This window comes from Miscanthus floridulus, chromosome 13 (assembly GCF_019320115.1).
Source record: "Miscanthus floridulus cultivar M001 chromosome 13, ASM1932011v1, whole genome shotgun sequence".
Lineage (NCBI taxonomy): Eukaryota > Viridiplantae > Streptophyta > Magnoliopsida > Poales > Poaceae > Miscanthus > Miscanthus floridulus.
The window spans coordinates 13,732,542-13,803,754 of NC_089592.1; the positions used below are offsets into that span (position 1 = coordinate 13,732,542).

At 43.7% G+C, this 71,213-nt stretch overlaps 5 protein-coding genes and 1 long non-coding RNA gene across 8 annotated transcripts; 2 read left to right on the forward strand and 4 right to left on the reverse strand.

The window, feature by feature from the left end:
• Nucleotides 1–19,046: 19,046 nt before the first annotated feature.
• LOC136500844 (chaperone protein dnaJ A7A, chloroplastic-like) lies at nt 19,047–23,901 on the forward strand. Of its 2 annotated transcripts, none has more exons than XM_066496298.1 (8): nt 19,047–19,172; nt 19,717–19,871; nt 20,412–20,550; nt 20,640–20,697; nt 21,958–22,000; nt 22,221–22,269; nt 22,364–22,444; nt 22,532–23,901. In XM_066496298.1, exons 2-8 carry the CDS (start codon nt 19,744–19,746, stop codon nt 23,378–23,380), a joined length of 1,347 nt encoding a protein of 448 aa, XP_066352395.1. In that variant the 5' UTR covers nt 19,047–19,172; nt 19,717–19,743; the 3' UTR covers nt 23,381–23,901. The 2 variants fall into 2 exon arrangements, with proteins under 2 accessions (XP_066352395.1, XP_066352396.1); XM_066496299.1 differs by lacking the exon at nt 19,047–19,172 and adding an exon at nt 19,183–19,338.
• Nucleotides 23,902–33,071: 9,170 nt separating this feature from the next.
• Nucleotides 33,072–34,008, reverse strand: LOC136499481 (aquaporin NIP3-2-like). Its single transcript, XM_066495119.1, has one exon. The coding sequence runs from the start codon at nt 33,798–33,800 to the stop codon at nt 33,072–33,074; it is 729 nt and encodes a 242-aa protein (XP_066351216.1). The 5' UTR covers nt 33,801–34,008.
• Nucleotides 34,009–34,466: 458 nt separating this feature from the next.
• LOC136499482 (uncharacterized) lies at nt 34,467–43,745 on the reverse strand. Its single transcript, XM_066495120.1, has 26 exons — nt 43,486–43,745; nt 43,089–43,365; nt 42,889–42,990; nt 42,720–42,802; nt 42,406–42,608; nt 42,311–42,324; nt 41,788–41,973; nt 41,022–41,706; nt 40,574–40,743; nt 40,395–40,476; nt 38,545–38,779; nt 38,340–38,439; nt 38,064–38,141; nt 37,694–37,765; nt 37,491–37,609; nt 37,204–37,288; nt 36,985–37,074; nt 36,779–36,880; nt 36,605–36,694; nt 36,163–36,243; nt 35,708–35,779; nt 35,533–35,627; nt 35,368–35,456; nt 35,211–35,273; nt 35,083–35,126; nt 34,467–34,925 (listed from the first exon to the last, which is right to left on the reverse strand). Exons 1-26 carry the CDS (start codon nt 43,602–43,604, stop codon nt 34,794–34,796), a joined length of 3,468 nt encoding a protein of 1,155 aa, XP_066351217.1. The 5' UTR covers nt 43,605–43,745; the 3' UTR covers nt 34,467–34,793.
• A 1,078-nt stretch (nt 43,746–44,823) lies between these two features.
• On the reverse strand, nt 44,824–47,545 carry LOC136500365 (uncharacterized protein At1g01500-like). Its single transcript, XM_066495703.1, has 2 exons — nt 46,959–47,545; nt 44,824–45,408 (listed from the first exon to the last, which is right to left on the reverse strand). The coding sequence occupies exons 1-2, from the start codon at nt 47,451–47,453 to the stop codon at nt 45,184–45,186; spliced, it is 720 nt and encodes a 239-aa protein (XP_066351800.1). The 5' UTR covers nt 47,454–47,545; the 3' UTR covers nt 44,824–45,183.
• A 35-nt stretch (nt 47,546–47,580) lies between these two features.
• Nucleotides 47,581–48,478, forward strand: LOC136500364 (uncharacterized). The gene has a single exon (XM_066495702.1). It carries the CDS (start codon nt 47,591–47,593, stop codon nt 48,347–48,349), a length of 759 nt encoding a protein of 252 aa, XP_066351799.1. The 5' UTR covers nt 47,581–47,590; the 3' UTR covers nt 48,350–48,478.
• Nucleotides 48,479–49,166: 688 nt separating this feature from the next.
• Nucleotides 49,167–52,323, reverse strand: LOC136501654 (uncharacterized). Of its 2 annotated transcripts, none has more exons than XR_010770340.1 (5): nt 51,816–52,323; nt 51,647–51,731; nt 51,461–51,523; nt 49,636–49,772; nt 49,167–49,535 (listed from the first exon to the last, which is right to left on the reverse strand). It is a non-coding gene; the product is annotated as an uncharacterized lncRNA (long non-coding RNA). The 2 variants fall into 2 exon arrangements; XR_010770339.1 differs by having other exon boundaries at nt 49,169–49,535; nt 51,647–51,692; nt 51,816–52,119.
• Between the last annotated feature and the right edge of the window lie 18,890 nt (nt 52,324–71,213).

Consider the following 71,213-nt stretch of genomic DNA (forward strand, 5'->3'; position numbering starts at 1 on the left):
TGGACCTTGACATCTTCATCATCACTTAATATGCCATGTTTGAGCTCAAACCCATTGCTTAACTGGTGGCAAACACCTGGGGTGTTACAGCCCTCCCCCCTTAAAAGAACCGCATCCCGAGATTCAGGACGAAAGACTTTTATGGAAGAGAGACATGCTACCAGTTTCCAATATCAGCCATAGCTTTAGGCTACATAGCTTCAAGCATAAGAGAGGCTAATTTGGTCAAGACACTTTCTGATACTTGTCCTTTGTAGTAAGTTTTGTTTGAAGAATTTCCTTCGTTGGCCTTCATGAAGTATTGTTACTTTGGGAGGAATCCAAGATAGCAATGTCCTACGTACTTCGTCCTTGATGTACGAAGAGCGATACAAATGTAGACTAAATACTTGCAGCATCTACTTCCCAAGTGGATATAGCACAGACCATATGAACTTTGCACTAGACCGTAGCCTGTTGACGGATATTCCTTGCAACGGTGCTATATTTGTTCCCAAGGTTTGAAAAGCAGTTCTCTACAAAAGTGGCTTGAGCACAACTTTTTGTAAAGGATGTGATCATAGACAGGGTAAATATCATTTGAGGGTATGAGAAGCTAGTTAACCAATATCCAAACTGGTTGTAGCGGTGCAATCACTCATATGTCAACTGATGGAAAGCTACATAATGTTCTATGTGTGCAGTGCTCTTTCTCTGATAACAATATTATATGGTCTGAGTCTGCTGAGTGAGTGGTAAACATAGTAGCTGACTCTATCGGCTCAACGTTCTCGATGATCATTCCTTAGGGAGCCTTTGGATCCAAGTTGCAACAGTGATCTGGGTGGAATCTGATGCAACCTCTTGGGTAAAAACACATATAAGGTACCAAAGGCATGTCAGCATTGGAGAACCATTGACGCAGAAGGATGTTAGCGAGGCTTGGAGGACAACACAAGTTGCAAGTAATCACAAAACTAGGGACTAGTTCACTACCAAGCAGGTTGAGTACAATTTGCCTTCGGGGTGCAGTTGCACAGCAAGTTGGGTTGACTTGCATCGTAGCAAAACCAGCTTTCTTACTACATTTGTCGTCGAGGCTTCCATTCTAAGGCCAATCAATATCTCAAAAACCATAATCCGAAAATCTGCGGTTTGACACCTTTCCAATTGCTTTCGAATTGCAAGGGCACAATTTTGACTTCTAGAACACCTTGACTGCTCACGCATTGCTGATCTAAGAGGGCAAAGGCAAGGCACATAGGGGTGCAATTAGTCTTCTCAAGGGTATGGAGGGTTGTCTAACAGCAATACACCTACAAGTTGTAATTTCTTGGCAGGAATGACAAACACAACCGTCTAATGCAAATGATGATCGCAGTCACAGCGAAATTGCAGATTCTGTACCCTTTTGTTTTCTATTCATATCTCACAAACTACTGCTCCAATATGCACAAATTTTGGTGGACATGTAGATCCAGGGGTCTTCTAACTACTCACCAAAATTCAACTTAAACGGACACCGTTTGACCATCCAAACAATTCATCTACCAAAACTGCTCTCTTCTGAAATGACAGCAAACCGAGCTGACAAGATATCTCTCAAATCCGATGTTTTACTCAACCAATACTCAAACCAACTTAAAACATTGAAGGGTCCTAAGTGAGGAATGAGATCACCAAGTTTGGGGTCAATCCAACTTCGTTTGAGTCACTAACCGCCGGCTTGAAGATAACCGGTTTAGTGCCACAAAATCTGGACAGATTTCGTGTCCTCCCTTTTCTTTGCTCCACACGTTGAAGTGTGTGTTTGGCACTCTCTAACCTTTCTCATAGCGTCAGCAGTCTTTCTCTAGCTAAGGATGGAGGCTAGAGTTTTCCTCACATGCTTCTCTGGTAACACTTCAACCATCGTTCTAGACACCAACTTGACTATGCACAAGCATTGGACTTGTGGGCTGTTTTCGCAGGGCACAAAACATTATTCCACATGTAGGGCATTTCTACATTGACAAGGAACCATTCCTATATATCCTTCGGCACTTCATCCAATAGAGTCCGGACACATGTGTTAGTGGCACCTTGGGGCACAAAGATGCTGACTAAAACTAGGGACATGCTTTCGCTAGCTCCTACCTAGCCGATACAACGTCTTGTACTATATACGTGATTGTCCATGATGGAATTGACTTGATAGCACATTTGGAGAAGAAGTAGCACTTGCATTGCGGGGCCAGGTTTGTTGTTTCCTTGATCAACATTGTTCTGTGAGATCTGGCCTTCATAGTTACCAAATAGTCGTTACCTAACTGAAGACTAACTTTCCTACTGGTAACAAATCAGTTGTCCCTCAACACTAAAAAGGTTCCAAATCTTCACTCTTGATAATAAAAATTGTGGTCGAAGCCTACAGATGGTCGCCATTGAAGTCAGCAGAAAGGGGTCACACCAAAGAAGGTCGGTTCGTCTACGTGATCCTTATGCACCTAAAGATTGAGAACTTGGACAGGAACTCATATATACCAGGTGACCTATTACAGCACATAATATCCTGGTCCATTTATCATCCGACTGATAACTTGTTCAACCTTAAGTGTTGTGCATCTTTTCTGATCCAACTGGAATGACCTAAGTTGCTCACTAGATGACCGACTTCATTACAGGGACAGCTAAGGAGGGTCACTTGCCTACCATCTCTTGTAGTCTGTTACGTTCATGTTAGTGACCTGTTCTTCAAAGGTTAACCGTTGGACGACTCCAGAAGGAAATCCCATTGTATCCGGTTCGACGTATAGATCTTTTGACAAGATAAGGAGAGATAACCAAGGAGGAGCTCACGTGAAAATAACACATTGGTGCAGTTCTGCAATGGATCATGACTAGAAACCTCAATACCAGCGCGTGCCGAGCAGCACAGCCTTGTGTGTGCACCCACAGGAGGCTCTCGGTTTCGTCGCGGCACCATAGATCGCTAATCGTGGTACTATTACTGAACATATAACCTACAAGAAATCTCACATGGCATAAATTGGGTTGCATAGGAGCAAGCACTACGTGAAGGAGGGATAGCAAACAAAGGTAGTCACAAGGTTAGGAGTCAACATGTAGGGGATCCGAAGATCAAAACACCACGCAAGAGAACATAGCCTAATTATCGAGGACAACTGAGCAGGGGACTCTTGCATAATTTCCATATACGCCTTGTGTCCACCAAGGTGATTACCAGGTAAAGATGAACATGAGATTTGGTCTTCCCGAGCAGCAACATGAGATCAAGACTGATAACATCCAGAGACTTGGAAGAGTTGGAGACAAAACAAATAAGATTTGAGGGATAGAGCCAAGGCACTGACTAAGGATTCAGTTGAGAAAGCGATGACATGATCTACGAGGAAAAGGTTCCAAAGCCAGGGTAGATAGCGATTAGCGTTGCACCAGATCATCAGTAGGAGAAGGAGCAATGAGGCTCGACAAGGATTTTTGAGCAAGGTCCTCCCACATAGGAGCGGGACAACCACGACACATGCAAGCATTCAAGGGAACTAAGCTTGGACCTAAGGTCAAGCAAAGGCATGGATAAAAGTCTTTGTAGCGCAACGTTCAATGGCTAGCAACCTCGTGTACAGGCTTAGGCTCCGAAGAGAGAACTTAATTGGAGACGACAACCATGAGATTATCAAAACTTGGACGTTGCTCCAGGATAGCGCTCTTCAACACCCGTATGCTTACCGAGGACAAAAGAGTGATAGCTACGGCACTACCTAGATAATGAGTATCCACATCTACATCATGGTCTTAAGCAAGCATTTCGAAACACTCAATCTAATTAGCTTAAGCGACTATCACTAAGCACAAAGCTCGCACATACAAGCAGTCACCTACAACAACACTACTACACAACTCATGCAAAACATGGTGGTAAGGCACTGTTATCTTTTATTTCCTTTTTACAGAGTAGGTGGATATCTCTACAAAACAAGTTTCACTTACATTTAGCAATTTAGTTTTCAAAGAGGTGAACTTTTTTGCTAACTACTAACTTGTCATCTATTTCCTTTGGAAGCAAACATTCAAGGTAAAGCTAATCGCACACTATCTTCAAGCACAGCTATTCAAGCAGCATGGAACAAGGCACTTTGTCTAGCTTCACACAAGGAAAAAAAATAGTAGCATCACATTGATCACAAGTTACTTAGTATTAGAACAAGGTGAGGGGAGCATATTTATGCATAAACAACATCATGATGCATGCTCGTCCTATCTATCCTTACAAAATTGACAGCCTAAGGCGGCAATCACGTTCTACGTCGGTGGCATAACACGTACTCTCTCGATATATAGCTAGTCGTCAGCTATATTCCATCTACGCATTCGTGGTTAGCATACCTGCAGGCAAATTCATTGCAACCCATCCCCACAAGAGATAAATAAGCACACAATGAAAACAGTAAACTAAGATACCCTCCATATACACATCTCCAGATATATATACTTCGGTATCCATAGCTACCCAGCAGATATACCCATAATTAAGTACCTTCATATATACATGTGTGTACCATGTAAATATTTCAGTAACCACAGCTAACTCTCCCCTAGACCGCTAGTTGGACGGTCATGCTCTCACAACTCACACTTACCTAGGTGTAGAGGCACTTGATCCATACATTACCATTCAAGCGAATGGCATCCATACAATAGCGCGCCATATGGACGACGAAAGAAAAATTGCAATAAAGTACATCCCTCAAAGTTAGTACTTAGATAGCCACCGAATAGTCCTTAACTAGGCATAAAGGAAGATGTCGCTAGCATAGTTTTACAAATAAGTTTTGACAAATTTGCCTGTAGCTAAAGTTTTAGTTAAAATAGACTTTTTAAAACCAAAACTTGGCTTTTAAAACTATGTACCTGACAGTATTATGCTTAATCTCGCTCTGATACCAGCTGTGACAGAACCGCCCAATTTATACAAGATCAAGTATGGTTGTCCCTGCTAACACGTTGACACACGCATACTTTCACTTATACAAACCCGGTAGTCCGCCGAGTGTCACGAAGGACCTCGGTAAATCAATATCACAACCAAGATCGCGTGATTAAGCAAATACACATCACATATGCAGAGTTGCAGCGGAAATAATATTACAAATGGGTTCACAAATAAAAGTACCAGTTTGGGTTTCAAAACCGCTTAGTGAAAACAACATAGCTTTCAAATGATTACATTAATATAAGGTCCAAATATATTGCTAGCATAAGTGACATCGTCCGACAAAAGCATATGGATGAGAAGTAAGTATAGAATCACCAAGCCCACCGGCGGTTAGCCACCATCATCAACAGGTCGAGAACATCACCTGCAATAAGGTGGGATAAACCCTGAGTACTCAAATGTACTCAGCCAGACTTACCCGTCTTAAACCAAAATAAAGCGACACTAAGGATTATGCAAGGCTTTCTTTAGTGGGCTAGCTGACTCGTTTGCGAAAAGCATAAGCTATCATGAAGAAACCATTTTAAGTACTTTGCATCATCTTTATTATGACCTATCCATCTAGGTAAGCACCTGTACTATAGCAATCACTTGATTAACCAATAACATTCAGTTACCAATTTAGATTTAGCATATCCCATACCATCCAGATAACCATCATTGTTCCATAATAATTACTATGATGCCATAACTCGAGTCAAGTGCTCACTATCCAGGAGCGATGGCGATTCGAATCAATTCCTAACCAGCTGGTGATTTATTCCTTACACAAACCTCACTCACCCGCTAAAGTGAGGTATCGGTCACCGAGTCAACTATCCAGGAAAAAACTCGAGTTTGCCAGGAACCACATGTACCCGGGGACCGACCGACTGCCTTTCGGTCTTATCATCGCGCCCCTGTGTCCTACCACACCTGCTCCGGTACAGTGTGCTGCGGGCAATCTACTCGGCCTGAATAATCTCCCAGCTTCGCGGTCGAAAGGTACTTTATTCGGCCAGCTAAATGTAAGGCATGCGTTCAACATGACCCGAGGCCCAACAACGGTCGGTCCTTAATCGACACAGACGAAAACTAACAGCACCCCAGAACCCTGTCTGGTTGCCTCCAACTTTTTCCGTCCGGTCTCCAATTATTCATCACACATGGTTAATTCCAGGATATCATTCTTTCCATAGCTAAATTCTTCCAGTAACCCCCTATAAATGTAGGTGACCGGAAATCACCGATCGCTACCGGTCTAAGCAAGGCTAAGCAGTTATTCGATCCCGACCTAACAGGGTAAAAAGGTAATAAGGTAGGCAAGGATAGTAATAAATGCATCAACAGTTTCAATCAACTCCTACAACTTAATGCAACAATATATAACTCATATATAGAAAGAATTGCTTTTATAAAGTAGGAGACTTAGAATGCTCCGGGGCTTGCTTGGGATCCGACACAAGTCAGTTCAGTTATCTTGCACCGTCTCCGGGTTCGGCTCCAATATCACATCCTTCATGTGGTTCATCTAGCGTACCTAAATGAGATGCAAGATGCATGTGTATGAATGTGATGAATTGTAACACAAGATGCATCACATAAGCATTCAAGACAAACACAAGATTATGCACGACATAGACACCAATAGCTATTTAACTAACCTCACACCACTAACTATAGAGAGCAAGCACATCAAGCATGGCACATGTTTAACAAGGTCACAAGTATCATAACTTGACCATCAACAGGGGCATAAGCCACACTTAGCAACACATGGAGTAAACAACCACAACTAGCCTATGTCTATTTCTGGACTGGAAACAATAACTTCATGTTTGGATCATAACTAGAGTTATACAAATCCAATAGCCATGCAACAAGACATTCTGGAAAGATTATGAAATTTTCTACAATTCATCTTTAATCATCTTAGTATGATTCTCAAGTTAACTAAGTCAAATATACCCATTTACAGAAACTGGTCTAAACAAGACAGAGAGCAATCAATTCTGTAACCCAACTTTAAACAGCTGTAACTCTTAAACTACTAGGCCAAATGACACCACATTTTAATAGAAGCTAGATACATGAATTATCTACAACTTTTGTATAAACAAGTTTCACAACAAAGCACATTATCATGAAGAACTTTGCTAAGTTCCCAGATCTGTCTATAAACCACATCGGCAAGAAAATAATTATTAACTTATGTTGCAAACACATAATTGGGCAAAACCAACTTTACCAACATGCCACACATGACTAAAGAACACCAGAAAACCTAGTGTCCATGACCAAATAAATTTTTTTAATGCATTTCTTAATTTATTTTAGATAACAAGGTGACTTAATGAACATATACCAAAAGTGCACAATAACTTCTACAAAAATTACAGTGGCTCACATATACTCTCAATAGTCTAATGTACAAATTTTACTCCATTTGAATATGTATAGCAACCTCTATGAAAAGGACAAGTTGCTAAAGCAAGAAATCATGTGAGAGCAAGATAAACCAATAACTCACTCATGCAGCAACCAATGACTATGAAATTTTTACCAAACATCAACTATCACATGAGTAGCATGCCACAAAAATTTCACTTCATTTGGAGCCCTAGATCGGCAGTTATGGAAAATAACAAATTCAACTAGCATTACAACCTTACTGCACAAATCTATTTTTACCGAAAAATATTTAAACTAAAACATGCCATATTATAGATCTAATACATAGACAATTTTACAAGGATTCCAAAAAGTCCTCATTTACTATTTTACGAATTTTCTACGATTTACTATGAATTTCCAAAGTTTCAGCCGATTTCCAGCAAATAGGTCCTTAACGGCACTATTCACCTGAGTCACGGCTTCGCAAAACGACCCCTGCTCTTCTTCAAATTGCTGTAGGAGGTCCTTGACGCGAACATGAACAGAGGAGGCACGGAGCTTGTCGATGTCGGCCGGATGAGGCTTGTCGGCGGCGGGGGAGTGATGGGGAAGCACCAGGGGGTCCGTGCGCACCTAGAGGACAGCTCGGCTCGGCCCGAGGCTGCCCGAGTTCGTGCGGCCATGCGAGCAGTGGCCCGACAGCCGGCGGATTACGACGGCGACGGCTGCCGGTGGCTGCGTGACCGAAAAGGTGGCGTACAGGAGGCAGCGCGCGAGCGGGGAGGTCGAGGGTGAGGTCGGCTGGGATGGAGGAGGCTCAAAGGACGAGCGAGGACGGCGGCTGCGGAGCTTGACTTGCCAGCAATGGTGGCCGGCTCCGCGCGTGCGTGGCGGTCTGAGGTGATCGGCTGGGCTAGGTGCGGCCGGCTGCGGCAACTTGGAGGCGCGGCGAGGAGCACAGAAGGGGAGCGAGGATGGCCGGCGGTGGGAGCTTGCTCTGCTCGCGGCCATGGTGGCGCTCGGCGTCCGTGCTCCGGCGCAAAGCGAAATGGGCAAGAGTGAGCAAGCAAGACAGACGAGAGGGTGCTCGGCTTCTCCAAATTGAGCGAGCTGGGCGAGGTGGCGAGTGAGGTGGTGCACATGCAGGCGAGCGTCTTCCACGCGGCGGTGAAGCGCTGCGGCCGGTCGGCCACATCGAGCTCAGGTGATTCAAAACGGTAAAGGAGCTAACAAATACTACCTCAAAAATACGCTTGAAACACTATTTTCGTCCCTTCATAACTCTCAAAACAATTCGTTATTTACTCAAACGATTACACCGTTGCGTAGAGCTACAAGAGTACTCCAACTTTTATTAAAGGAGTTTGGTCCAAATCAAAATGATTTGCAAACAAAAATTCACAAAATATAGCTTCATGAAAACTGAGAACCGAAAACTGTAGTTCCAACACTTAGCCGATTTTTGGAGCTTCAAAACAGCACTGAGTTCAATATTTGTGCCTCGGTTTGACTTACTTCCCAGCTGATTTAGCCCTTCGTCCAAAAACAAAGTTTGTTCTACTCTACTCAAACTTCAACTTTGATTGAAGGTGCAACTCCATGCAAGCACTATAAGTGATTGGTCAACGCAGGTCAAAGTAGCATCACGGTAAAGCTTAAATCCAAGTTTTAGACCGATGGAGGTATTTTCTTGTCCTCCGCTCAACACGAACCCTTCATGACTTTTGTTGTAGAGTTCATCTAGAGTCATTTGGGCATGGTTGCAATATTTGGTTGACGATCGAGAATTCCATTCACTTTATAAAATAATTCAAGCAAGGACATAACTTGCCATTTCATGTGACTTCTGGATTCCAAACTTCACGAAACTTTTCCATGGATCAATATAGAGGGATATTGATGCGAGACACATGAAGATATCCCAATCACACCACCCAAGCATATATCTTGGAAAGGGGTCTATAGGCGAGCAAAGGTGCAATATCCAAGTTTAGGTTGGGGCTCGTTTCTATAGGTTGGACCTTGACATCTTCATCATCACTTAATATGCCATGTTCGAGCTCAAACCCATTGCTTAACTGGTGGCAAACACCTGGGGTGTTACACCCACCACATAACATTTCTTGGTATCTTGTCATAAGCCTTCTCCAAGTCAATGAAAACCAAGTGGAGGTCTTCTTCTGCTCTCTAAACCGCTCCATAACCTGTCTTATTAAGAAGATTGCTTCTGTGGTTGACCTTCCGGGCATGAAACTAAATTGGTTTGTTGATATCTGCGTCGTTCCTCGTAGGCGCTGATCGATAATTAGTACAACTTTGGATATCTCCATTGTTTTTGTAGATTGGTACCAATATGCTTCTTCTCCACTCCTCAGGCATCTTGTTCGATCGAAAGATATTGTTGAACAACTTGGTTAGCCATACTATAGCTATATCCCCGAGACATCTCCACACCTTGATTAGGATACCATCAGGGCCCATCGCTTTGCCCTCTTTCATCCTTTTCAAGGCTTCTCTGACCTCTGATTCTTGAATCCTCTACACAAAGCGCCTGTTAGTGTCATCAAACGAGTCGTCCAGCTGAACATTGGTGTTCTCGTTCTCACCATTGAATAATTTATCAAAATACTCTTGCCATCTATGTCTGATCTCATCCTCCTTCACCAAGAGCCGCTTCCTCTCATCCTTTATGCACTTGACTTTTTTGAAGTCCCTTGTCTTCCTATTGCGAGCCCTAGCCATCCTATAAATGTCCGTCTGTCATTCCTTCATACTCAAATGTCGGTAAAGGTCCTCATAGGCCCGTCCCTTTGCCTCACTCACTGCTCATTTTGCAGTCTTCTTTGCCACCTTGTACTTCTCTATGTTGTTTGCACACCTGTCATGATACAAGCGCTTATAGCACTCCTTTTCCTTAATAGCCGTTTGCACATCTTTATTCCACCACCAAGTGTCTTTTGAGTCATATCTGCTCCCTTTGGTCACTCCAAGCACCTCTAAAACAACCTTCTGAATGCATGTTGCTATCTTTTCCCACATGTTGTTTGCATCGCCTTCATTATTCCAAGGGCCCTCTTCAATGACCTTTTCCTTAATGACCTTTGATGCCTCCCCTTCTAATTTCCACCACTTTGTTCTAGCAACCCTAGCTTGTTTGTTCCCACGAGCTTGCACCAGAAAGTGGAAGTCAGCCACCACCAGCTTGTGTTGAGCGACCACACATTCTCCAGGTATCACTTTACAATCCACGCATGTTCGTTTATCCCTCCTTGTAAGGACAAAGTCGATTTAACTAGAGTATCGGCCGCTACTTAAGGTCACTAAATGGGATTGTCTCTTACAGAAGAAAGTCTTAGCTATCATCAGATCAAAAGTTATGGCAAAGTCTAAGACTTTCTCTCCCTCTTGGTTTCTACTACCATATCTGAAACCCCCATGAACCACCTCGAAACCTGCACTTGATGTACCTACATGGCCATTAAGATCACCTCCTATAAAGAGCTTCTCGCTACTAGGGACAGCTCTAACCAAACGATCTAAGTCTTCCTAGAAAAGCCGCTTAGCTCTCTCATCATGGCCTACTTGGGGGGCATACACACTAATTACATTTAAGACCATATCACTAATGATAAGTTTAACTAAGATGATCATATCCCCTTGCCTTCTCACCTCCACCATACCATCCTTGAGGCTCTTATCAATCAAAACTCCTACTCCATTTTTATTTGAAGTTGTCCCTATGTACCATAGCTTGAAGCCAGTATTGTTCACTTTCTTTGTCTTCTGTCCCTTCCATTTAGTCTCTTGGATGCATAAGATATTTACACGCCTCCTAACCGTTGTGTCCACTAACTCTCTTAACTTACCTATAAGGGACCCTACATTCTAGCTACCTAAACGGATCCTAGTTGGCTCGACTAGCTTACTTACCCTTCGCACCCGCCGAGGTAGGTATGAAGACCCTTGCTCATTTTGCACCACACCCGGACACTGATGCGGCGCACCACTAAGGATGCGACAACCCGATCCTTGCTCACTTGACACCGTGTCTAGATCGTGACACGGCACGTCAAATGTTGCACGTATTTTCTATAAATCGAGTCAAACTTACGGCATGGAAACCAAAAGCGACAAATAATTTGGGATAGAGGGAGTATATGCTTCTGTGGTTCTTCCCCTTCCGTTTCTTCCTATGGGCCATGTTTCTTGAGTTGGGCCAAAGGCCACTTATATAAAAAGTCTACTTTATCTCCATCAACTATCGCAAACTCCCTAGCGGTTCGACTGAGAAAAATCATAGTAAATTATAAAAAATCATAAAATAGATGGTCTAATTTTGTTGGACTCCACATGAGTAGATCTACATAGTAAACATATGATATGGTATGCTTACAAAATTTTTGCTCTAGCTTTAAATCTATGTTTTTTGTGATTATTTCATAGTTGCAGTATTTGTGGTCCTATTGTGGTAAAAATTTTATGGTGGACCAATCATTGTATGTTTGAGATGAAGTAAAAAATCCATGCTCATTGGATCATGTATGAGTGAGTTATAAATTTATTCAGGTTTGTGCTTATTAAATAGTTTTAAAATAGTTAAAAGTGTGTAAAATAAGAAAATATGTGTTCTCCATGTATTATTACTATTGTTATATCGTATGAACACTTAACATAATCATGTTGTCACATATCAAATTACATAGAGAACATACATTTTCTATTACACACTTTTAATTATTTTAAACTATTTAATAAGCACAAACCTGAATAAATCTATAACTCAGTCATACATGATCCAATGAGCATAAACTTTTGCTACCTCTCAAGCATACAATGATTAGTCCACAAAAAAAATTCACAACAATAGGACCACAGAAGTTGTAGCTATGAATTAATCACATAAAAAGCATAGATCTAAAGCTAGAGCATAAATTTTATACTAAAGCATACCATATCATATGTTTATTGTGTAGATCTACTCATGTGATCCAAGAAAAAATTGGATTTTTCATTTTATAATTTTTTTGTAATTTACTATGATTTTTCAAAGATTCAGCCAAAATAAATATAAAAGAAAAAACACTTAGAGAAACAGCCAGGGAGGTCATATGTCCGGTTTGAAAAGATGGGGGAGGAGTTATGTCTGGTTTTCTAGTTCGGGAAGAAAGAACTAACTTTTGCGATAGTTGAGCGAGTTAAAGTAGACTTTTTCCTACCTATAATAGACATACATGAGGGTGGCCCCCTTGAATTCGAGGGCCCAATGCGGTCGCACCCCTCGACCCCCTCCCTCCCTCCAGGCTGAGCTTGTGTGTCACAAGCCACAAAGGCTCACCTATAAATTTATGTTGCATCTCTCTTGATAGTACGACATACTTATGAACTCAAGATTAAATGAAAAGTAGAATTAAACTACTATTTTTTCTCGATTTATTTTCACAAGAGTTGCAACTAGTTTATCTTCATCATTTGAGCAATACCCCTTGAGCATATGACTTGACCCGTTTCAATATATATGAGTTCACTCTATAGCATCAAGTCACTTCTTCATATGATTAAACAAAGATTTGGTTCTCCCTAAGATATGACTTCTCATAGTTTGATTAGTGTCTCAATTAAATGTAAGTACTATCTTTGTCACCTTAGCCCATGGTCTCTCGAAGTTGAGCCGTCGCTTGTCCTTCACCTTCGCTTAGTACCTCAAAGTCGATTCCTTGCTATCTTCACTCTCTCAAAGCTATCCTCAAGTCACACCTTTTCTTGAATCAACAATAAGCACAAATTGAAATCTATCTTCATTTGCATTGTTGTCTTTTGCTTGCACTAATTGTTTTCATGAACTTCCTTCTCAGCAGTGCTCGCTTTGATTTCCTAATGCAGACCTTGACCGATCTTCACATTTGAGACTTTATTTGATATCCATCGACCAACATGTCCCTTTTGATATGTTCATCTCTTATGCTTGTCAAGTTGCACTAATACAGAGACGGGCTTTACTCCCGGTGGGGAACCCCCTTTAGTCCCGGTTCCCCACCCGGGAGTAAGCATCCGGGACTAAAGGGGGGTCCTTTAGTCCCGGGTCAGGAACCGGGACTAAAGGGCCGGTGGGTAACACCAATCGGGACTAAAGGTCCTCCCAGCTTTAAAAAAAATAATACCTCCCACCGCTGCGTCCCATGAGATTCGAACCCAAGACCTCATGCATTGCCTCGCGCGTAGCTTACCACCCCACCTACACAACACATCTGACAATGGATGGGATGCTTCCCTTTTGAACTAACCCATCGGGGGACCTTTAGTCCCGGTTGGTGGCTCTAACCGGGGCTAAAGGGTCCTTTAGTCCGGGTTGGTGTTACCAACCGGGACTAAAGGGTCTACCTTTAGTCCCGGTTGGTGTTACCAATCGGGACTAAAGGTTGAGGACTTTTAGTCCCGGTTGGTGGCTCCAACCGGGAGTAAAGGTCCACCTTTAGTCTCGGTTGGTGTCTCCAACCGGGACTAAAGGTCCCCTGCCACTGTGCCGAGCGCAGTAACCGTTGGGCAGGGACCTTTAGTCCCGGTTGGAGACACCAACCGGGACTAAAGGTCTCTCTAGTCCCGGGCGCAAAAAATGCCGGGACTAGAGCCCATTTTAGCCTCGGATGAAAGGTCTGTTCTCTACTAGTGTTGCTTGGTTCAACGATATTTCATAATATAGATGCAAGCCAACACAATGTGACCACGTACATGCATAAGTTCATGTCTCTTCTCCTTCACATACTTTGACTTGCCATATTATCACAATATGTCACGTATGAAATACCATGCACGTTTGCCATTCAATTTGAGCCTTGATTATTCATAATGATGTATGCAATAGAGTACATTTCAAATGTATACGACAATATCAATCACCTGCTCACACACTTAGCAAACACCATGTTATCAATGAATTCAACACTTAGCAAACAAGTTGACCTTTATTCTCGGTTCTTGTTTTTATTCTCGGTTCATGTTATCAATGAATTCAACACTTAGCATCTGTCTTAATTTAATATTTCTCATCTCAGCCAAGGTATCACCATCCGAAGCCTTACCTGAACAAGGCCATGAGTGCTTGTTGCCGCTTGTTCTCCTTCCCCTACCGAGATGGCACAAATTCCTTTCCTTGCCGAGGGCAGAGTGCAACAGCAGCCTGCGCTAGTGTATTTCATGCGGCCCACTAGAGCTGGTTTGGCCCATGGTCAATTAGCGCTAGTTTGGCCCGTGTTCATTCACGAGCCTGGGACCTAGGAGAAGTTCTCACGTTGAGTACAAAATGCAGTTGGCAGCCAGTTTGCAATTTTTCCCTTTTCCATGTCTTTTTATTTTTTTTCCACATTAAATGATAAAAATTAAAATAGATATTCGACATATGATTTTTCAAAAAAAAAAGTTTACAATACCCCTAGCAGATTTTAACCGTAAACCAAAAATCGAGCTGAACTGAACTTAACCAAGTCGAAGTGTCGATTTTTTTGTTTCGGCTTCGGTTTTGATATTCAAGAAGTTTGGTCCTCGTCCTCAGCTTTGATCTCTTGTCCTAACCGAATCAAGAAACCGTAAAAAATGAAGCAACATCAAATGGACCCACAAAGCAAATATCACGCAGCAAACAACCCACTTTATTTCAGAAAAAAACGAAGTTCATTAAGGGATGTTTAAATCTAGATAGCTAATAGTTAGCTGCTATCACAACGAACTACCCCGATAATAAAAAATACTATTAGCTAGTTCTTATTGACTATAAGGTAGCATTTTGTTGGCAGACAAGGTGGGGTGAAGATGGTCCTGTCTCTGATTTGTGGGGATGAGATGACTCTATTTTCTGTATGGTTGATGATGGCTGAGATGAAACCGTTTTTCTATGAGTGGGATCAGCTACTGACATCCGGGCCTATTTATCATTTTTTTTTCTTTTTCTTACTCCTCTCCTTGTCTCTTCTCTTTCATTCCCAACCGACCAACACCAGACACTGTAGTGGCTCCGCCGACGAGCACAGCCGCCCTTGGCCCCGTGCCCAGTGGCGGACCTAGGATTCAGTCACGACTAGGGCCAAATTTTAAAGGCGAAATACCAAACGCTACACCATAGTCTATATATATATATATATATATATATATATATATATATATATATATATATATATATATATATATGTGTGTGTGTGTGTGTGTGTGTGTGTGTGTGTGTGTGTGTGTGTTATATACCGGTCGAGAGCAACATGATGCTAAAGTTCTAGTCCTCTTCATCTTCTAAACAAATTAAGAAATCTATAAAATTATATTCTAATTGGAATCAAATGTTCAAACTCTACATAGAAATGAAAAAATTGAAATCGTAAACCTAGAAGTTAGAATCAAAATCAGCAGAGAATTAAAATAAAGAGAAGAAATCCCTTCACTCTTCCTATTCCAGAGTTCCTGCTCTGCTAGCGCGGGGCTCCGGCCGGCGAGCGACGGCACAGCGAAATTAAAAACTGGAAATTTAGAATCAAAATCAGTTTCAGGTCTAAATCTAAGAAGGGAAGCTTGCTCAGTTGCTCTGCTCGCATGCAAGGAAGGAGCTGGGCAGCCAGCAACGTCGCAGCAGGCAGCGGGCGGGTGGCCAACGCCGCCACGTCGGGCTGAGGAAGGAGCCGCGCCGGCACCGGTGCAGAGCGCAGAGCGGAGGGGGCGAGGCCATGGAACCGGAGCGCGGAGCAGAGGGCTGGAGGGGGTGATGGGCGACGGGCGACGGCGGTGGGCGGTGCAGTGTGTGCGACGGGCGGCAGTGGCAGTCACGAGTCTCGCAAAGCGAGCAAGCTATGGAGCAAGAAGGCAAGCCCCGAGCGGCTCTAGTGCTCTATTGCCCTACTCTGTTGCCTGGCCTGCTTGTGTTGGGCTATTTGATGGGCCAAAAACTGAAGACCTGCTCTCTTGTTACATGGGCCACGACTAGGGCCATGGCCTGGGCTACCCTAGTGAAAGCTCTAGTTTGGTTTTGATTAATTGATGAAACCCTAAGTGCTAACCTAGTTTATCAAGATGATTATGAGATAGGTAGCACTACTCCAAGTGATGAAGCAATGGCAAAGATCATGACAATGGTGATGGTATGGTGATTGTCAAATGCTTAAACTTGGAAAAGAAGAAAGAGAAAAACAAAAGGCTCAAGGCAAAGGTATAAAGTGTAGGAGCCATTTTGTTTTAGTGATCAAGACACTTAGTGAGTGTGATCACATTTAGGATAGATAGCCGTACTATTAAGAGGAGTGAAACTCGTATCGGAATGCGGTTATCAAAGTGCTACTAGATGCTCTAACTCATTGCATATGCATTTAGGATCTAGTGGAGTGCTAACACCCTTGAAAATATTTATGAAAATATGCTAACACTTGTGCACAAGGTGATACACTTGGTGGTGTTGGCACATCTACAAAGAAGGTGGTGTTTACAGGGTTGAGATGGGTTTCGGCGCTTTTGGGAAAATGGAATGCCTATTTTCTATTGCGCCGGATGCAAATTCTTATGGTTGGCACATTGGAGCAAGGGTGAAGAAGTTAGAAGTAAAAACGAGTTGATCGCGAAGACGCTGGCGTCAGTCAACTGACCGGACGCTGGGTCTAAAAGCATCGGACCCTGGCAGCGCGCGTCCGGTCAGGTGTGGCAGAAAGGTCGCCAGTTTCGGTGTTGCACCGGACGCTGGACCTGAGATGCACCAGACGCTGGTTTCTGCGTCCAGTCAAACTGACATGGCGACACAGTGACTAGGGTTTAGCACCGGACGCTGGTCTGTGTCCGGTCAAGGTGGACCGGACGCGTCCGATCGAAGAAAACCGGACTTGGACCCTTACTGTAAACGACTGGACACTGGTGGTTCAGCGTCCGGTCAGTTTTGCCGGAGCGTCCGGTCAGTTAATAGCCGTTGTGATCTGGCGGCTCAAGTTTAACTCAGAATGACACGTGGCTTACATCTGTGGACCGGACGCTGTGTCTAGGGTCCAGTCAGTATGACCGGAGCGTCCGGTCAGAGCGCGATTTGCCCAGTGAAGGTATAACGGCTCTATTTGATGGGGGCTCTATTTATAGCCTCATGGCCGGCTCAAGGGAGCCCCTCTTGCACATTTTCATTGACATAGCAACCTTGTGAGCTTAGCCAAAGTTCTCCCACTCATCTCCATCATTGATTCATCATCTTTGTTAAATTGGGAGAGAATCTAAGTGCATTGCTTGAGTGATTGCATCTAGAGGCACTTGATATTCGTGTTGCGCTGCGGATTTCGCTTGTTACTCTTGGTGGTTGCCACCACCTAGACGGCTCGGTGCAGCAGTGGAGGATCGGCACGAGTTGGTGATTGTTCGTGGCCATCTCCGGTGATTGTGAGGGAAGTTGTACCTTCCCCGGCGGAGCGCCGAAAGGTAATTCTAGTAAATTGCTTGTGTCATTGAGTTACCTCACTTGTGGGTCGGTTCTTGCGGTGTCCAATCGTGTGGACGAGGTTTGTGAAACACCTCTTAGCCGCCGAACCACCAAGTGTTGGTCGACACAACGGGGACGTAGCGTGTTGGCAAGCACGTGAACCTCGGAAGAAAATCAATTGTCTCTTGTCTTTGGCATTCTCCCGGTGATTGGCTATATATTCTTCTTACGATTGGTTCATCCCCTACACGTCGGTATAATCACCCTACTCACTTATTTACATTCTTGCAAACTAGTTGATACAAGATCTTTAGTGTAATTAGAATTGAGAGCTTGCTTTATTATTTACATTCATCTAGTTGAGCTCTTTAGAGTAGCAAGATTGAGAGCTCTTAGTGAGTAATTACTTTGAAAGTTGTGTGCCTAAGTAATCATTGCAACTACAATTGTTGGATAGGTGGCTTGCAACCCTTTAGAGCTAGAGCAAGTTTGCATTACGCTATTTATCATATTAATCAAATTGCTCTAGTTGATTTGTAGATTTTTAAATAGGCTATTCACCCCCCTCTAGCCATATTAGGACCTTTCACCTAGTGCTGGGTCCGCCCATGCCCATGCCTCCTCTAATAGCAAGCACGGCCATGCGCCACCCTACATCTCCTCTACTAGCGACGTATGCCTCTTGCGGCGGCGAGCCTGGCCACCCCGCGCCAGCGAGCTTGGACACACGCTCATAGTGGAGCGAGGCCGCAGGCAGAGCTCGACAAGGCCGGTCCGCCCACACGCGCCGGCCACCCTGTCTCCTCTCCCTTCTCCGCACCTGCCCCGTGGTGGTTCCTCCGTGCCTGCTCCACCGCCTGTGGTGGCTCCCTTGTCTCCGTGCCTGCCTTCTTCCTCAACTCCGACGGCGAGCTAGCCTTCTTCCTCAACTCCAGCAACCGAATAACCCGAGCTCCTCTTCTTCCTCATGCTTTTCGTCCGCCAAATACAAGGACCAGAAAAGAGAGGAAATATCGAAAATGGCATGAAAAACAAGTGTCACATCTTTTGAGACCTATTTTTACGTTGTCCATGTTACAAATGACAAAACTACGAAACACAATGTTTGTAGTCCAAAATATCCAAATTTCTCGTTTCGAGAGTAATGAAGTATTTCGTTCAACGCCTCATTATTTGCCGTATGCACATTAAACGGGTGGTCCTTTCAAAATGAAAAAGGAAACAAAAAGAAAAAGAGAGATCGAGAGAAAGAGACGGGTATTCCAGAAGTGCCCTCGACCTACAGCTCCAACCGGTTCATCACTCTTCTCCTCTTATCTCCTTCCCCCACCTGCACAGCCTCCCCGCCGCCTCCCCCCTCCGCGCCATCGACACGCCCGAGCGCGTCGCTGCCTGGTGCTCGCGGTACGTCCTCCCCTCCTCGTCTTTCGTTTCTCCTCTGCCGTTCAGCTCTCTCTCTCTCTCTCTCTCTCTCTCTCTCTCTCTCTCTGCCCCCCTCTCTCTTTCGTTCCCGAGCCCAGTCAGCGGCGCCCTTCCACACACGCCTCCACCGGAGACGAGTGCCCACCAGGTATGCCTTGCCGCCCCCTCTCTTCCCCTCGTGCTGTGCGAAACGGAGTGCCCCAAACCCTAAAGTAAGTTGTTTGTATTGTTTGTAGTCGGATCTGACCCACCTACGAGTATGTACATGGATTATACCTACTAACTTCGATTTCCTTGCAAAAATCATCGGGGCTCCGCCCCTGCGCTGTGCCTTGCTGATTTCAGTTTAGTTTTTGGGCGTTCCAATGAGACCTCGTTTGTTTCTGCGTTCTGAATTACTACTAATGTTTCTTGATTAGTAGTTGGGGATAGTTTGTTATGCAACAGTGCCTGATGTAATTGACACTTGTATACCTGGAGTACCTAATGTAGCAGAGCCCTTAACTTTGCCTCTGTCATATTTCAGCCGGTACACGCAAGTAATAAACATCATATGGCACTAGTACAGTTCAATGGTGCCTTGGTTCCTCCACTCGGTGAAAAGCCTCGGCTGCTATCCTCGGCACCTGCAGTTGCAAGGGCTACCTATACTGATGCAAGATTCCTGACACCAAAAACTGGGTATGTCTGTGCACAATTCGGATATTATTTGGTCAGTAGCATGTAGTTCACTTTAGGAGTTCCATGTTGAACCTGTAGTCTGTTTCATATGTTGTTGCCACTGCAGTTTGTTTCTAGCTATAGTTGTTATCAATTCTTGTCATCTAGTCAATTTTTTCACAAAGGCTCAAAGTAGATTACGCAACCCTATGGGCTATGTACCAGTCCAGTGTGTACTTATACTATGGAAAAAGTCGCAAAATCGCAGCGATACTCTGCTAAATCTTTGTCCCTTGCTACATTCATAAATATGTTTATTTCAACCACCACTTTATTTTTTGTCAACAATGAACAAAGAGATTGAGCTGGATAAAACAATAAGATGTAAACATATAACCTAATGACCTAATAAGGCTGAGGGACTTAAGCAAGATGCATTTCTATGCTTTGTCACAAAACCTGTAACTTGTAACAACAAAATACTCGAACGTTAAAGAAAATATTCTACCATGTGCATAACTACCTTAGCCAACTGAGTTTGTTTTTACCATCTCCGTGCAGTTCAAGAGGTAGAGGTAAACACCTGCTATCACCTAGTTATAGTTTGCATTCACAGACCTCTTCTGAACAACTAAACCATGTACCATCATCAAGATTTCGCCAGAAAAGGGGTTCACGTTTTGTCGTCAGAGCTGAAGCTGTGAGCTATTTTTTTGTCTTTCTGCTTTGCTTATGTTATTACTTCAAAATGTCTTCCATTCTGATTTGGATTTAAATCTCAAATGACAGGATTTCTATAGTGTACTTGGTGTCTCAAGAAATGCTAGTAAATCTGAAATCAAGAGCGGTTGGTATCTTTTGTTTAGTTGATCATGCTGTTAATGTTTTTCACTTGGTGGTTATGTGTTAGAAGAATTTATTACCTAGTTTTTATTTGGTTGTGGTTGTCATGTAATATGCTATGTATATCCTTGTAGTTGTCACTTTGTCAGAACCCGTATTTATTAAAAGTCCATCTTCCATACTTCTGCTTCAATGCTGCTCCAATAATATAGTGCACTTTTAAAAACAAAACCAACACAGATTTAAGATATGATGATATCACTTGTAAACTACTTTCTCTGGTCATAATTATACGACATTTTTTACAAGACCTGGTCAAACTTTTGAAACTATGACTGCCAGTGACTCCTAAAATATTAGCTTGAAAACATAAAGATGGCATGTGTAGATTTGTCTTCAAAGGTACTCTCATGTAAACTAAGTAAGTGTATTCTTTGGTGTAATCTGGGCTTAATTGAACTTTAAAGTTATTTTCTTTGCACCAGTGTTTTAAAGGCGTCGCCTAGGCGTCGCCTAGGCGACGCCTAGGCGTCCAGGCGTACCCAGCTCGCCTTGGGAAACAGTGGCGCCTTGTTGCCTAGGCGTCGCCTAGGCACCGCCTAGGCGTCCAGGCGTACCAAGCACTCGCCTGGACGCCTAGCCGCCTTTAAAACATGGCTTTGCACCCACAAGTATAATGCAGTTGTGCAAAAGGCTGTATTGTTAAGGTACAGTTGCATGGTTGGCCCCACTTTGAGACCTTACTATTAGTGTTCCCTCCTTTGTTTTCATTTTGCACCATTGCCCCTGGTTTGTAAACAAAATAGGGGCACTGGTGCAAACATTTTGGAAACAAGTGGTTTTGGTGCAAAATGACAAAAGGAGGGCAGAGTCATAATTAGGCCCCATAGTGGGGGTAACTATGCAAATGCACTGCATTGTTACTATTTGATCTAATTTAAGATGTGATGTCCTTGGTGTCACTTTATTGCATCTGATTAGATGGTGTTGTTAGCTGTTTATTGCTTATTTTTATGAAAATATCAACTATGTGTGTTTGATAAAAAGAAAATATCAACTATGAGGCTGAAACTAAGAAGTTTTTGTAACTTGAAAGCATCATGGTCAGTAGTACCTGATACTGAATAGAGAATAGGGATTAGATAATAATAGATATACATAACATGATGTTGTATTGTTTATTTCCTGTGTTGCCCAACTTGTTTGGGACTTAAAGGCTTTGTTGTTGTTGGTGGTGGTGGTGCTGAATCCTTTTATTTTCCAGCCTATCGGAAGCTTGCGAGGAGCTATCATCCGGATGTAAACAAGTAAGTTGGTTATTGCAATTGAGAATCACTTTTCAGCTACTATCATCATTTTGTTGCTTTTATTGCAATCGAGAATCACTTTTCAGCTACTATCATCATTTTGTTGCTTTTCGGCTGCTTATAGCCAGCTGTACACTCTTCTTATATTTGTTTTGTACATTAGACATCTTTCTCATCTAGTTAGCAAATAATGAAAGTGCCTATTTATGATTTATTTTAGAGATCCTGGTGCTGAACAAAAGTTCAAGGATATCAGCAATGCTTATGAGGTTGAGCCCACTGTTCATACTCAACTCCAAATTCCATTTTTGGTAGTACAGTTACACGTTTATTTATGCTTACATAGCAAGGATGTCTTTGTAGGTTTTATCTGATAATGAGAAGCGATCAATCTATGATAAATATGGAGAAGCAGGTCTTAAGGGTGCTGGCATGGGCACAGGAGTAAGTTTTCCTATATGGTTTCTATATCAGAAGTTTGGTCGGCAGGATCATTGAATTGTTCTAATCATATCAATTTGTCTCCTGCAGGATTACTCAAACCCATTCGATCTCTTTGAGTCCCTGTTTGAAGGGTTCGGTGGAATGGGCGGAATGGGCGGCGGCCGTGCTGCTCGGAACAGACCAATGCAAGGTGATGACGAGAGCTACAATCTGGTACTCAATTTCAAGGAAGCGGTGTTTGGTGTAGAGAAAGAGATTGAGATAACCAGATTGGAAGGCTGTAACACCTGTGATGGAAGTGGTGCCAAGCCAGGTACAAAGGCAACGACATGTAAAACTTGTGGAGGTCAGGGCCAGGTAGTCTCCTCCACAAGAACACCACTTGGAATATTCCAGCAAGTCTCCACCTGCAATACTTGTGGTGGCACTGGTGAATTCTCCACTCCTTGCAACACCTGTGGGGGTGATGGCCGAGTGCGAAGGACAAAGAGGATCAGTCTAAAGGTTCCTGCTGGAGTGGATTCTGGAAGCAGGCTGAGGGTCCGGTCTGAGGGTAATGCTGGCCGGAGAGGAGGCCCTCCTGGGGACCTTTATGTCTTTATTGATGTTCTCTCTGATCCTGTTCTTAAGCGAGATGGGACAAACATTCTCTACACATGCAAGGTTTCTTACGTTGATGCGATCCTTGGGACAGCCGTCAAAGTCCCCACTGTTGATGGAATGGTTGACCTTAAGATACCCTCAGGGACTCAGCCAGGCACAACTCTGGTGATGTCCAAGAAAGGTGTTCCGCTTCTCGGAAAGTCAAATGCTCGTGGAGACCAGCTGGTGCGTGTCCAGGTTGAGATTCCGAAACGTCTGAGCAGCGATGAGAAGAAGCTAATTGAGGAGCTTGCAAACCTGAACAAGGCTCAAACAGCCAATAGCAGGAGATGATTATTGCACTAGGCTTTGTAGGACACCGTGTGCTTGTGCGATAGGCAATTTTGATGCAAACTGCAGTGATGAAATACGAACTACATACAGCAAGGGGTACACGAGCAAAAATGTGTCATGCCATATCTGTAACCTCGTTTTTAAGCTATTGGAAGTCAAGTCAGTGTACTGGACTTTTTGCAATAGCTTAAATGTGTGCTAGGCGACTTTATTAGCCATTGTTTATTATACGGCTTCTCTATTCTTGAAAGCCTTAGGCAAAATCACTGATGGTGGAATCAGGCTTAGACTTCACATTTCTTGCCGAAATGCTGCACCATTCATGGAATCTGTAAGCTGGAAATGTAACTGTAGTTTTATGGTTTGTGATGCATTGGGGGTTTATTGGTTTGCTCTTAAACTATGTTATCGAAACAATACATTTTGCCCTAGGCGGCTGCTGATTTGAAGCTGCCTCTGCGCAGAGCTGGTACATTTTGCTCTAGGCAGCTGTTGATATGAAGCTGTTTGTTCTGTGTGCATCTAATTGTTGGAACTCCAATGTAATTTGTTCTTGTTTGGTGTTTTTAATAAAATGGTTGAACATGCACATCTTTCTGTGCCAACCAGCATAAAACCCAATGTTCTCGGTCCTTGACCTACTTGCCTCAAAAAAATGCTAGACTTTAGAAGAAAGTACTGGAAGCAACCATGGTCCGTAGGGCAGTGGGGTATACGCCGGTATTGTGTCATTGAGTGGCCTTTAGATAGTGCTTTCCTAAGTACAGCTTGGTAAATGTATTGGTACAATTATTTTTAAGTTCGGATTGAATCTAAAATACACTTTTATTATGTGATCCATTGGCAAAAGGCTGATGTGTTGACCCATAGTCAAAGTTTAGTTGCACACGATTTCTATGACATCCATTAGAGTAGATGTGCAAATTGAGCTTTAGCTGATCAGATTTCTGGTGGTAAAACTTGTTTAAAGTCACCGAGCTCATATTTTTTAGATTTAGTTTAGAATTTAATGGTACTGTTTTTTATAGACAACAATCTCAATATCTACCCATAAAACCTCTATAGGGGTCTAGACAGTGCTACTTTTTAGAAGTACACACAATGAAAATTAATGCATTTTCGCCGTACAACAAATTAACAACAGAAATGCTCGGGCGTCTGGACAGACGGACCGGACCGGACTGCCCCGCCCCGCCTGCGCTACGCGAGGCCCGTCCCAGCCCGCCTCGCCCACCGTGCGCCCACTGCCCGAAGTCACGCCTTCTGCTGCGGCTGCGCTCCATCCGTCGGTGAGATGCCCACGCCGGACCTCCGCGCTGTCGCGAGGCCCGCCCAGAGTTGCGCCTCCTGCTGCGGTTGCGGTCCATCTGACGGCGAGATGCCCACGTCGGACCTCTGCGCCGCCGCGAGCTCTATGCGCCGCCGTTGACCTCCATGTCGCCATGAACTCCATGTGCCGCCGCCGACCTCCGTGTCAACTTCGAGCTCCGCAACGGCGAGCCTTTATTCGTCCAGGCAGCATGGTGACATTGCGCTGAATGTGCATGTTGCAAGCCTATGTTTTAGATGTTTCAGAGGTATGTCGCAAGTTGTTTTATATCGATGTTGCACATGTTACAATAGCTATACACATGTTTTGTGACAGAACCGCCCAATTTATACAAGATCAAGTATGGCTGTCCCCGCTAACACGTTAACACACATACTTTTACTTATATAAATCCGGTAGTCCGCCGAGTGTCACGAAGGACCTTAGTAAATCAACATCAGAACCAAGATCGCGTGATTAAGCAAATACACATCACATACGCAGAGTTGCAGCGAAAATAATATTACAAATGGGTTCACCAATAATAGTATAAGTTTGGGTTTCAAAATCGATTAGTGAAAACAACATAGCTTTCAATTGATTACATTAATACAAGTTCCAAATATATTGCTAGCATAAGTGACATCCTTTGACAAAAGCATATAGATGAGAAGTAAATATAGAGTCACCGAGCCTACCGGTGGTTAGCCACCATCTTCAGCAGGCCGAGAACTTCACCTACAACATGGTGGGATAAACCCTGAGTACTCGAATGTACTCAGCTAGACTTACCCGTCCAACTAAAATACTAAGACATCAAGGAGTATTCAAGGTTTTATAAGTAGGGCTGATAGACATTATTTGCATAAAAAACATAAGTTATCCAATATCTCTTTAATTGTGAATCACCAATTATTAATCCTATCTCATACTAGATTAGCAACTATCCTATGCCAAACATGTTGGTAGCATTAAGTCATCACAATAATAACCATATTCAGTTGAGTTCTTTCATAATCTCATAACCAACATTTCCATCATTTACTACGATGAAGGAACTCAAGTCAAGTTCTCACTATTCGGGAGCGACACCGATTCGAATCGACTCCTACCTAGTTGGAGAATTATTCCTAACACACACATAGACATACCTACGCCAAGGTAGTCTTAGGTCACCTTTGGTACAACTCAAGTACAAATCGCGGGTAGGACCAGCGCCGCACCCTCAAAGATACAAACAATCTGCCAAGGGGGCTCGGGACTCTAACCCGCCCTTGGGCTTACGCCATTGGCTCTCCACACATCCTTACTACCTCCAGGGTGCGCACTTTAACTGCTCATGTCCCCGGCCTGAGTTAAGCTATTTGGCTTCGCAGTCGGAATGACTTATCCGACCAACTATGTGAGAGGCATGCATTCAACATGACAAGATGACCTCCAACGGCCGGTCCTTAAACGACACAGACAGAATCACTACGATACCACAACATAAGACTCCGCCCGGTCTCCATTTATTCAACAGTACCAGGTTATGTTCCATGATAGTACAATATAGCCAACCGTGATCAAGTTATCGCCTATAGCTCGCAGGTGACAGGAAATCACCCGACTTCTACCGGTCTAAGCATAGCTAAGCATAATAAGTGTTCCTGGACTTAAATAGGATTCATGGTAGATATTTCTGGTCAAGAAAAGGTAATATGCAGCAAGTGTTTCCAAACAACTCATGTCAGATAATGCATCAATACGAATAACTTAGGTGACATTAATAAAATAGAGAGACTTATAATGCTCCAGGGCTTGCCTGTGATCCAACACTAGGTCAATGTTTGTTAGATGACACCCGCTTGGCGATCATCTCTCATTCAGGCATGTACTCCAGGGGTCCTTCCATCTTCGGGATAGGTCCACCATACATCGTCTTCGGGTTCGGTTCCAACATCACGTCATTCACGTGGTTCATCTAGCATACCTAGATGAGATGCAAGATGCAAGTGCATGAATACGAAGAATGGTAATATGAGATGCATCACATAATAGCATTCACGGCAAACATAAGATCGTGCAAGACATATGCACCTAGAGTTATTTAACTAAACATCACTCAACCTATTATAGAGGGATAGCAAGCATATTAGGCATGGCACACAAGTGAACTTAAGTTCAGACATTGCACCCATGATTTGATCAAGAACTAACCAACATGTTTAGCCAAAACAAGAGTAAGCTAAAGCAATCATCTAGCACATGTATAGAAATCTAGACAGCAGCACATCAGTCACTTATTTAAACCATAACTAGAGATCCAGACCTCCAAAGAAGGTGATCCTAGACTTCCTGGAAGGCTAATGAAATTGCCTACAACCTTATTATTATCATCAAAAGCTTATTCCAAAGCTAACCAGGTCAAACATGCTAATATTTCAGATCTACATAGAACTAGGACAGAAAGTAGTAGTAATTTCAACAATGCATAACTGGAGTTACAAACATCAAACAAGCATGAACCTTAACTTTATCGAAAACTTATTAAATTATCTAAAACATGTTTACTATCATCACCTGGTGATTCCACCATCAACAAGGTCAATCAAGCACAATTGAGCACCTCTATCCAGACTTGGACAGATTCTGCTATGCAACTTCACAAGCTTATAACAGAAGATTTAGACCACCAAAAGGAGTTATCTTTAACAATTTGGAAAACTAATGAAAATAACTACACTTATCATATTATCTCCAAGACATGATTCAGAGCTTAGTTGGGTCAAACAACACAATCATTCAGATCTGCACATAGAGCATGCAAAACCTGACAGGGAAGATATAAAATCTATAGCTCCTAAATTATCAGGCATTTGGTCATGAAAATTTAACACAAGTTATATTATGAAGTTACCTACAACTTTGGTATTCACCACAACCACAACAAACATCATTTACACCACGAAAATAATTGCACAAGAAAAACTGCACATGCAGTCCAAACAGCAATGGTACAGAAAATTGATAGGAACTTTAGAGAAGCATAACTGGAGTTCTAGACCTCCAACAAACATGAATCATAACTTTTTGAAAAGCTTACGAAGTTACCAACAACTTTATTATTCTAATATCAAGATTATTCTATAGTTCACAAGGTCAATTAATCCAATAATTGCATCTCTGTCCAAAACATGGACAGAATCTGACATACCACTTTAGACAGCTATAACTAGAGTTCTATATGTCCAATAAATATGGTTCTAGACTTTTTAGAAAGCCTAGAAAATTATAAACAACTTTGTTATAAACACCTAAAGCTAATTCTACTAATAAAAAGGCCCCATAGTACCAACAAGACAACCCTGTATGGGTTTGGGCAGAAACAAACACAGAATTTTAAGCAACAATAACTAAAAATCTACTTAACTAAAAATTATGCTTTTTAGCTTTTTGAAAAGCTTAAGAAAATTACTACAACTCATGTATTGTTATCAAGTCATGATTCATAAATTAGCTAAGCCAATTAATTCAAACATACAGGCCTATTCAGAATAGGAGCAAAGCAACAAAGGGAATTTGTTATTTTTATAGCTCTTAAACTATTAAATGTAGAATCCTGCATTTTTTTATCAGACATCAACCATCACCTGAGTATGACTACATAAAAATTTCATATTTATTTGAGCACCATAACTGCAGTTATGAAAAAGACAAGACACAACTAGTATTAAAAACCTAACTGCATAAATCTATTTTTACAAAAAAATATTTAAAATAAAACATGCCATATTATAGATCTACTGCATAGATAATTTCACAAGGATTCCAAAAAGTCCTCATTTGCTATTTTTTGATTTTTCTATAGTTTACTACAATTTTTCAAAGTTCAGCTGATTATATGCATATAATGAAAAAGAAAAGGAAAACTCTTTTGCACTGGGGTCCCTGCAGAAAATATAAATCAAACGTCAGCGAACCGGCCCTTCTTATCACTATTCCTTTGAGTCAAGGACTTTGTGGTTAGGCCGTTGGACTTGTTCTAATTGATGCGCGAAGTCCCTCCTCGCTGTCAGAACAGAGGAGCACGCCGGGGATCGCCGTTGCTAGCCGGAGAAGGTACGTCGGCGGCGATTGAGTGGCGAGGAAGTACCAGGGGAGTCGTGCGCACCCACCGAGCTTGTCATCCCGGCTGAAGATGGTCGAAGGCGGCCCGACCATGTGCACGGTGGTCGCAGCGGGCGGCTACACGGCGGCGGTGGAGCTCTCGGCGGCGGCGAGGCCGGTGATGGGTGGTACAGGTTTGGGGAACCCACGAGGAGGTGGTGGTGGTGGTGGCTAGGAGCGGGGAAACACGGAGGCAGGGAATAGCGGTGGCCATGGAGCTTCCACGGCGGCCATGGCTGCAGCTCTGAGCGAGAGGGAGAGGCAGCGCGAGAGAGTGCCAGAGAGAGCTAGAGGGAGTGGAGAGCTTGGGCGCTCGGCTTTCAAGCACATGGGGGCGAGGTGGCAAACGAGCGCGGGTATGGGAGGCCACGCGGCAACGAAGTGCTGCGGCCGGTTGGACACGTTCAAAAGCTTCAGGCTAGTTCAAAAATGCGTGAAAACCGACTAAACCTCTATTTTCTCACCTCACAATCTCCTAAACCGTTTAGTTATGGCACAAGCGGTAGTAAGAAATGTTGTATATCTATATGAGGAATACAAATTTGCTTAAAGGTTTAAGGTCTAACTCGAATTATATTGGAACATAGAGAGCTGCAAAGTAGAGCTCATGAAACTAAAAATTCAGTTTTCAGTTAACCCAGACTTAGCAAAATTTCGAGCTCCCAAAACAGCCATGGATTCCAAATTGAGGGCTCGGTTTGACTTGCTTCCAAGCTAATCTAGCTCTTGGTCCAAAAACAAAGTTTGTTCTACTCCACTCAAAATTCAACTTTGATTTAAGGTGCAACTCCATGCAAGTACTGTAAGACACAGTTCAAAGCAAGTGAAAGTAGCATCACGGTAAAGCTTAAATTAGAGTTTTAGACCGATCGAGGCATTTTCTTGACTTCTGCTCAACACGAACCCTTCATGACTTTTGTTCTAGAGTTCAATTAGAGTCACTTGGGCAAGGTAGCAAGGTTTGGTTGACATCCTATGTTATAGTTCACTTAATACAACGATTCAAACAAGGATGTAACTCATCATTTCATGTGGCTTCTTGATTCTAAACATCATGAAACTTTTCCAGTGACCCATATAGATGGCAGAGGATGTGAGGCACATGGAATAAGCATGTTTAACATTACTCAACCACATGCTCAAAATGGGCAATCACCATCAAACTAGCTTTGCTCATTGTCTTCTAAATAGTTTGAGTTGGGCCTCATTCTTAGTGAGTTGAAGTTAACACCTTGTCACCTCTTGCAAGACTTGAACTAGAGCCCTTGATCATCATTAATATGTTATGTTTGAGCTCAAACCTTTTGCTTAACTGGTGACAAACACCTGGGGTGTTACATGTTTCAACTGTATGTTCTAAATGTTTTATCTGTTTTAGACGTATGTTGCAAGTGTTTCATATGGATGTTGCAAAAGTAGATCTGAATGTTGCATATATATACAAGTGTTTTTATACGTATGTTGTAAGTGTTTTCATCTACATGTTGTAGTGTTTTCCAAGTTTTTTCTGGTGTTTTGCAAGTGTCTCAGACATATGTTGCAAGTGTTTCAGCTATTTTGGACATATTTTTTATTTGAATGTTGTAAAAGTAGATCGGATGTTGCACATGTTGAATAGGGCCCACTTGCCGTAGTCGCCTGCTACAGCTGCTGGGGCGTCGCCGAGCGGGCAGACAACGGTCCTCACATGCGGTCGGGTGACGCGAGAGACATCCAGGGGGCCGGGGGAGCGCGGGCCCCGTGGGGGCATGCAAAATGAGCAAGCGCAGGAAATAGGGTGCGGGGGAATGGGCTAGCACGCGCGGGCATCCGGATGCGGGTGTTTGTCCGGGCAGCACTACTAGTGCTTGGACGTCTAGACGGAAGCCCGTGGCTGTTGTCCGTTGCATCCACACATGGGCCCGCACCGCCCGGACGTTGCTCACTCGTGCCTGCATCTCACGCGGCCACGCGGGGGCCCACGTCGCTGATCGTCGCCCGTGCGGGGACCGCTCGTGCCGCCTCTCGCTTCCCAGGCGCATCTCATGTGCAATACTCGATCTACTTTTGAAACATTCAGATGCAACACTTGCACCATACAAAAAGGTAGATGAAACACTTGAAACATGCGTCTGAAACACTTGCAAAAACAACTGCTGGGGCGCCGCCGACTGGGCAGACGACGGTCCTCACATGCGGTCGGGTGGCGCCAGAGACATCGGGGAGCTTGGGCCCCACGGGGGCACGTGAAATGAGGAGGCACCGGAAATAGGGTGTAGGAAAATGGGCTAGCACGTGCGGTCATCCGAATGCGGCCGTCCGTACGGACGTCCGGGCGGCACTGCTAGCGCCCGGACGTCCGGATGGACAGCCGCGACTATAGTCCATTTTCGTGCGTCCACGCATGGGTTTGTGCCGGCCGGACGTTGCTCACCCATGCCTGTGTCTCACGCAGCCCCGCAAGGGCCCGCGCCACCGAACGTCGCCCGCACGGGCACTGCTCGTGCCCCCTTCCACTTCCCACGTGCATCCCTTGTGCAATACCCGATCTACTTTTGAAACATTTAGATGCAACACTTGCAACATACAAAAAAAGGCATATGAAATACTTGAAACATGCGTTTGAAATACTTGCAAAAACACTTAAGACCATTCCAAACATAAGCAACATCCAGATAAAATACTTTCAACATATGTGTGAAAACATATGCAATATCCAAATAAACATGCTTACAACAAACGTCTGGAAAAATAGATGAAACATTGGAGACAGACGCTTGCAACATACTGGTACAACCATTGCAACATATACAACATTCCGATCTACTTTTGCAACATCCGTATGAAACGCTTGCAACATACCTCTAAAACATCTAAAATATTTGAAATGTGAGCCTATAACATGCGTTTCACCCTTCTTCCGTGCGACACAGTGTAGAGCGGGGAATGGACGGTTCCGACCAGCCAACAGGCGAGGATGGTGGCGTGGCCTAGCAGCGGTCAGTTGCGCCTTTGCCTGGTCTAGGCCTAGCCAGCGACAACCCCTTCTCCTAGGGTGCTCCTGGCAATAGCCGTGAGCGGGAGGTGGATGCTGGGCCACGACGTGTCGGAGACGAAGGTCTCTTCCTTGCCGCCGACCAAGCGTCCGGACCCCATGGTGAAGGCAGCAACGACGGTCGGGCAGTTGCGGTCTCCCACTCCACGGGCGAGCAGTGGTTGGGCAGAAGCGCCGGTTGATCGGTAGGTTTGCCGCACGCGGCGAGCGACCCCGTGACGGAGAAAGCGAGTGAAGGGTGGGCGATGTGGTGGAGGTACAGATAAAATGAGGATTATTCACGACGAATTTGCGTTCGGACTTATTTATCCTCCTCAAACCACATTTACCAAGGGGGATTATGATGTAAAATTAACTAATTTCCACCTCAATAATTGATCTACACTAACACACGTGGATTAAGGTGGATAGAGTGCATCCAAACAAATCCTTCATGTGTGAAAAACATATGCGTGCTCATATATTTACACCAGATATACTAAGTACGTTTCATAATTAGGATGTCCTATAAAAAGTTACCATTCCTGCGCTCGTACTAATCCAAATTCACTCCATAACATGTGGATTAAGCTGGATAGGATGCATCCAAATAAACCCTAGGTATTCGCAAACACTTGTACCATTTCAATATTTGTGTACAAATTTGTAATCATTCCCGGCCTAGCTAGCTTATGAATCCCTCCTCCTCCTCCCTCGCCCTCATCATTAAATTTTAAAACCTTGGCATTTTAATTACGTCCTGTTCTGCGGCACTGCTTCAGCCGTCCTTTCCAGCAACCTAGGCTAAATTTCAGCGAAACCAATGGGGCCGGACGCCGGACGTGATGGATCAGGGCTTGATGAGAGTGTAGGTGGCAGCTCCTGCAATGGCCCCCAGCGGCGGTGCCAGCAGGTAGACCCAGATGTCCTTGTACTTCCCCGTCGCCAACGCCGCCCCGATCGTCCGCGCCGGGTTCATCGACGGCCCCGTCGACGGCCTGCACCGCATGCACACTCGCTCAGCGTTTCATACTCTTTGCCCATTGCTCCGATGATCGAGAGCGTTCATCTATCGGAGCACCAGTTCATGGGTATTTTCAGTAGGAGCAGCACTGCACTTACCCTCCGATGAGAGCGTTCATCATTATCGCCGCCGCGATCGCGATAGCCACCAGCTCTTTGCTCTGCACAAGATCGTCGTCAACAAACATTCATCAAATTTACATTTTCAACACCATGGCTAGCTGATATATCATATCCACTGCTGCGCACGGTGCACTTGCCGAGGTCGGGTCGGTGGCGACGGCGGTGATGACGAACATGAGCACGAAGGTGAGCACGAGCTCGAGGACGAACGCCTCAGCGGCGCCGACGCGGGGCACCGTCGCCATGACGGCCGGGTCGGCGGGGCGGTACATGGCCTTGGCGAGGAACGTGGCGGCGACGGATCCCATCGTCTGCGCGACGGCGTAGGGGAGCACGTGGGCGCGCGGGAGGTGCCCGAACACGCCCATGGCCAGGCTCACCGCCGGGTTCAGGTGGGACCCGGAGACGTGCACCACGGCGAGCACCACCGCCACCACCGCCAGCCCCGCCGACGCCGCCACTCCCACCAGGCCCTCCGCGCCGCCGTGCTGCGCGTCCGCCACGATGGTCGACACCACCGCGAACATGAGGATGAACGTGCCGATGAACTCCGCTGCCACCTTCTTCGCCAGCGGCACCGGCACCTCCGGGGCACGCCGCCCTTGCTCGGCGTCGTGCACGTCAGCCTGCGGCGGCGACTTGAGCATCAGTTTCTGCAGGGACTCCAGCGTCACCGGCATGCTGGATCTCGGAGTCGAGGCGCTGCCGGCGGCGCCGGCGAGGCTCCGCTCACTTGGCGTCGAGCACATGCTGATGGCCACCTGCCTCTGCTCTTCAACGCTCACTGTGGTTTGGTCAACCATTTCTCAGTTCACCTCAGCTCCAGATACATCTCTTAACATACTAGCTGATCTCCTTTAGTTAAGTAAAATTCCTATGATCTATGCATACATGTTTGAGTGATCTTGCAAAGTTATCAGCTACTCCTAGTCCTATATAAGTGTGCACACAGCATGTCAAGCCAAAATTTTGGAGAATATTTATTGATTGGAATGTTGTGTTGCATTGGAGTTATTGTGCCCTTAGGAGAATATGACGAGGAATATGTGATGAAACTTGAAAGCTAGAGTAAAACTGTATATATCAGCTAATCAGCAAGAAGCCATAGGGACAGAGCTCTCCGTCAGGTACGGTGTGACGATGCAAGACATTGCCATGCATATTCCCAGGAATTTTCGACGAGACAAATGCTCACATACCAAGACGACAAGAACGTAGCCTATGCTCCGTGGGCACTTACGCTTCCAAAGATTCAGAGATAAGATGATTGGCCCTGGGACAGAGCTCTCCGTCAGGTACGGTGTGACGATGCCAAGACATTGCCATGCATATTCCCAGGAATTTTCGACAAGACAAATGCTCACATACCAAGACGACAAGAACGTAGCCTATGCTCCGTGGGCACTTACGCTTCCAAAGATTCATAGATAAGATGATTGGCCTTGTTCTCAATTTAATACTCCCTCTATTCCAAACTAAAGTTATATACGTAGCAAAAGTTATGTACCTAAAAAGGCCATAATGACTTGCATTCTGAAATGGAGTACTAAACAAACGATATGTCAAGCAGTAAACGTATATGTATGAGTGATCAGAAGAGCATCAAGAAAAAAGTAGCGTAAAGGCTGCATTCTATCATCCTCATCAACCCGTCAAAGGGCAATCAGGTTTATATCAGGTGCACCGAAGAATGTGGAAACAAATGCTATGGAATTTTGCTTTATTGTTGATGTGGTCTTGACGCTCTGAAAAGTCAGCGCACAGCCTCAGCTTCAAGAAGTACTAGATTTTGAGAACTAAACCGAAGCGCTGGATTGGAGTGAGCTTCTTGCAATCTCTAACGCATTTTCAACATTAGTCACGGCCTCGAGCTTAGACTTGTCGACAACAGGCTGAGATTTAGCGAGTTGCGGAAGAAGTGAGAATTCCTGAAAGATTGCAGAAAGTTTGTCATGAACATGTCGAAAATTACATGCTCTCGTGCTTAATGTGGCTTATAACTTGGAAGTAAGTTCAACAGGAACACAATCTGTCCTATATTAGCAAGATCTTGTTCAAGACAAAGGTGATGTCAAGTGCATTTACCTCTGAGGTTCCACTCTCAAGGAAAACACCCTTCAGTCGACTATCTACAGTTTTGTCAAGGCAGAAAGGTCATGCTATGTTTAAGTACAACTGAGAAGAATCAAAATGTATTCCAAACTACTGATTACCTGAGTCAATCCAGAAAGTTGCAATCTTTGGATCAAAGTTCCCTACTTCAACTGTTTCGCCAACTGCTCAGAGCACAAACTAAAGGCATTAATATCATGAATATACATGCTCAAGACCAACTTGTAATGTAGAAAATGGCTATCATGGTACTCGTACCGTTATCACCATAAAACTGCCACCAAACTTTCCTTGAACTTCCTTCATACTCAAAAACTCTCGAGTAGAAATATGGAAGGTAGTCATACCTGCATCCAACATGGTGAATCAAAAGCAGCACTGGAAGCTAAACTAACGGAGTACACTTGATTGCCAAAAACTTACGCTTTAGTCTGGGATGTTAGGAGCGTTTCTACACAGTGGTGTGCAGATTTCCGAGCATGATCCACATGTTCCACTCGAGCAGTTCTATTGTACATCTGCAATGAATTTGGGCAAAAAATCGTATTCCGGGATACAACTTTGCCTCAGAAGATTAGAAAACATAATGATTACCAACCTTCAGGGGAAAAGCTGCTACATCTCCAATTGCAAAGATGCCAGGTACACTAGTTCTGAACAAGGAATCAACCTACAAAAATATACTCAATTAGCTTTCTTGACCAAGAATAAACCGCAATTGATTTAGAGGATGACAAACACTTAAGTAATTGTCGAAATTAAAATCTACCATACAATGAAGCAGCATATATCCAACAGGAAGGAACGCAATGACAATGAGACAGCTAAAAACCAAAAAACTGATAAGGGTAAGATGTAACTTAAAAAAGTGATCCAATTTGAGGGGCTTTATGTGTTGTATGCTGCTAATCCAAATTAATTCCATCAGTATCTCAGGTAAAAAAAAGAAAAAAAAATGAAAAGGAAAGGAAACAGTTCCATATAAACTTTAAGCAACTATCACGATGCAGAGCAGTGAGATTTAATAAGCCTAACTTTGGCATGGAAACAAACCTCTATTCCACCAACTTCAGGGTTGATTCCAACAGCTTCAAAGGGGCTAACAACTGGTTTTGCTCCTATACCAACAATTACCTGCATTTATAATATCTTGTTAAAACCACAAGAATATTAAATGTTTGTTTGTCTTATTTTTGGCTTTATATGTTCAATGAAACATAGTCTACACTAAATATATGTCAAATCAAGTGAATGAGTAGATCTATCAACTACCGTTGTATTGAATATTGAGTGAACAAATCTATCAAATTGAGTCTATAACTACAAACTGTTGAAGATTTAGTGTCTACTAAGAACATTGGTTCACCCTATTTGATAGCAGATAGGTGGATCAAAAAGATGATTATGATGTGGAAATTTATCTGGTAGTAAAAGTAACAATTTGAATCGCATAGTACTGCTGCATGAACCATTAGAAGGAAATAAATAGCATAACTGTATCAGCTTCAACTACAGATCCATCCTTAAGTACTGCAGAAGACACCCTTCCATCAGAGTCAGCTTCAAGTTTGTCGATAAGAGCTCCCTGGTTACCAATAAAGATGCTCATACTCAAATCAGACTGAAACAAGACTAACAAATGGACTTAAATATTTGATGCACCAATTACCTTTATGAATTTGACACCATTTTGCTGATACAGTTCCTCATACTTCTTAGCAAGGGAGGGTGTAAATAATCTTGGCATAACGTGGTCCTCTGGGAATATAATCTATTCATGTAGCAGTCTTAATTAGAGAAGTGGCCTTTTTAGCATATAGGGAGATGTCCAAGCTTCAGCGTATCAAACTGAACAAAAAAAAGGTAGCTCCTTACAGTTGTTTCAAGATTCCAGCCACAAGCAGCAGCAGCTACCTCCATGCCAATATAGCCCCCACCAATAACCACCACCTTCTTTGCACTTCCCTACAAAAATAAGCAAAGAAAAAAAGAATCACTTGTAAATATCAAAGAGGTGAGATTGTCAAATGAGATAACATTAACTCTTGTGGAAGAGGAGTGATGATAATTACTACATTAAGCTACTGAACATACCAATGAGGATACTAGAGAATCAGCATCAGCAACATCCCGAATGTAGTGAACTCCAGGTAATTTCCCTCCAATTTTCTCAGGTAATCTGAAAATAAAAAGATTTTTGGTATTAGAAGAACATAATGTTGAGATTCATTGTAACCATTTGAGTGGACAAATTTTGTGCATCCAACTCTTAAATATCAGGAGTGAAAGTTTAATAAAAATGGATACCATGATAAGGACAGAAGAAATCTGGTTTTCCAGACATTTAAATGCAGATCATTCACACAAGTGTTGTTGTATACCTTGAAGCTTCACAGCCAGTAGAAATAATAAGTGAGCCGTATTTCAGAATTTTCCCTGATGAAGTTTTTAAGGTTTGTGTTTTGCCATCAAATGCTACAACTGGATCCTCATACAGCACCTATCGCAAAAGGACAAATAGCTTCAGATAAAAGTGTAACAGTAAACACAGCACATAAAACACAAATGCTAACATCATCACTACCTCTATACCATTCTCCTCGTACCATTCAGCAGTCTGTCGCTGTCCACCAGATCCAACGCATGTATGGAAACCCTACCACAAGAAAAAGATTAAGACTAAGAGCATGTTTGTGCAGCTCTGAATTCCAATTGATGTAGTGAGAAACAGGGTATCAGGTAAAAGCTTCCTTAAAAGTTTTATGCAACATTCTGATTACTGATGCAGATCATAATAAAGGGCAAATAAACTAACATGGAGATGCTGATCTTTTGTACATTATGTGAAGAATGTAAGATACTACATTGACTTAAAACTGAGCAATTCAGCAGTCCCAATTCTGGCTATCATGATTCAGTTTTGCCTGTCATTGTAAATTCGTTGGTGTACTTACAGGTAGGCGAGCCGGTTTCTTGTCCAGAGGAAAAAGATAGCCTTTGGTCAAGGCTGGCCGCTCGTACGGTGGAACTGGCTGCATGAAAACAAGCACCATTGCTATCAAACATGACCAGAGAAAGTTCAAATCAAAATGTTAACAGAAGTTTGCAATAGAGTACATTGCAGCAACGAGAAACAAACAATGCCATGGCAAAATGAAGAAATCAACCCAAATCATTTCTACAAAGTAACACGCAAAGAGCATCTACTGAAATAGAGCAAGCAGCAATACCTCCTTGGAGACGATGCAGAGGCGGCCATCAGCCATGCCGTGCTCGACGAACGTCCTGGCGGCGTACCCCGCGGCGTTCCCTCCGCCGACGATCACATACCTGCAGTCCGGCGATCCGCCAACCAACCATCCATGAGCATTCCTTTTCACTTTTTGAACAGCACTCCTCTGTTTCAGAGGATCGAAAGAGAAACAGGGCACCCACTCGCGGTTCTGGTTGTCGAACACGGCCGCCGCGGAGACCGAGAAGGTCCGCCGGGACGAGGGCCGAAGCACGCCGGCACCGGCACAGCCGCCGCGCTGCCGCAGAGCCCACGTGGCCGGCGACGAGGAGTGGCTGAAGCACTGTGCCGCCGCCGCCGCCACGGAAGCCATCTGCGCCGCCTTCCGCCGGAGAGCTGCGGCCACCTCCAAGAAACGGGGCCGAGGGGACGGCAGTGAGTTTCAGAGGGGCCTAAATGCAATTACACGAAGCTGCGCGGGGAAGAACCTGAAGTCATCGGCGGCACCCTTATAGAGGACGGAAGGAGGCGTCGTCAGTCAGGCGCGTTGGAGGAGATGGAGGGGTTGGATCAGGGAATTGTTTAAACGCGTGGGATTTCGGTACGATTTGGAGGGGGCGGAGGGCCGCTGGCCGCTGCGGGAGGCCAAGGGACGGACGCGACAAGACGACCGACCACCCCGGCCCGGCGGCGGAGTGGAGGTGGGGAAGAACAGGGAGAGGAGAGGGGAGGAAGGAGGCAGAGGCACTGCACTTGCAATTTCTTCCTCTTTTCGATTTGTGGCCTCCTAGAAAGTAGAAATTGCAAATTTGTACCTTAAACCCCTCTGCTCACAAAATTGAGGACGTTTTTGTAACATAGAATTCCTCCTCAAACTAAATATGAATGAATTTTCATGTGTTCCAATCAGATCCTGAACACCAAATTACCAGAGCTTAGGGCCAGTTTAGTTCCAAAATTTTTGGCAAAATGGACACTATAGCATTTTCGTTGTTATTTGACAAATAGTGTCCAATCATAGTCTAATTAGGCTTAAAAGATTCGTCTCGTGGATTTCGTCTAAACTGTGTAATTAGTTTTATTTTTTATTTATATTTAATACTTCATGCATACGTCTAAAGATTCGATGTGACGGGGAATGTGAAAAATTTTGCAAAATTTTTGGAGAACTAAACTGGGCCTTAGCACCTGGTTTAACCTAATGCATGTTTATATATAGACATTATGCAAGGTTCTGCTAGTCTTGACATGGTGCTAAAATGTATCAGTATCACCCTACCATCTGGAAGCATACTTTAGGACACCATTACAATCCGGAAGCAACGGCACTGCACACATTTTTTAAGAACCAGACTATAAAAATATAAGCAAATGACAATACGTCTCACAGCCATCATGGGTTCAACATGGCTCAAAGAAAGAGCACCTATATTTGAGGAAAAAGACAGCAGCTGGTGCAGCTGTCCACTAAACATCCTTTTCAGGGACTCCAGAAGCTCAACACTTGTACTAGTTTCAGATACAAACAAACTAGAAGAGTCATACATGTCCGGTGTGGCAGTGTCCTATTGTTATTGGAGAATTAGATCCAAGATCCAACACAGCTGCTGTGTAGGTTCTCCAGAGATCCCAAGTCCACACCACCTTCCAGTACCTACCATAAAACTCTTCTAACCTTCATTCAGTGACCAACACTGGTTTTCCTCTTTTGCTGCATCCAGTTGCCATGTGATGAAACCAGGCAATGTTCAGGCTGAGCCAAAGGTGCTCTACGATTATTCACACATAGATCAGCTCAAGCATGACATACAGATACATGTTCAGTTGTTCAACAGCATGCATTACATACCAACACAGTGCGCATGGGATCAAGATAGATTCAGGTTTCTGGCAAGGGAACATTTTGGGCAGGTTTTATGATCTCAGGCCTGGAGCTGTCAGCCTATACCGCTGCATGCAGGATTTAGGTTCAGCTAACCAGGTTCCATGCATCACAACAGATACTTTTCCACACCAGAGGCATGTATACTTCAGTAGTTGGATCATCTCTTGCCAAAAAAGTGGTGGATCTGAGACTGGCCACCTTTCCCTCCAACCTTTGGTGCCTTTGGCCACAACGCTTGAGACTTGCTATCCTGCAGAAAAATAACACGCAGAGGGGTTAGTTGTTGGAGATCAAATTGCTTTTGTTATCTGGCAAGGAAAAACGTGAAAATACCTTGCTCAACTGACCTGGGATTGGCCAAGGTCCCTCAGGATTTTGACCTTCCCTCCTCGACCATCCGGTCCCACAGCGATCAGGTTGCCTCTTGCAGAACCAGGAGCTGTTGAGCCCTTGCACCATTTGCCAATGCTTTTTCTTGCTCCATCCATGCCAGGAATTCCTGGTGCATGGAAATCATCTGATCGTAGATGAAATACAGTTGCTTTGTAAGTATATAATTTCAGTGTGCAGGAGCAGGTAGAGATGGCATTTAGTAGATATCCATAATTTCTTAGTGATCCCTAAACCACATGGGCAATCAGGATCAAATTACAATGTCAGTTTTTAGTTAGATTTAGAGAAAGTTGTGTCTGTTATTTTTTGCAATTAGAATGGAGGGACAGTACGTAAAATCCTAGGTCCACTTCATGCAACTTGAATGCAAAGGCTGTTTGCCAGAACAGCAAAATAACTCACCAGAAAGAGAATTGATGTTGTGAATCTGCTGAGGTCCGGTGCCAGATGCCAACCTAGTTGCTTGTTTGGAGATGCCATCAATTGTCAATGTTTCACTCTCCCGTGTTGAACTTGTCACATTAGTTCTCACGGAAGGACTCTCCTGAGGAATATGCAGTTTGGTCCTAATGTTCGCCATAAAGGTTGATTTTACAGTTGCTTCTCTGTGTTTGAGGAAGGGTCCTCCTTTTGCTACATGTGTGGTTGTGCATTCAAATGCCATAGACTGTTGGTCATCATTTTGACAAAGACTAGACCTGTTTTCGTAATTCAATGTGCTATTATCAGTCCCAAATGGCTTGGCAGAAAATTGAGCCTTCTGTTCATCTCCAAAAACAGAATCATTGGCTTCTAGGTCTATCACATCTGTGTTCTTGTTGTCCAGGCTGTCTTTGGCATTCAGATCCCTCTTAGCTTCAGGTTTTAACCGGTCAAAGTGAGTCTTGTCGTTGCACGGATCCTGCATCACTTCATCGAGCTTGTTTGTTTGATTTTCATATCCAGGACTTGAACTAGTGAAAGCATTATTAGCTGTGACATTCCCAGATTTTATATGGTCTGCTTTAAATTTCTTTGAAGACCTCAAGTCCCGTAACAAACTATTTTCTTTATCTTCTAATTCCTTCTCAAGTTCCAGTACCCTGGCCTGCATTTGTTCACACTGACAAAGGTCACTCACATGAATTTGTACATTGAACCATAAGTTTATATATGAGGCTGAGCTTACCCTTAACTTCTTTATAAGCTCTTTGGCCGTCTCAAGCTTCTGCTGCGTGCGAGACTCCGATCTTCCCAAAACATTACATTGGACCATCAATTCCTTGTAGCTCCTAAAGAAAGAATGCATCACTGAACCAATCCAAGGTTGGGCTACTACAATATGTTCAAGGGTATTTCTTTTTTTTTTATTTATCTAGCATCATCTTGAGCAATATTTCAGTTGTACCAATGACCAATGAATCCACTTCATGTAGTAAACATAAACAATGTGTCATCTTCCAGCTGTTAAAAATGTGGTCTCAACAACCAACCATTGGCTATGAAATTTTATCCAGAACTGCACAACAATTCTTCTAAGTACCTTAGACATTTCAAATTATTTGGTGTTCAACTCAGGACAAATAATCCAAATTAACACAGCTCCAATTTGACAGCTGAAACTACTATAATCTAGTTTGAGAACCTCATGGCACCATAAAAGATAGAAACTATGCATCCAATTGGCTACACTTTGCAATTTACAAGTGAACATTTGCAGGTAAACCTATTTAAGGGTCCTAGATAAGTGTATGATTTCAGTTATAGCTGGGCCTACTGTAACAAGTGAGAAATTTTGATATTTAACTAGTATAATGCAGTTCACTAACGCTCACAGGTGACTGAACATGAGCAAATTGTTTCCAGATAAGGATATGAAGAAGATAAGCATACTTGTTCCGAATAGCAAGCGATCTCTTCAAAACATCAACAGCGTTCTGCAGGTTTCCATGGTTACCAAGTGAAACCAACTTCAGGATTTCTTCCTCCTGAAGGTTCATGTCTGCCGACCTAACGAACAAGATATGAAAACAAAATTCAATTCCCATAAACAGGAAACAACAGCAAAGTATTTTTTTCACAAGTGATTGCGTCTTTCAGTTTCAGGTAAAAAAAACATACAGCTTCAGCGCCGCAAGCTCTTTGGCTAAAGCAAGACTCTTCTCCTGCAACCTGCCACACTCCGATGTCTTCCTCGACAACTCCTACAACGAAGAGACTATGTAATCCACTAATCCATGGCTGGATAAACAACCAGAGGCACCAAATCACCAACAGATGCACCAATTACCTCTGTTTTCGCATTGAGCAGCATCTGGAGAGACTCTTTTTCCTTCTTCGAGGCTTGCAGCAAAAAGCTTCCCGCCTCCATCTGCTCCCTAAACACGGCAGCCTGGCCCGAAACCACCACCAACAAACCATCAGCAAACGAAATCCGCGCGCCACTCGACGCAGTTCACAGACCGGGAAAGGAGATCAGCATGCACTAGCCTGGGACTTGAGATCGTCGATGCTCTCGCGCTGCTCCTCGACCACCTTGCCGAGGGACGCCGCCTTCTGCTCCAGGCGGGTGACCTCGGCGGCAAGCGCCTCCGGGTCGGCGCCCCCGGAGGCGTTTCCCGGGGAGGGGCAGGCCTGGGTCGGGCACGTGCCGGTGGAGCTGAAGTAGAGGCGGGTCGGCCGGTGCGCGGCGCCGCAGCACTGCTTGCAGACGGGGCACGTGCGCTTCTTCTTGCCGCCGGGGCAGTACTCCAGCCATTGCTCCAGGCTGCGGACATCAAGGACCCACCGGCCAAGAAGGGCCTCAGTTAGCCGGCCATTGCTGGATCTAGGCGAGATTGAAGAGAAATGGAACGGAGAGGGAGAGGGAGAGGGGGAGGAGACGGACCAGAGGGCGTGGAAGACGTGGCCGCAGGCGGGGAGGCAGTGGAGATGCTGGTCGGAGAGCAGGCGGAGGTCCTCGTAGCAGATGGTGCAGACCGGCCATGCGGCGGCGGCGACGGTCATGGCGGCGGCGGCGGCATCCGACGGGGAGCGGCTGGCCCCTCCTCAAATGTGGTTGGATTTGGGGGGAAAGATAAGACAAGAGCTAATCCCGCTTTCGTTTCGCGCGATTTCGCGAATTTCAAAATACAGTGGAGATTTCGTGGCGGGCAGGGGGGGAATTTCATGCCCTTTTCGCGCAGGTGGAAGATTTTTGTATTCAAATATATAAAACTACAATACTACACTGCAATGCTACTTGGTCCGTTCCAAATGCTATTTGGTCTGTGCCACACTATAAATTGCTTTGATTTTTTAGATACATAATTTATCGTTTTGACTTTTTTAATACATATTTTTTGTTATACATTTAGATTTACATTGTATCTAAACACAGTAAAAACATGCATTGAAATTTATGTTATGTCTAGACAGTAAAAACTAAAAAAACTAAATGACTTATACTGTGAAATGGAAAATACATAGTAAAAAATATGCACTTAAATTTATATTGTGTCTCATAATAAAAACTAAAAAAACAAGATAACTTATAATTTAAAATAGAGACAATAGATTTCAATGAAAACCACTTCAAATGTTTGATTTTGGTTGAAAGTTTCAGCCAATGTCCTTGGTGAGCCCTCTAAAGGGGCCGTTTGGAAGGTCGAAACGTTTCGGATTCTACATAGAAACACTAGAATCACTTCCAAGCAGCACAAAGGCGAAACAGTTGAAATATTTCTCTCTTTTCTGCCTACACATGGGAAACAACCAAGGAGTGGTTTCGCCTCTGTTTCTTACTTCTCCTCTACACTAGCAATAGTAACTTTTTAGTTAATTCATTTTAAGTGCAAGAAGTTAAAATGGATTGTATTTAAGATGTTCTTTGCCCATAAAAAGTCTTGAATTTTTTTAACATATTTCCATTTATATTTTTTTTGTTTTTTTAATCAAATTCTAGCCTACTAGCCAAACGATTCTATGAAGTGATCACCAATAACCGTTAAGAAACGTTTCCTATGAAAATCTAAATCTGAAACGTTTCTATGAGAATCTGGATCCCTATCAAACGGACCCTAAGTTTTAACCAGAGGAAAAGGGCAACTGTCTCATGTCAATATTGGAACTTCAGCAATTAAATGGAAGTTTCACGCAAGAACGAGATACGAATATTTTAAAAGACACATTGCAAAGAATATTTACTTTTCAGTTCATAATCCATACATATATCTCCAAAAGGTCCTTAACGTAAAGCAAAATAACTGTAGCTTTGACAACATTTGCTCGAAGTTAACATTAGTTGTAAGTACACGACGGAATTAACAAATTCTCAACAACACAGAATAGCAAATTGAAACCCATGCAGCTGCTCTGTTCTTAAAAGTAGAAACCATTTTCTTCACATGTCCTTGGATCAACTTCACAGTTTACACGGCATACAAGAAAAGGCGAAAGCCATGTACACAACCACATTCACACATCTACACTTTCCCCTAAAAAGGACAACGAAAATCTCCTCCTGCACAGGAAACACATGAACTATACAAGTATGTGGGCAGAACTCTGCTGGTCATCATAGGTTGCTACATCAGCTGCAACATTGTCAGAAGAACCGCCTCTTCAAGCTTCTGGTTGTTGCTTGGTAGGAACGCATGAGGAGCCCAACGCCTATGCCAACACCGACACAGACTCCCAGGCCGATGCCTACGCCAACTCTGACGCCAGCGTTGAACCATGAGAGTTGCCCATCATCATCATCAGAGTACCAACCTTCAGGGTATTGCATGCTACCAGTGTTCATATCATTGTCACCTTCATTGCTAGCAGCCTGCCAAAGAAATTTATATTGATCAACAGAAACTTGAGGTTCAGATGGTCACAAACTGCTGATTGGTGCAAAAGAACTTAGTTTGCGAAGCATGCAATTTCAGTTGAAAGCATAGGCACGTGGACTGATGAACCAAACATAGTATAGCCACTTTAAATGCAAAATTATATTGTGTACCAAGATAGAATAGAGCCAAACCCCCAAGATACCTATTGCCTATGATTAAAAAAAACTTGACGACAGGAGCGAGACACCCCCTGGGCTTTGCCTTAAGAAGCTATACCAGAATTCGAATGCAGCCAGCAAGGGGAGACCCCTCGGAGCACAATGCTTAACCAGTATGACTGATGAGAAGCCGGTACATAATGCCTATAATTAATATCTATTTCTCTGCATTTGTCCATTCCCTGATACAAATCATCAATTCAAATCCTAGAAAGGATTCATGAAGTGACAAGAGGAACTAGACCAAAACTAACGTGTATTCTCTAGGCACTAACATCAGAGCAGATACGTTGGACCATACACAGCTCTATCGACACATTACAAACACTTGTACATTTGTTCAACTATAGTGAAGGGGTGACATTGCGAAATGATAATTGCTAAGAAAAATAGACTTATACTGCAAAATGGAGGCAGTACTTCCTGATGCTTTCAAGCCAATGGTAACCTCACTTGGATTATTAGTTAATCTCATCATATCAGAACAAACCTACTTAATATGATTTGGACTGAGCAAAGCATTTACAAGGGCACAAAAGATTTTATACCACAACTGTATGAGCCTCATACCATCAGGTAATAACTGATAGTCTGATGCCAATGCCATACATATGCCAATCGAAATAGTTATCTCAAGGTTGTGAAGATAAAGCATGACTTTGAATACCACATGATGAATAGTAAATTTCCCTTACAAGTTCACTATACCTAGGCGAAACAAAGCCAATGTGGGAATCAGTGAGAGGCTATATGTGGTAGAATGAATGCAAACTGTTTTGCATGATCTAGTCCAATTAAATAGATATGGCCCTTCAGTACAGACATTACTTTTGGCAACACTTACAAGCATATCAATCCGAAACTGGGGACAGAGACAATATTACCAGCAAATCCATCACTATCACAGGAAAAAAAATGAAACGTGGCATCTGAGTAACTCTGTTCCATTTACAGGATTACAACTGCACAAAAATGTTTCTACCTCAGTGACAGTGCAATTGACAACAACATGCCCTGCCAATTGAACTTGAACCACAAACAAACAAAGCAATCGCAATCAGAAGACGCTACTACATGAGTTGTACGTTGTAACACGGCATGAACAAAAGGTTTATCCATTTCTGTGACATCAATATGTCCACTTGCCACCTTACAGGCTTACACTAACCTAAGGAAAGGTTTTATTAAATGGCAACGGTAGCCAGCCATTTTGTTGCTAGTATTTGTTTCTATATCAAAGCTACTCAATTTCCATTTAACATCAGACAACTCATTAAGAAGAAGCGACTAATGATGTTGAGGAAAAAGAGATACTTAACACTCACCGCCAATGCCCCCGATCGGCGGCGAACCAACGCACCGGCAGCTTCCTCAGGGGTGGCTAGCCGCAGGGCGTGCGTGAGCACCGCGGGCTCGCCGGCGCAGCACCCGGCGACATACACCTCGAAGGCCGAGGCCGAGGCGGCCGCCCCAGCGGCGGGGACGCAATCGATTTCCCAGGCGGGGGAACCGCCCTTGGCGCCGGGGCTCCGCCGAAGCGAGCCCCGGAGCAGCGCGGCGCCGCGGTGGTCGGCGACATCGAAGGCCGCGGCGGGTGGGGCCAGCCGCGCGGCCGCGGTGGAGACGTAGGTGGCCTCGCCCGCGGCGGCGTCGTGGCGGTCGAGCCGCAGCGGGAGCGGGATGGCGGGGGCCTGCGCCTCGCCGTCGCCGCCCGCGGGGCGGAGCTCGAGCGCGAGTCGCGGGGGTGGGGCCGCGCCGCCGTGCGGGGAGACGCGCACGTAGAAGAGCCGCACCTCGAGGCAGCCCCCGGGGTCCGCCATGCGCGCGGCGCGAGGTGGCCTTGTTTTAGGGTTGCGCGGCCATGGAAGGAAGGCTATTAGGTGGAGTCGGGTGGTTAACCAAAGTGGAAGCGATTAGTGATAAAAGTTGATTAATGTCAATGAACAAATGAAAAATAATGGACTTAGTCGTGGGCTGGGCTTTAATGGGCCGTAAGTGGGCCCTTCTAATCGGGAACGATAAGCGCAGGAAATGGCCCGAGTTGAAGGGAGGAGAGAGCAAAGCGAGCAGCACGGAATCCAAATCCACCACGATGAGCGGCGGCGGCGGGCGGAAGGCGGCGGGCCCCGGCTGCGAGAAGGCGGAGGTGGAGGCGCTCATCCGGGCGGCGCAGGACGCGGTGCTCCTGAAGCTCCAGGCGAACTCCCACCTCGTCTCCTCGACCACCGCCTCGGCCTCCAGCCCTCCTCCTTCGCTCGACGCGGCGGCGCTCGATCCCCTGGACAGCGACCTCGCCCGGCGCTTCGACGCGCTCAAGTCCCGCGCGGCGGCGCCGAAGCTGAAGCCGGCCGGTGGCGGGATGGATGAGCTGGAGGCGCGGTTCGCTGCGCTGAAGGGGGCGGCGGGGCCAGAGAAGGATACGAGGGTGAGGCTGGAGGATCTGGGAGGGGATTCGTCGGAGGATGAGGCGGACGAGGTCGACAAGGTGATGCGCTGGGCGATGGACGCCGCGCGGCTCGACGTCGCTGCGGCGGGCGCCGGCGGCAAGGCGAAGAAGCGCGCTGACGACGAGGAGGAGGAGGTAGAGAAGGATGAGAAGAGCAGCGTGAGTAGCGAGGACGACGACGATGAGGAGGATGAGAGATTGCGGTTGGAGGTGGCGAGGAAGAAGGAGATGGCCAAAACCAAATCCAAGAACAAGTGGTTCTTCTTGTGATTTCCTACTACTCATCATCACATGTAAATTTCATATCTATTTCAATCCAAAGATTTATCATATGCTCTTCCCCCCAGCAGACAACTACCTATCTGATATTCGTCTTAACTGTTTGAGACTTTACAAACTTGCATCTTCTTGTTTGTTGAATCCACGACACAACGTGTACATGACACTTCAAGAACGCAATATGCAAACGAAGGATCGAGAAAGCAATATGCAAATAAAGAATCGAATGCAGTATGTACAAATGAAGAATCGATGCAAGCCATGTTTATTTTCTCTTTCTATTGATGAAAATGCATACTAATTCCTATGCCCTTGGATCGTTGGGGAAAAGTACATAGGATTCCCAAACTTTGGATAGTGGGGGAAAACATAGGATCCCCAAAATTTAAGGATCCATAAGATCCCAAAATTTAAGGATCAGGTAAACATAGCATTCCCATTCTTAAGAATTGGGTAAACATATGATTTCCATTGTTATGGTTTTAAGGATCGAGTAAACATAGCATTCCCATTCTTAAGGTTGATTTAAGGATCAAGTAAACATAGGATTCCCATTCGTAAGGATTGGGTAAACATAGGATTTAGGATTTCCATTCTTAAGGATTTGGGTAAACATAAGATTTAGGATTTCCATTCTAAAAGATTGGGAAAACATAGTATTCCCATTCTTATGGATTGGGTTACTCCAAGTGTTCGGATGACTCGCTTATATACAAGAAAAACATAGAAAATTTCATTCTATTCCACAAGAAAATCACAAGAAAAAAAATCCACTCAAACCTCAATAGTGTCTTTTATTTTTCAGTCTTGCATATGCATTCATATCCTATTCGGTTATTCTTGTGTTTTTCCTACTACTGCATTTTTTCAATCCCGTGTTCCAAGAGGGTAAGTAGAGCAAAACTTTAGGTAAACCTGAGTATGAAAACCAGAAAAGATGTCAACATACAAGTCAGGCTAATATTTGGAGCACAAGTGAGCAGCTCATTATCACAGTATCTGGGATCTGGCATATTGCCAACACATGAGTTCACCCCGGTAGTTGACGCCAATACAACTCTCACTTAAACCACAATGACATGCTACATTTCAGTCTGGATGGATGGAGTACAATGTGTCACAGATACTCAAGGCAAGCGCCAACCATCATTCCTGCCATAACTATATTCGCTTGCCACTGCAAAAGTTGAAAACGACAGATTTAGAAGTCCACTCACTTGAAATTACAAGGTTCAGATTTCTTAGCCAGAATAAGAAGGTAGGATTTGTTCACTCACGTGTTCATCGATTCATGTGATGGGGAAACAATTTTCCAGGGATGCATGTTTTACTAACCCAGTGATTTCCTACTGTTCTTCTTGACGTTGATTTCCTCAGCATCATCGAGGACCAAGGTCATGTACTCATCGAATCCCTGCAAGTGTAAGTGTGTAACAAACTATGAGCTAAGTTTCACTCAACGTAGTACAATCTGCAGGGTTTAATGAGAGCAAAATCATATCGAGGTATGAGTGGTCCTACCGAACAGTATGTGATTAAAATGGCCCTTTTCCTAACTGACAATATAACTGCAAAGATATAGCCTATATGGTATCTTTGGGACGGTTCCAAGAACGTGGAGCTTAGATTAGGGACTTAAGGGTGAGCTTCTTGTTCCCATTTTTAGACTAAAAAACATGCCTTGATCACTTCATTTTACCCTATATAAATTCCAAACTTTGTATGAATCCTAGAGTAGCATTATACTCCAAATACTCCAAAAGAAAATATATGAACAAGAGGCTAAGACTAAGCAATATGCAGAAACCTAGAATTTCAGGCCACAGTAGAAAATGAATTAAATTTGTGGTACTATAACTCTATTTAGTTTTCAAGACCCCACTCATGGCATCACACAACCTAGTTAGCAATAGCAAATGGAAAAAGGAAATCTGCGCAACCCCGCAAAAAAGACATCTATATGCACGCCAAGCAGTACGGGGCCACCCATACATTAATCAGACCAGACAGTAACATAGAAGATCAAATAAGGGGAAAATGGGCAAGTAAAAAACGAAAGGTCCTGCACTTATATCGCACAACGCACACATATAGACAACACAAATGACTATTGAAACAGAGAGAAACAAAAAAACACATGCTACCATACATACTCCATACACCTATCACCCAGGACAATACAAATATTCCTAAGGAACCCTAGGAGCACTAAACATTTCTATAAGTGATTCCTGATTGTCACTTATCACCAATCATTTGTTTCCTAGTGTTCATGAGGCAAAACAAGAAATTCACAACACATACAGTGTGACGCCCTGTATAGCCAGAAAGTGAAGCCAAGGATCCCTGAGCGAAATCATTCTAAATACCATCTTCCAGAAATCCTCTCACTACTTGCTTATAAGCATTGATAATATTCTGATTGGGCAAAAAGGTAACATCTTCATAAGAAAGCAACACACCTCGACGCTATTTCATAATTCATATAGACTAGTTCTTCAGTTCCCACAACAAGGCTTAGGATTGATTCCAAATTTACAGGATTGCAACTTGATGAAAAGGAATACTCAATATTGGAACACCGTTCCAATCACCTATAGAAGTCAATAAGCACTTGATTATCGGCAAAATATTGCATCTAAGCATTCACATGGCACCAACTAATGCTGCCTACCCATGCTTTTGTTGGAACAAAATCACTCTCTACCATTGTGTTCTAAATAGGTAGTAATCCTTTGAAGACACTTGAAACCAACAATTGCAAGTGTCTTAGCTTAAGGATTGCGATCTTACAAAGAGTGTGTATCACACTCAGACCATATATTAGTAGATGCTTGTGGCAAAGTATTTGGTTAAGATCACATGTCATGTGATTTTAAGCTACCAATTGTAAATCGTTTTTCCAGCTGGCCTTTAGCCCATAACAAAGCAAAGGCAACACATGGCTCATGATCCCTCCCTTTTGCATTCTTTTGGGATATAGTTAGGATGATTTGTCCCACATGAATAAAACTACACTTATGCTCAAAACAATAAAACTACACTACTATGTGGTACTAAATTTTGCCATTTGAACAAGAAACAGGCCAAGAAAACACTCACAATGATGCGGCCCTCAATCCGGAGATCCTTCCGCTCGAAGAGCCAAATCTAGACGCACGCTTTCTGCCAGAAATCAAATTTCAAGAACCAAATCAATCAATTTACAAACCCTGACCGAAGCACCGCAAAACACGCAGATATGAGCATATATCCCAGAAACAGAACGGCATTTTGCAATCCACTTACGCTCTGGAGGAACCGAAAGATGAGGCTCTGCCGCCGCGCACGCCCACTAAGGATTCGCCAGCCAACCACCACATCAAAGAGAGGGCTAGACGATTAGGAACAGCACGACGATACGAAAATCAGAAGAGCAAACAAGCGCGGAGGGGAAGGCGGCGGAGAGGTAGCTTACGATGGGCTGGGTCATGATACGCTGGACCTTGGTGGTGGTGGACGCCATGGCTGCGGCGGCGGCGGCGGGAGCCTCCCCTCCTCCTCCTCCTCCTCGGACGGATGCTTGCCATTACCGCCGTCGGATTCAACCAACGGCTGAGATTGAAGGGCCCGAATAGGCTGGAAGCCGGGAAGGGCCTTAAGAATTCAGATGGGCCCCGGACGAGGAAGAAAATGGGCCGGAATCGTAGGGGAGTTCCCAACTGCGAGATCATTTTACAACTTTCTAATTTGTACGTACAAGGGAGTACAATCTGTTTTGCTGTTGTTTTGCATGAAGGGACCGAAATATTGACATTCAAATTTAGCTTTGAGTCAAATTTAAAGTGAATATACTATATAGGATTTATTAGTGTTCTTTTTTACCACGACATGGATCGTTCGGTGAAGACAAAGCGGAAGAGGAGGCAGTGTGAAGCTGCAGCCTGCTCGCTGCAGCTTATTTTCTAGTTTTTTTTTTCTGGTGAAAGGCTCCGGACGTGGCGGATCTAGGATTTTTTCATGGGGTATGCCGGACCAAAAAAAATTCATATCTGAACCGGTAAAAACCATTTACGATTTGTTAAAGTACCAAAGAATTGCTCCATAATCTAGTTCACATGCATTTTGAATGAAGTCCATTGACCAACTCGCTAAATAATTGCAAAATTTGTAATTTAATTTGGTACATAAGCAATAAATAATATGACAAGTATTTAAGAGATAAGAGATAAGAAGTACGGATATATTGGGGAAAAACAATTGATAACTTGATAAGTATGCAAGGCTTTTTCTTCGGAAAAAAAGATATTATTCCCGCAAGTGCAATACTATACTATTTTGCAAACATTACGTGTATGGCTCGATCGCAGGGTATGCCGTGGCATATACGGCATACCTTGTAGATCCGTCCAGGCCTCTGGTCAGCCTATCGGAACATTACGTGTATGCATGCAAGTTCTTAAAGGAGGTAGAAACTACCGTGGGTACCTCAGGTGTGTATAATTTGGTGACGGTGGATCATCCTGTGCATTGAAGTAGAGGAATGCAGCTAAACACCGCACAATTAAAAATTCCGGTGTTTATCAACCGGATCATCTGGACAGACTAGCGTTGGGACGATCCGCACGGATGGCCACGTCCGGACGTCCACGCCTACTGTGCTCCCAAGCTTACACGGGAGTTTTTGTTTCGCGTGGAGACCTCTGTGCAGCTCTGTTTCCATGCGTATGCACGTGGGGACTACCGGTGCACGCTCCGCTTCCTGCACCGTCTGCGCCCACTTGGGTCCCAGTCGGCTACCCCGCTAGTGGATGCGGGCTGCCACGGATGCGTCTGCCGACCTCAGGGGTCCGCACGGTGACCTAGGCGCCCCAACAGGTACCGCAGGTGGGTCCCATTGCACACATATGCAAACACCAGATCTACTTTTGCAATATCCAGACAAAACACTTGCAATGTACGTCCGAAACAACTGAAACACTTGCAAACATACGTCTGAAACACTTACAAAACACCTTAAAACACTTAAAACGCGCGTATAGCCATTGCAAAACATATGCAACATCTACATCTACTTTTGTAACATCCAGATGAAACACTTGCAACATGCATATGAAACGCTTGAAACATACACTTGCAATAGGCATGTTATGCAACATCCACATCTACTTCTTCAACATCCAAATGAAACACTTGAAATATACGTATGAAAACACCTGTAACACTTGAAGCATACGCTCGCAACATTAAACATACACTTGCAACATGCATATATAGCCATTGCAACATATGCAATATCCAGATGAAACACTTGAAAACATACGTCTGAAACATGGCATCACCTGCGGTCACGACCTACCTATTGGGGATCTGTGGAGCGAGCAAGAGGCGCTCGGGTGCAATGGAGAGGGAGGATGGCAGCAACCACCATGGAGGAGCTAGTTGTTCGCCTATGAAGGAGCCCCCAACCATGGAGGAATCGTCAGCAGTGAGCCCCTCCCCACCCCCTCTATGGAGGCACCCCATCATGGAGGAACCCCCATGCCGAGGAGTCCTCGTCTGCTCAGATCTGGGAGTGCTCTAGCACCTCCTTGTGTTGCCGCCGCGCGATGACATTGCTTTGAGGAGAGATCCAGGTGAAAGGGAAACGCCCTGTGGCCCTGCCTGCTCAATCGCAGCATGTGAGGCGATGCGAGATGGATGAGTGCTGCGAAGAGAGACAAGGATGGAGTCACCAAGATGGATGAGGAGTGCTAGCTGTTTTTTAAAAGACCATCATCATCAGAGAGCGCGGAAGAGAGAGATACGTATAGGATGAGTGGTGTCGAGGCAGAGAGAGAGGATAAGGTGTGTTGGTGGGTGTGTATTATATGATGAGTGATGTGGAGCCAGAGAGAATAAGAACATGTGTTGGTGGGTGTGTATTAAATGGATGAGTGGACCTCGGGTGAACCGTCCGACGAAATCGTTGCCTCTGGACGTCCAACTACAAGCATTACCGTTTGATTATTTCAGCAAAATATGACTTTTGCTAAGGCTTGCTGTGCATATTTACATAGGAGATTCTCCTAATTAGCTTACCTGGCATGTTTGAATTTTTTTTTACCGAACTATATTATGAAATAACTGTAGGTCTTAATATTGACGAGATAAAGTCCTAATATTACCAGCGAAGTCCATCACGCGACCCCGGCCCTAAATACTTGTACACTTTTATTTATTTATCTCATGCATGCTCTAACTTTTGCAACCTCCATTGTTGTTCATCTCTAGTGTCTCTCGGGTGGCAAGCCTTGCTCGGTTGGAGGCTGCCGGCCAGAGTTCGATTCCCACGGGAAGCGAATTTCCGGTCTCGCACCCAAAAAAAATCCCCTCGCTGTGCACGCGAGCCTGGTGACTACGTCGGCTACGGTGCGCCTTCTGACTGCATCCGGCCTGATGATCTGTCCCGGTTCACTCGGCCCTTTGGGGCATGTGTCAGGGTTCGGGGGTTTTCTCGAGCGGGGTCATACGGTCCCTTCCTATAACAATGCCGTGAGAACGGTTCTTCCCTCACCGGTCGAGTTTTTTTTTTGTTCATCTCTAGTGTCTCTGCTACAAGACTACAACGATAGTTGACGCCCTAGGGCACTCCACATTGGGTGGCAGAACGTGATAGGTCACCTCTTGGTGAGTTGGTGTGACATTCTTCGCTGTTTCTAGTCCTTTGGCCGGCCGGATTGGAAGCCTACCAACCTTCATGTCAACAGGAGAATATGTCCTGCGAGACGATTGTGATAACAATACTAGGCGATGCTTCCATAACCACTATGCAACCAATGCAACGAACAAATGAAGAATTAATTAAAAACCTTTGCAATGTTGCCTAGGAGGACACAGTGCATGCACCTGCAGCGCATGATGCTACCATGCACATAGGCAACAAATGATCTTCTGGCCCTAGCACTAGCACTAGTTGTTGCTGCACAATTAAACTGACCTTGATAAAATGGAGAATCAAACAAGAAACATCCCTTCCGAACGCACACATGATGGCGTTGGGTGCATCATAGCAGTTTTTCGCCCAGGTAACTTGTTCACAATCTTAATTATCAATTACCACATGGAAATCTCAGCTTCGAGAGTATCTTAAATTTTTATATAGCGGTATCATGCGATATTTGCATGGTAATTATTCTTGAACTTTGTGAGCTCTTGCAAGGAATGTTACACTCCCTCAATTTTTTTTAGAAAACCTATGCAATAGTTTTGCACCCAACCATTCATTATCACAAAGTTCTGGCCTCTGACAGAAAAAGAAACTCTAAAAAGCAACAAAATGCAAGGATCTAAAAGTGCCTAACGGCAAAGTAAACGCTAAGCTATGAAAAGACATCCATTCACTAGTACAGAAATGGTTTTTGCTGATGGTACCTATATTTTTAAGTGACAGTACACAAAAATAGACACCAATATAGTGCGTACAACCAAAACCACAAGCAGACATTTATTTCTAAGTGATGGTCTATATAAAATTGATAACTTTGTTATATTAAATCGGATGAAGACAAATGTTATTTTAGAGCCACACGAGATCTACAACTTTACAATTAAAAGTATTTTACATCTTAAATCATTTAGGTTCCTAAATATTTGTTAAAATGATCTTAGATCTATTTTTTTGTAAATGATTTTTAGAAGCAATTGCTTAAGTTAATCGTCTCTGAAAATGGTTTCTACATGCCTACATGCAGTAGCCTTAAGAGAACCGCCAAAAAAGCCTCCATCCATCGTGGATGGGTCAAAAGATATGGTTATTATTGGCGCCTATATGTGTGATGGTAAGGAACGATGGCGTGAGGGCTCAGGTCACAAATTCGGATCTATGATAAAAAAAAATCGTGTGGCATGATAGGCTCAAGGCGTGGCCGAGGCGTTCGGCCCTGGTGGAAAAAAAAATCATATGCTAGCATCCAGACATCGGACGGACTGGGCGTCCGGACACCCCTGTTTTCCGCACCGTTTCGTGTGCCCACGCGGGGCCGTGCTGCCTTGAAGGGTACCAGCATCGAGAAGACAGGGAAGGGGCGGCGGATGCCTAGCCCGACGCCGATAGGAGGAGACACGGAGGCGATGCAACAGAAAGCGATGAGGGAGATGCAACATCAATCTATTTTTGAAATATCCAGATGCAATACTTGCAATATACGTCTGAAGTCAGATGAAATACTTGAAATATGCATCTAAAACACTTGCAAAAACGCTTAAAAACCATTGCAAAACATACACATCATCTAGATAAAACGCTTGCAACATATGTGCGAAACATATGTAGCATCCAAATAAACACACTTGCAACATATATATGAAAAAATAGATGAAATATTGGAGACAAAAACTTGCAACATACGTGTACAACCATTGCAACATATGCAACATCCCGATCTACTTATGCAACATCCGCATGAAACACTTGCAATATACCTCTGGAATATCTGAAACACTTGAAACATACGCTTGCAATATGCGCTTCTTCCAGTCGTGGTGTCTTCGACTGATCGCGAGAGACGTTGTCCCAGCCGGCGACGACCTTCTCCTGGTGGCGCGGAGTGGGGCATGGCGAGAGATGCCCACAGCAGCGAGCCAGAGTGGGGCGGCGCAGCAAGGGATGGCCGTGGCGGCGATGCAGAGTGGGGCAGCACGGCACGGGTTATATGGGGGCGCGCGGGGAGATGGCCGTGGCGGCTATGTAGAGTGGGGCGGGCGAACGGTCGCCCGGCGCTGAAAAGCACGCAACGGGCGAGAAAGTCGGGAGATATTTCTGAGAGAGAGATTGGGAGACGTATTGAGAGACAAGCTTTTTGAGCCAGTACGATAGTGCGCAGGCCTAGGAATGCGGCGTCCGATCAGACGGAGCCTGTGAGCATTACCATTTCACATTATATTTTAAGAATTTTATTTCTGCTTGCGGTACCTTAAGAGGACCACCATTAATTAGAAATCAATTTACAGCGGTGTTTGGCTTAATCGAACCGCCAATGAAAATGTATTGCTACTCGCGGTTGGGCCATCGCAATTGGAAATTCTCTTCTTTCATCCAGTAAAGATAAAAATCTACTGCCAGTAAAATGTTGGCCCCGTTCGCTTGTCTTAAATTTGGCTTGTTTGGCTTGTTTTTTCAGCCGGAAGAGTGTTTTTCTCTCACAACAATTCAGCCGGAACAGTGTTTTTCAGCCAGTTTCAGCCAAAGTTCAGACCAGCGAACGGGGCCAACGGTACATATCCACTTCAAATTGGATTGGTGGCCTCTTATGAAGAATGGACTAGAGCCATGTCCAAAAGATTACCATGAAAATAACCTGCAAAGAAGAGTGAAACATTTTTTCTCTCTCAAAACTACACCATTTCACCAAAATATTGCACTCGCACCTACTCGAATTTGAGACCACAATTTTAGTTTAATTTGTTGTAACCACGTGTGGAAAACATTAGTCATATTCATTTGGAGGTGGTAAGACAAATGGTGCCTGAACAATTCTCCAAATAACGTGCTACATGAGTACATTTTTTTTTGAACCGGGGAGATTCCCCATTCCCATTCATTTTGAACGGAAATACATGCTGGTCACCGGGTTCGAGTCCGGGTGGCCGAGCTCACGACTGGAGCGTCTGACCAAACGACCGACTTGCTTGTTCCCAAGCTACATGAGTACATGACACTCGAAAAACCAATTTGCCTCAATATAGGGAAGTTTGTATGTCTGAGGTAAACCGCCGCTGAAAACCGCCCAGGGGGTAAAATAGACGGTTTTAGAAAGTTTAGGGGGTAAAACAGACGGTTTCATAGTTGGGGGGTGAAGTAGACCAAGTATGAAAGGTGGAGGGTTAAGTAGACTTTTTCCCTGAGGTAAACGTTAGGTGAAGGACTGAAGGCAGATAGCACGCAAGCTAAGCTAAGTAAGACAATTAAGCAATTTGATTGACTTTATTTACTGTCGCCCTTTTCTCTCCAACACGCAAATAAAAGCTTGGCGATTTCAATTCTCTTTCTTAGAAATCCGCAACTGCACATATAAGATTCTAACGATCTATGGAATCTAAAAGGATCTGCTCCCTCCGTCCCAAAAAAAGTGTCGTTTTTTACTTTCAGACATTTTTTTTGACCATTCGTCTTATTCAAAAAATTTTATATAAATATCCTCTATTTTGTTATGACTTATTTTATTATTAGAGATACTTTAATAATAATTTATTTATTTTATAATTTACATAATTTTTTTAAATAAGACGAACGGTCAAACACGATGTCTGAAAATAAAAAACGTCACTATTTTTTTTTTAAGGACGGAGGGAGTATATGTCGACGCTAGCTGCCCTCTTTGTGTCGTGTTCTTGGACTGCATTGAACTCCGACAGAGATTGAGATAGATGTACTCCTACGTAATACGCCTTCTAGATTGAGATAGATGTACTCCTACGTAATATCATCGCCATGCATGATGATGAGCTACCAGGGTCCATCGTAGCCACTAAAAAGTGTGTGAATGCCTGAATGGTGTGGTCGGTATTAAGTCCCACTAAGCGATATTCTTGCTTGCAAAAACAGGGAATTATATATTATCAGTAAGATGTTCACCTACAGGCCTCGCTGTGTACCAGAGTGTCCTTCCTCACTCTCACTTGTCCCCATAGCATAACAGTGCTTGCGTGGGAGACGAAGCTATCTAGCTAGCCCATGCATCACGAGCTAGAATTGGGGCACAGATGGGTCCATCCATCGATCATTGAATTCATGATGATGTTTGTGTCCTCCAAATGAAAAAGGAATTATTGTTGAACACTTGAACTGAATGATTAGGGTTTCTGGTTAGCTTATTAGCATGCAGTAAACTAATGGAAACGTGAATTGCCATGTGGGTGACGAATTTTTCTATGCGTTTTCTTCGGTACACACACAGAGAAATTAGTTATTAAGGTGTTGGTTCCAAAAAATCCCAAAAGAAAAATACGAAAACTCACAGGGAAATTGCACGATTTTTTTTTGTGCATGACAATACACACAGGGAAATTATAGTTACCCTGTCAATTTTTTTAAACGCATAGAAAAAAAATTCCACAAGCACAAGTAAAATAGCATTTATATTGTTGGTTTTATATTACACACAGAGTAAAATTACGTACGCATAGAAAAAATAAGTCGCATGCATGGATTTGGCTTTGGCGCCCTGTCTTTGGTATTGGTTCCTGTCTTTTGGTATTGGCACATTTATGTAATAGAAAATGCAGTGAAAATTATTTAAACAAAAACCACGAAAACCCCAAAACCTAAATTCTCGAAGATGCGGCCGCTAACTCCACTCGTTCTCACTTCCTCGCGCACATACGCGCCGCCACCCACACGTATCCCATCACTCCTAGCTCCAGGTCCGCCGCCCATCGCCCCATCTCAACGTCCGGTGCCCGCCACCCGCCACCCTAGCTCCATGGCTGCTGCCCGCCGCACCAGGTCCTGTGTGTGTTGGACCGACAGGGAAAATGTTTTTGACGGCGAACCGACAGAAAAAATACATCAGTACACCGTTAGAAAAATATTTTTTTTGTTGGGATTCGAATTTTTCTGTCAGTTTTTGCACCGACATGGCAATTCACGTTTCCAGTAATGGTAGTGGAATAACACATTGCCCTAATAAGGGGACGCCCATAGGAGAGCCCCTAATGAATGCTCATCACACAGCATAGAGAGCTCTAGAGAATAGAGAGAAAAAGGTGTGTGTGTGTGTGTGTGTGTGTGTGTGTGTGTGTGTGTGAGAGAGAGAGAGAGAGAGAGAGAGAGAGAGAGAGAGAGAGGATATATCAACAAGCTAATAGAGGACTGCACTACAAGAAAGGGCGACGTCTTAACCATCATGGACTGGTTTAGTTTAACCAACTCGATCGATCATATCGAATCTTTTCTAGAGAGTGTGTGACAGAGAGTAAGCAGCATATGTGTTGCATTCAGCTGATTCAGGAGCACAAATTAGGCTCTATATGAATGGGTCTGCTACAGTGTTAGGGAGACCAGTGAGCAGTACTGGCTAGCCGTGTAGGCCCTTGTGCTGCCTGAGATGCTCCTTCCTCAAGCTAGCTATGTGTCGCTATGTGATATTGTGATGTGCAGCTAATCATGCACGTCCCCATCCCTGCTTTGACAAAAGGCCCCCTCCCTGATTGCTACAGTGGCTCCCTAGTTCAAACAACTAGGCTACTGATGGGCCTCATTAACCATAACCACTCTGGATTTCTCCACTAACTGTGTGCCTTTCAAGCTAGCTAGGCTCATGCTGCATGCCTCTTCATCGCCGGTATCTACCTGCATGCGTGCCCTTTGTTAATTTGTTTTGCCTTTGAGGTTAGGGTAGCTTGATTTGAGCTAGATGACTAAGGCACCATCGATTGGTTCTCTTATTCTGGAATGCAGGCATATAGTATTGGTTCATGTTGGAGTATATTAGTCATCTTCGGAATGATTATTAGGATTATTATAATCCCATGATGACCTTTGTTTACAAACCCTAGCATGTGCCCCTCCCTACTATGGAAATAATTTTAGAAGACCAATGCTTTCATTTTCACAGACAACACTTTTTATCCAACCACCTCTGTAAATGATTTTAGGAGACAATAGATTTTAGCAAACACTAGAAAAATATGCCCACCTCTGAAATCTATTTTCAGAGAAGAGCATCTTATATAGGTTGCCTATGAAAAATACAATCGACCCAATAAGTAACCCTAACCTCCCCTATGGCCTCAACAGTCAGCACACTCAACAGCCGTCGCACTGCCACTCCTCGCTCTTCCTCTCCTTCTCCCTCTCCCTCTCGCCTCACTCAATGCCCTCGCTCTCGGCTCAGCCGCCATAGCACCGCCCCAACACCACCTCGCCGGCCACTCTCCAACCACACCCATCCCCACCACATAGCCCCTATCCCAGTGGCCCACCCTTCCACTCCCTACCATGACAATTGTGGGCAAGCACCTATATGGAGCTCTAGAGCTAGGGGAGGCGCACCAACCAAGTCCACCCCTAAGTCCTTCGCTTAGATCTCATCTCTTCTCTTCTCTCCTTCCCTGCCTAAGATCACATCTGGAGCATTTGTTGGGCTACCTCAGATCCCATATCGAGCATCTACTCGGTGGTGGTGGGGTCTGATGACCATGCAGCATGAAGGTTGGAGATGACAGTCGCGTGGGAGGAGGATGAAGCATATGGTGGTGGCCGAGGTGAGGAGGTGGAATTGCTATGGGGCATGCAAAGTAGGCAAGGCTCCATGATGGCGGGTCACCATGGATCCATGGCTGGCCCTCCTCGGCTCCATGGTGACGCCCTCCAAGCTATGTCCCTCTATGGCTCCATGGTGGCATCCCTGCTTCAAGCAATGTCCCTCCATAGCTCTATGGAGGCAGGGATGAAGAGTCCAGCGGGTGCATGAGCGATGTGGCATGGAATGGTGTCCGTGAGCTACATCAGGTTTGCCCTTGGTGCTACATCGGCTGATCAATGTTCTTAGATCCCTTCATTTCCTCTCTCCATCTCTCTCACCACAGGGCACATTGTGGAGGCATAGTAGATCCAACTATAAGGAGCTGCTTTTTTTGTTTTTAATGGATTAATAGAGGTGAAAGAATCAAGATGCCCAAGAGGCGGGATGAATTGGGCTAATCTAAATTTTCTCACAATAAATAAAAACTAACGCATAGTGCACTTCACCCCTTGTGCCTAGATTGTGTTTCTATTCTACCGCACAAAGTTTTGCATCCTAAGTTCTAATCCTACTCTAGCATGACAATTCTAGGAATGTAAAAACATGAATGTAATTGCTCAAATATAAATGCTCAAAGTAAAGAGAGGGAAAGGAACACGACAATGGTTTCTTGAGGTATCAGAGAGTCGGCACTCCCCACTAGTCCTCGCTGGAGCACCCGTGCAAGGGTGTCGCTCCCCCTCGATCTGCGCAAGGACTGAGTGCTCTCGATGGGTTGATTCTTCGGCACTTCAGCATGGTGAATCATCCACAACCATTTACACCATGAGTTGGCCCTCCCATAATCATCACTGAGAGATCACCAAGCTCCCAATCGGCAGCAAGCCATCTAGGTGATTTCGATCGCCAAGAGTAACAATCACAAATTCTCACTTGAACCTAAACAAGCCTAATGAGAAAGGTGGAAGCACACTTGCTACTCCCTTTGCACTAATGAGATCCTTAATCTTGCATTATCAAATCTCAATCACCCCGCTAGGCACTTGCTCTCCCTTGCACTCTGTTGGTATAAATTAATGCAAACAGAATAATCCGCAAGCACACAAATATTATACCGATGTAGCACTTCACTAGGAGTACCCAGTTTTATATCGAACTCGAGGAAACGTGTGTGAGAGTAGCCAAATCTAACTTATCCTAACTTCACAATCAAGGCTAGATAATAGGAGCGTAGAGGAGATGGCTAAGGTCTTCTAGTTCTAATTTCGGTAAGCTTTTCTATTGTTCAATTCTAGAGATATTACTAGAGAAAACACAGGCATAATATGTTTTCTATAGCAACAAAGTCCTACTAGGCCTACTAACGGAAGGTGGACTACAAAGGATTCAACGAGGCTATAAGAGTCACCCTCGCGAGCTACCACCGATTCGAAAATAGGGTACATTCACGAGTAACCAAGTGTCTAAGCACCACGCTTACACTACGAATACTACTTTAACCCAAGAGCTACAAGGATTAAAGTACTCAACAGAGAGTTGCAAACCTGAAGAACAATATGAACAAGATGCTTACTTGAATTAGAAGTCGATTACCAGAGAAATCTCAGAAGCAAGTTCAAGAGGAACTTGATTCCACCAAGGTACAAGTCGTAGAGAGAGCACCGACAGGCCAAGACTCCTCCAAACTCTTCCCTTTCACTCTATCTCACTATCTCTAATATAAGACTAGATCCTATTGAGAACTAATCTTCTCTTGATTGCTAGCTCTGATCCTGGTGGACATATGAATTAGAGTTTCTGGCTTCTCAACTCTCAGGATCAAATGAGACATGCCTTGGAGGGGGGTGCAGGCTGGTATATATAGGTCGAAGCATCAATCCTGAGCCCTTGGATTAAATCCACTTGAATAAATGGCGGAGATGTAATCCTTAAGGCGGTGGAGAACCGACATAGCAACAGAAGGCTGACAAGGGGGCCCACAGGTCGGGCAACCTCTAGGTGGGATCAGCTAGCCCCACATGTCAGAGACATGGGCTTTGCTTCGGTGATTCGCCTTCTGGAGTCTTCTAGAGTCTTCCCATGTCGATTACACAGCGGAATTCTGTGATTTCCTTTGACGAATAGGTCCTCCTTGGCGGTTTTCTGATTAAATCCTGCTAGAAATACAGATTCACTAAAACTCGTGGAATTTGTCAGTTTAAACCCCTAAGTCTACATTAGTTATGCTTTTTAGCCATTTATACAAGTTGTATTGATGGTTTATGATGAATGTTAACTACCGTCAATAAACTCCCCCACACTTAGGCTTTTACTCGTCCTCGATAAAAGAATGAATTACTCAAGACATAACCTTAGGACAAGTCATCAACATAAAACTATTCCTAGTCATGCATGCACTGTAGGATTCAAAGTGTCTACCATGAAACTTTGGGCGGTTGAAGAATGGAACAGCTTGAAACAGATCACCATCTTCCTTTAGTCAAGTCAATTGGAGAAACATTTAAAAAATTTTGAAAACAAAAACATAGCTTACCTTCTCCTTTTATAGTACTCTCAAATCTCTCTTGTATATATATAGTATTTTTGGATCCTCACCAAGGCATTGATGACTTTGCCTTCTTTTGCCTATTTCTAAAAGCTTATGTGGAGTTCAGGTAGGGATGAATATGAAAACATACTTGCATTACATATATTGTAAAGTCAAAACAAGGATCCAAGGAGAAAAATGTCATACCCTTAGATCAAGATGTGCATGTGTGTGGATATGTATATGGTGGCTATTATAATTCTACTATGCTCCTTGAAACATCTCTCTTGTTTGAAACTTGAAAAACTTTTGCAAGAAAACATGGGCTATCTTATTCATCTCTCTCTCTCTCTCTTCTTTTCAGGCGGGCATTTGAGTACCCATTGTTTTAGATATCTTGAACACTTGTCCATTTTTTTCAATATTTTTTTCTTTCCTTTATGAATAACTTTTACATAGCCCATGCCTCTCTTTCTGCAATTGAAACTTTTCAAGAGAGACATTTACAAGAACTTGGAGTATTTATCCTAACAAACTTATTTTTGTGTCTATTCCCACTGTAGGAGTAGAACATTTTTAGGTGGATGAAAAAATATGTTTTTGTGAACTCCTAGTGTAGGAGCAATAAATATATGTGGAGTGTATGCAGTGTTCGCCTAAATGGCCTAAATAGTTTTGTAAATGGAAACAGTGGCTCTTCATCTTATTTATCCCATAAACGGTGTCCTAAACGGCCGGAGCGTTTACACGGTCCTAAACGGTAAAAAATAGAGAAAACGGGCGACACAAAATGTCTCTAAACGATGATACGCGGGTTAAACGGGCTGTTTAGGAGATAGGAGCTCATGGGTGGGAATGAAATTTTGGTCCACCAAGAGATGCGCGCAAAAACTGGCCCAATTCGCAGTGCACATATATATACTCAGAGGCCCAATTCATTGCCTTTAGGGTTCCATTCTGTCCGCCGCCAGCCCCGTTCACGAGCACACTCATTCAGGCACTGCAGCCATCGCTCTCCTGTTGGCCCTGCACTGCTCTGACCTTAGCGCCGCTCGCCGGCTGATTCCAGTGCTGCTCGTCGGCTAGCTACTACGTAGCTCGCTGCTGGCCGCTGTGAATCCCATCGCCATGCACTGCTCTGAGGACCAACACCGCACTCCATTCAAAATCCACCATGTGAGGCTGTTCCTCCCCTGCTCTCAGATTCACAAGCAAGCTTGGACGCTCTATAGGACTGTAGGTCGACGACCATGTCAGCCTCCAATCTACAGGTAGTACCTAAGTCCTGCAACATTTGTATTTTGTCATGCATGAATGCAGGATGCATATTTGTTGCACTCATGTCATATGTACTGAAGATAAGTGTAATGAATTGATGTGACCATGGCTCATGAAGTGATATTATTCTTGGTTCTAGCTGTATGCTTGTGAGTTGTGACTTTGATATTGTGTCTGAAAATCTGAAAATTTACATTTTTACATGCATAAATATATATTTTTGGGTGAAATTATACAAATCTGTTTAGTCCATTTAATTTTGTTTAAACCCTCTAAACAGTAAACAGAGGGTGGCTGACTGTTTACCGTTTAACATTTAGGAAAACATTGAGTGTACATGATCTTGATCTTCAGAGCATGATAAGTTTCTCAACAAGGGTCACAAAGTTTGACCAAACTCAATACAATGACAAGTAGTATATGTAGAAGGTTTCTTTAATCTATATATGGCTTTGGTAGGACATTGCTTACCATAAAGGAGAGGTGTGGCTATTCCTTTTAACTTTTTGAAATAAAATTTTCTAATAACAAGACATCAAGAATCAAGTTCTCATTATTCAACTATATCTCATTCCACAACAACTTAAGTAACATGGGGTCCCTAATAATAAGTTCTCAACAATAGCATAACTTCCAAGAAAAGTATTATGCGAGTCTATCCTTAAGTCATGACTGAAATAATCTTCCCTCAGGTTTTAGAGTTGTTTTATTAAGTGATTTTCAATTTGGTTCAAAACGGAAAGCGAAACATATAAAAATAGAGTGTATTGGGCTCAAACCTGACCGTGGACGAAGCGCGAGGCGAGGTGGTGCTGTGATGGGCCGGCTGGCCCTTGTAGGAGGCTGGGTGGCCCACTCTCGGGCCCATTTCGGTCCAACTTTGGCGAGCATGGTTTTTGTTCTGTTGCTTTCTGAATTTTGTGATTTTCGCGATCGAATTCCGTCGTGTTGTCGTGGTGTGCCTCTCTCACACTTGTTTTCCTGTATACCTTTATGCACAACATGTGGAGACAAACACATATCCAAAAAGAAATAGAGGGTAGATAATAATAATAAGACTCCATTAATATATAAGGCACTTTATTACACAAGCACAAACTAAACACAAACTTTTGATTACCTAGCACAAACTTCAATATTCTAACGATTTGAGCTAAGTGAGTAACCTAAACATACTATTTTTAAACACATGATCTAAACACTCATGCCTTATTATTAACTGCCTAATTCTCACTTCTTCATCTTAGCAACAAAATGATTTAAAGCATTTAGGTCATGTTGCAGGCTCTTGCGATAGACGTGTTCTTCATCGGTCCTTTGCTCTAGGGTATAGATAACATCAGAGAGGTCTTCAATCTTCTTCTCTAAGAGAGCAATGGTCATCCATGGTCGCTTCTCAGCCTCTAGGATAGGTGGTGATGGCGCCTTCCTCTTCTTCGCCTTCGGCGGAACAACCTTGATTTGATCCGGCATAGCATGAACTCCATCGATGATGGTACGAGGGGTGACCGACTTATATTTTGCACATGTGACATCTCCATACTTGTTGGTCTTAACTCCAGTCAGCATCTTGTTTGCCCTCAGAGGAAGGAGATTGATCTCCTTCATCACCTTGATCGGCGGCGGTGCGTCAGGTTGACGTGGCTTGTCCTTGAGAAGTAGATGTGGCAGTGGCGGAACAATCATCACTGGACAAGGGATGGCTTGGGCGAAGTAAGATTGGCTTGAGCAAATTGGGGTAACTTCTAGAGGAGTGACGGTTAGCGCAAGCACATTGGGCTTCTTGCAAGGATCAAAACCATAGGGGACAATATCTTTGTTGGCCATGGAAACTAGAGAGGAGGAGAGTTTTGCTGCTGTTGGAGAGAGAAGGCTTTGATGGGATGGCTATAGAGGCAGGCAGAGGTTCGCTTATATAGGGGGGAAACAACTTGTAGCAGGGGTCAAGATCTATTCATATGAGGTCTCGTAACGAGGAAAAACCAAATGCATTGAAAAACTGCTGGATTTTAACAAGGAAGCATCTAGAAGATACGAGAGAGATGACCGGGCATGAGAGGGGCTGACAGTGGGCCGAGTGGCCTCTAGGTGGGCTGGGTGGCCCCATATTTCATTCTCTCGTGGTGATTTTTCTCGAGGCGATTTCTAATCCCTATCTAATCCCGAAAAGTATATTTTCATATTATGAAACATAAGGAGGATGGCAGTGGTGTAAATCTACAGTAAAATCTAAAAATCTACCTCATCTAAATCCTCAGGTGGTTTTTTTGGTTCTAGAAAGATCTTGAGACGGTGGCCATTTACCTTGAATAACGTAACTTCATCATTTTGAAGTGTTACCACTCTATACATTGAAGTGCTTATCACCTTGAATGGTCCTTCCCATTTGCTCTGAAGTTTTCCATGCTGTTGACGGTCACTAATACCAATTATAAACCATCAACATAACCTACATATATGCTTAATTCCATCACCAAACATAGGTATAGGGGTTTAAACTAATAAATTCCATGAGTTTTGGTGAATATGTGACTGGAAGAGGATTTAATCAGAAAACTACCAAGGAGGACCTATTCGTCAAAGAAAATTATGGAATTCCATTGCGTAAACAACTTGGGAAGGATCTAGAAGACACCAGAAGGCGATACACTGAGGCAGGGCTAGAGAGGCTGCCAGGTGGGGTCGCCCAGCCCCTCCTATAGGCCGTCCGACCCCCTAGGCCCACCTATCACCCTCTACCGCCTCGTACTCCTTTCTATGATCTACACCATTAATTCTAAGGCGGTTTTAGGCCAGTTCATCTAACGGTGATCGAGGGAGTTGACGTAGAACGATGATGTGGTGATTCTTTGCCCCCTACTCCACCTCGATTCCTGTCCCCCTACTCCACCTTGGCCTATATATAGCAGCCCCTACCCCCTCTCTGAGGCATATGTCAGAGCAGAAGACAGAGATCAAACCCTAATCTTCAGAGCTCCATTTTAGAGCATATTTAGCTAGGTTAGATCTAGAGAGAGGCAAGCAGGCTTCGGTTGGATTCCTGATCTTATCAAGAGCGTGGGTTGGTATAATCTTTGTACCCCCTCTTTTTTGTATCTCCATTACTTTTATATGCTTGCTACAATTGTTATGACAATATTAGTATTCATCTTATTCATGTTCTTCATTATAATGTTCATCATCTACTTTGATTATATGCTTAGTATAGCTAGTTTATCATTATGTCCATGCATAAGTTCATATAGCGCTCGCTCCACTACGCACGGGGTGAGTGGTCGACATTGTGTAAGCGTAGTGCTTATACATTGTTTACCTACGGATACACCCTATATTCTAGGTCATGTGGTAGATCGCGGATGTGACACTTCCGTTGAGTCCTTTGTAGTCCACTACCCAAATATAGGCACACGTAGGGTCCAGTTATTAAGGAAGAATAAGCTCTGTTCTTAATATTCCTTAGTAATATCCCTTATGTGTAGATATAAGGATGATCTTAGCCATAACTACTAAGTGTAAGTGCACTAATCATCATATGCTTTGACTAGTAACTAAGAATTACTTAGGAATTATCTCTCTAATGTCTACCTAGTCATGCTAATGTCTTAGAAAGGAGTACTCTGGGTGGTTAACTATTCATTATCAATGCTCAATTATCATGTACTTATCATTTATATCTTATCCTAACTTACCCTTAGTTAAGTTAGGCTGTAGTTAGTCTCACACGTTTCCCTATGGATACGATACTTGGAATACTTTTGGGTGAAAGCTACAACGGTATCTGTGCGCTTGCGGATTTATCTGTGTGCGTTAATTTATACCAACACATGCCCGAATAATTTAACCCTAGAATTAAAAAGTAATACCTTATCTCCAGGGGCAAACTCCTTCTTCTTGATCCTTTTGTCATGCCATCTTTTTGTTCTCTCCTTGTTAATCTTGGAATTGTGATATGCTTTTTCACGCCATTCATCAAGTTCAGAGAGTTGCATCTTTCTCTTAATTCCTGCAGCTTCAAAGTCCATGTTTCATCACTTGATGGCCCAGTGATCTTTGAATTCTTGCTCAACAAGTAGATGACAGGTCTTCCTATAGACTAGTTGATATGGTGACATGCCCAATGATGTTTTATAGGCTATTCTATTAGCCCATAGTGCATCGGGTAGTCTATCTTTTCATATGGTTCCCATCTCATTGACCGTCTTTTGTAGAATCTTCTTCATTTGTTTATTCGATGTTTCTGCTTGGCCACTTGTCTAAGGGTGATATGGAGTAGCGACATTGTGACGGATCCCATGCTTTGACAAGTAATTGTGAAAATTCTTGTTAGTGAAGTGAGTTCCTTCATCACTAATCACCGTTCTTAGAACTCCGAATCTTGTAAATATTATCTCTTCAAACATCTTCTTAGAGTTCTTTGCATCAACAGCTTTGCATGGCATGGCTTCAACCCACTTGGAGACATAATCAACTGCCACCAAGATGTATTCATAGTTCTTTGACTTTGGAAAAAGTCTCATGTAGTCGATTATGTAGATATCAAAGAGTTCAATCTGAAGGTTGTTGGTGAGTGACATGGCATCTCTTGAATTGATATTCCCATGCCTTTGACATGCTCCACACCTTCTAATGAAGTCTTTCGTGTCTTCATACATGGTTGTCCAAAAGAATCCACTTTGCCAGATCTTTGAATGAGTGCGGAATGCACTATAATGTCCTCCATATGGTGATGAGTGGCATCGTTCGATGATCTTGATGTCTTCTTCCACCGGTACACACCTTCTGAGCATGCCGTCAAAGCAGACTCTGAAGAGATACGGTTCATCCCATATGTGGAGTTGACATTCATAGATGAGCTTTCTTTTGTTTTCCCCTGGTGGCACATAACCTATAACCATAAAGTTAACAATATTTGTGTATTTGGGGTTGGATTTTGTGACCTTAAAGAGCATGTTGTCCCACAGTGAATCATGGACGGGCAGTTCCTGTGAATTCTCAAACTGCATTCTAGACAAGTGATCGGCAACATAATTTTTTACTCCCTTTTTATCTTTTATTTCTAAGTCAAATTCTTAGAGTAACAAAATCCATCTTATTAATCTGGTTTAGTATCTTTCTTAGTGAGCAGGTATTTTAAAGCAGCATGATTAGTATAAACAATCACCTTAGCTCCTACTAAGTAAGATCTAAACTTATCAATAGCAAAAATAATAGCCAGGAGTTCTTTTTCAGTTGTTGCATAATTAAGTTGAGGTCCTATCAAAGTTTTGCTAGCATAAGCAATTGCATGATACTTTTTATCTTTTGTTTATCCCAAAACTACCCCCACAACATAATCACTAGCATCACACATAATTTCAAAAGGTAGCGACCAATCAGGGGGTTGAATGATTGGTGTAGAGATGAGTGCTTTCTTAAGAATGTTAAAAGATTTCAAACACGCATCATCAAATTCAAAGGGAACATCCTTAGCCAAAAGATTTGTAAGTGGTCTAGCAATGTGTGAAAAATCTTTTATAAAGCAGCGGTAAAAAACCAGCATGACCAAGTAAACTACGGACCCCTCTAATATTTACGGGAGGAGGTAACTATTCAATTACTTCAATTTTAGCTCTATCTACCTCAATCCCTCATTCGCACACCAAATGTCTAAGCACTATTCTTTCTCTAACCATAAAATGATATTTTTCCCAATTAAGGACTAAGTGCTTTTCTTCACATCTTTGCAAAACCTTGTCTAAATTTTCAAGACATTCATCAAAAGTTTTTCCATAAACAGAAAAGTTGTCTATCAAAACTTCCATGATTTCTTCAATCATATCAGAAAATTTAGACATCATGCATCTTT

What these genes read in the sequence shown, in the direction of transcription:
- LOC136499481 (XM_066495119.1), bottom strand. Translation starts at nt 33,800, where the DNA reads ATGGTTGACCAAACCACAGTGAGCGTTGAAGAGCAGAGGCAGGTGGCC.
- LOC136500365 (XM_066495703.1), bottom strand. Translation starts at nt 47,453, where the DNA reads ATGGCGGACCCCGGGGGCTGCCTCGAGGTGCGGCTCTTCTACGTGCGC. An exon ending in GCCGATCGGGGGCATTGGCG is followed by an intron (nt 45,409 to 46,958) that starts GTGAGTGTTAAG and finishes TTTCTTTGGCAG; the next exon opens with GCTGCTAGCAATGAAGGTGA.
- LOC136500364 (XM_066495702.1), top strand. Translation starts at nt 47,591, where the DNA reads ATGGACTTAGTCGTGGGCTGGGCTTTAATGGGCCGTAAGTGGGCCCTT.
- LOC136500844 (XM_066496298.1), top strand. Translation starts at nt 19,744, where the DNA reads ATGGCACTAGTACAGTTCAATGGTGCCTTGGTTCCTCCACTCGGTGAA. An exon ending in TTGTCGTCAGAGCTGAAGCT is followed by an intron (nt 20,551 to 20,639) that starts GTGAGCTATTTT and finishes CTCAAATGACAG; the next exon opens with GATTTCTATAGTGTACTTGG. An exon ending in TAAATCTGAAATCAAGAGCG is followed by an intron (nt 20,698 to 21,957) that starts GTTGGTATCTTT and finishes TTTATTTTCCAG; the next exon opens with CCTATCGGAAGCTTGCGAGG.
- LOC136499482 (XM_066495120.1), bottom strand. Translation starts at nt 43,604, where the DNA reads ATGACCGTCGCCGCCGCCGCATGGCCGGTCTGCACCATCTGCTACGAG. An exon ending in CACGTCTTCCACGCCCTCTG is followed by an intron (nt 43,366 to 43,485) that starts GTCCGTCTCCTC and finishes TGATGTCCGCAG; the next exon opens with CCTGGAGCAATGGCTGGAGT. An exon ending in ATTCTCTAGTATCCTCATTG is followed by an intron (nt 37,075 to 37,203) that starts GTATGTTCAGTA and finishes TTATTTTTGTAG; the next exon opens with GGAAGTGCAAAGAAGGTGGT.